General features: G+C 40.0%; 2 protein-coding genes across 2 annotated transcripts in view; both read left to right on the forward strand.

The window, feature by feature from the left end:
- The first annotated feature begins 750 nt into the window (after nt 1-750).
- On the forward strand, nt 751-25,587 carry LOC146628144 (neuronal cell adhesion molecule-like). The gene is made up of 25 exons (XM_085357609.1): nt 751-835; nt 2,214-2,319; nt 2,884-3,077; nt 3,439-3,561; nt 3,982-4,152; nt 4,676-4,732; nt 5,764-5,875; nt 5,995-6,179; nt 6,364-6,498; nt 6,779-6,922; nt 7,020-7,131; nt 7,212-7,378; nt 8,676-8,823; nt 9,012-9,136; nt 10,228-10,329; nt 10,874-11,071; nt 11,369-11,439; nt 11,671-11,896; nt 12,048-12,163; nt 12,252-12,453; nt 13,481-13,603; nt 13,992-14,168; nt 21,058-21,189; nt 22,177-22,255; nt 25,073-25,587. Exons 1-25 carry the CDS (start codon nt 754-756, stop codon nt 25,317-25,319), a joined length of 3,534 nt encoding a protein of 1,177 aa, XP_085213735.1. The 5' UTR covers nt 751-753; the 3' UTR covers nt 25,320-25,587.
- A 9,245-nt stretch (nt 25,588-34,832) lies between these two features.
- The window catches only part of cntn1a (contactin 1a), a 59,035-nt gene continuing 21,778 nt past the window's right edge, over nt 34,833-72,089 (forward strand). Inside the window, exons 1-3 of the mRNA XM_085359378.1 lie at nt 34,833-34,887; nt 67,636-67,770; nt 70,926-70,964. Of these exons, the coding sequence (XP_085215504.1) occupies nt 67,716-67,770; nt 70,926-70,964 (94 nt within the window). The 5' untranslated portion in view covers nt 34,833-34,887; nt 67,636-67,715. The remainder of the gene's footprint in view (nt 34,888-67,635; nt 67,771-70,925; nt 70,965-72,089) is intronic.

A 72,089-nucleotide genomic window follows, 5' to 3' on the forward strand; every position in this document is an offset into this window, starting at 1 on the left:
CACTTAACAATGAATCAGTACCCCAGTTTGCCCAAGCAAGGAAAACATACGTCACCTCAGCTTAACCTGAAATCTTGTTGAACCAACTGTCCTCGACAAACAGAGATGTCACACATATTTATTTCTGTCTCGTCACGTATGACATTCCCACTACAGCAGTCTAATGAAAGAATGATGGTTCGCTCTCTGAAATCTGACCTCATTTCAGATCACTTTGCTGCTGGCTCAGCCGGTCAGTCAATCACATTGATAAAGCTCCGAGTGAAATGGAAAGTAAAGTGAGTGTCCCCTTGTCTTGTCCCTTGGCATATCATCTGCCAGCTGATGTGATCAATACGGCAGAGAAACCTAATGGCATCATGGCCGCGCCTGTGATTAGCCCTGCAAAATGAACCCATGTGGGCCCCGTCGGTCCCTATCAGAATGCACTAGATCAAAAAGATAGCTTCCAGCAAATTGCAGTGGATGGTAACTAACATCAATCTGTGGCTAGAGCTATGATGTGTCTCTCACTCATTCTCTCTTTCTTTGACTCAAAACCACATAATAGAACAAAACTCATTATATGACTGATGACAGCAGTAACTGGATGTGCAATTCAGCCCTGCGCTCTCTGTCCTTGCTTATGTCTCTAAAAGCTTCTTTCCTTCGTTTGTTCTTCTCTTGTCTCCACCTGCAGTTGTGAAAGTGCACGTGTCCTCAGAGGCGGTGCGTCACTGAATTTGGGGGCAGACCTTTGAGTCTCACGTGATCATGGAGTGGAGGAGGATGGATGTAGGAGTGCTTCTGCTGTTCCTGGTGCACCTTGCCACTGCGCTGGAGGTCCCACTAGACCGTAAGACAACAAATCACACACAGCTGTAAACAAAGTCGTCGCACAGTGTCAGGGTTACTTTGCATTTAGTTACAAGATAAGTCACCCGGCCTATTACTTGATCAAACATTTTGATAATCAAGCACATAAAAGCCGAATTTATTTTGATTTTGGATTGACAAATTTACCGATAATGACTTCCAGGTCCAGTACAGTTTGGCTGATAAAAGTTTTACCCTTGCATAACACTGTATAGCTTTTTCTTCTTTGTGTTATAAATATTGTTAACAATTCATTAAATTTCAGAAAAGTACGAAAACAAGCTATTTTTAATTTCTGAATCTAAAAATTCTGCTTTAAAATTTTTATGGCAAACAAAAATATGAAACACATCCATTTGAAAGTAGAAAATATTTGTTGTTCATGTGAAAATTGGCTATTAAATAATTTTTTTGGAGAGTCAAATAAGTATTTTAGCTCTAGCCTAGTCTAGCCTTTCTTGTATGCATCTGTGTAGTTTCATCAATGTACTTTATGTTTTTTCCAGTTACTGTGACTGCATTTTATCCATGTAAATGTAGTGTTGTTTGTATATTAACAATTTTTAGATACTAATTGTGACTTACATGGACTGACATTTAACGTTTCAGCCTGAAGCTTCTGTTGCTTTTTTGGTTGACTACTGGAGGCCTCCATTCCTCAATATAGAGCTAGCCACGTGCGAACCTTGTTACAAGGCAGAGATATTGAGGGGGATATTTTTCATAACTAATATCTGGTTATTTTTACTGTCACTATTCTTTTTTCTTTCTTCTTTGCTGAAGTTCTGGAAGGATGTAAGTCTCAAAGAATCTGAGTTTTTGCTTGCAGCTTGTTTTTGGATATTAAAGATTACATTTTATCTAGCTGCTCGTTATGAATTGTTGAATTGCATTTAGTCGGATTTGTTTTACAGGATAGTGAGTGTGATTTCGAGTGGCCTTGGCATGTTGCATGCATTGATTTCTGTGTTTCTTTGTTTGCTGTTTTTGTTCTGTGTGTTTCTGCAATGGTAGAGTATTTTCCATAAAGCAATACTGCAAACAGCATGAGTCCTTATATCATTTGTTTTGTCATAGTCCATTACTTATCTCCGCAGCACTGACAGGAATACATTAGGCATCGGCTCATTGCAATAAAAGGAAATGTACCTGAGCTTTCTGCCTACCTTTCTACATTCTGAGAGCTTTTTTCAGTTTGTCAGCAAACAGCTGTGTGGTTTTATTCAGTATGCTAAGTCTGCATGTTATTGGTAATCACTGCTGGTGTGGTCAATGCAGCAGCAGGAAAGAAAAAAAAGAGACCTACTTATGCAGTAAAGGTCCTGATTAAATATCGCCCGTTTTCTGGTCGTCTTTAGTGCCGCAGCCGCCAACCATCACTTACCAGTCCCCTAAAGATTACATCGTCGACCCACGAGAGAACATTATAATCCACTGTGAGGCGAAGGGAAAACCGCATCCCAGGTAGGAATCAGTGAATTTCTTTTAAATGGAAAAAATATATATAAATTCCCCAGGAGTGGATTCAGGTACCACCTGTCACAAATGTTTAAAATGTTTTCAGCAGGTTTTCTAAACAATGCCAGAAAAGTTCTGCTTGACTCCTACACTTGACACCTGTTTTTGAATGCTTTGAATGAATCTAACATATAGTTAGCTTTCATCAAGATAACATACATGCACATAAATTTGTGGTTTTATGCTCGCAAGAACTCATAGATAAAATGCACCTCTCAGCCCTTAACCTTTACTTTACCCCAGATTATTCTTCCCCCAGCCCAAAGCAAGTTTATTATGTAACCATCCAGAATATTTTTGTAGATTTAAACTTGCAAATATAGGAAAAACTTTTGAAAAAGGTCTTTAAAGAACACAATTGGAAACATTTACAGTAAAAATTCAGGTGCAATGAGATAGCCAAATAGGTAAAACAGATTTTATTAATGTGTTCTTTTTTATATGAATTACCAGATTTGATCACTTGAAAATTACCTGCATTCTTATGATAATGGTCTTATTTTTCCTTAGTTTCTCCTGGACAAGAAATGGGACCCACTTTGACGTCGAGAATGATCCCAACGTGGACATGAAGCCGCAATCTGGGACTCTGGTGGTGGATATCAGCAGAGAGAGGGTTGAACACTACGAGGGGGTGTACCAGTGCACAGCACGAAACAAACACGGAACCGCTGTTTCCCACAATATAGTGGTTAGACAGTCCAGTGAGTGCAGCTTGCTGTATCACTTCTTTAAAATCACTTCTCTCTCTTCTTTCATTGTCTCATGTGCATCTTATGAAAAAAATCACCTCCTTTCTTCTCTTTTTCTAACGATTAAGTTGCAATTTCCATCTTAAGAGCTCTCCTGGAAGGTAAAAGTTGTTTGTAGAAAGGTGCATGTTTTATTTTGTTGGACACGACGGTAGATATAGGTGATTGAACCTTTGTAATCCCCCCACTTCCATATTTTTATTCTTGATCATTCCCCTCATCTTGCCACATCGTCATGCAAGCTCCAGTCTGTTAGCGACCCATATTTTTTGCCAAATTATGATTTGATCGTGCTATTCTCCAATCAATATAGGATCCCCCCTGTGGTCAAAGGAAAAAATCAAGCCAATCGTGGTGCAGGAGGGCGTGTCTTTGGTGTTGCCGTGTCGCCCCCCTGCTGGCCTACCCCCTCCCATCATATTCTGGATGGACAACAGTGAGCAACTTGATCTCTTATGTTTCTTTGTGGTAACATGATGTTTCTGCTGCATAAGATTAAGAATTACGGTGATTTTCTTTTTCAATTTCCTGTTCCATCTTACAACCAATCATACTGTATTTCATTTTGCAAGCTAGGCTGTTGGAAATGTGGAAATCGTAATATATTTTTTCTGCTGTCACATTTATTGGTTTCTTTTCATTCCTTAAAATTTATCACATGAAAAATACTGAATGGCAACAAACTCATCTTCAGCCTGATGAACTGCATATCAGAATGTGAATATTTGTGATTAGATGCATAAATACCTGATTATATAGGAAATGTAGACCCATAAGCGTAATGCAGCTGCATCTATAACCTGTACTCTCCCAAACACTTTCCTGTATAATGTTAATGTGACGCTGTACATTTCAGACTTTCAGAAGCTCCCTCAGAGCAAGAGGGTGTCTCAGTCGTTGAACGGTGACCTGTACTTCTCCAATGTTCGCCGAGAGGACACCCGGAACGACTACATTTGCTACGCCCGCTTCCCCCACACACAAACCATCCAGCAGAAACAGCCCATCACTGTCAGGGTCCTTAACCGTAAGTCTGACACAGCGTGCGATGCAGAGACACGAGCACTGAAATCTACTCAAGTCTTTGTTATAACCTTTAAGAAAGTGGCAGCGTTTGTAATGTGTGTGCGGATGATTTTACGGTAGTTTGTGCAGGCATGACGGCGTAGGAGGAAAACAGCATTTCCTATCTATGATGCCGTCCTTGGAGACGCCAGCGGTCGCTGCCGCACTGAAAAGGCATATTGTCAGAGCTCTCGTGGTTATCTGCCAAACAGACGTTCAGTATTACTTCTGTAATATGTTCTGTATACACATTCTCCACCAACAACAAAGGCTTCTCTCATCTCAGCTACAAGACGGCAGGCTGTCTCCACTAAAGTAGATTCTTATGGCGATCATTCTTCATCGTAGATTTTTTCCTGTCATGTGAATTTTTGTTCTTCAGTCATGTTAAGTTGTCCAAGCTTTTGTGTTTTTCTTTGCCTTGATGAGTTCAACTTGTGAAATGGCGTGTGTCTTTTTTTGGTCTTTTTTCTGTTGTGTTGCAGTGGATGAAATCAATGACACAATGGCAGCTTTTTACAATGACACTGATTTATTTAGTGGTGAGTTATGGCACCCCCTAGTGTTTAACCCCCAACTTAGAGCTCCACACTAGCTCTTACCCACTAACACTAACCCTTCAACCCTTCAACCCATCAACCCTGAGATTTTCTGCAACGTTACTGATTATTTTTAAGGGGTAGGATCTGGCACCCTCTAGTGATTAATCCCAACATGGAGCTGGGAATTCTGTCTTACCCACTAACTTCTACCCCTCGAACCTAGAAATCCAAGTAAAGTCTTTGTCAACCTGTAACTCTTCCTCGATCTACCCAATTAGCTCTCCCTTTCTTAACATGTAGTTCTTCTCACGAATTTTCAAAATTAGAGCTGCATGCTCTTTTCCCTAAACTGGACGGACTCCTTGGGATACTTGGGGAAAAAACATCACATATTAATTCAAACACATATAAAATTTATTCTGGATTGTCAGTTAACGAATTAACTCCATGTAGTAAAAATATGCATGTTAAAATTCTACTTTTCTTTCTCCAATCTTAATACCTAAGGATTTCCAAACTTGTAATTTACTCTCTTACATATAATTTTTTTCACATTTCATTTCTCCTTAACATTTTTTGTCCTTGTCTAGTGGCTACACATGTTGGCTAAATTGAAACATGCAAAAACCTTGATTCTCATCAAATTAAAACACTCACTCTGGATTTCATATTCCTAGTTATGGAGATTACTTTGTCACCAGGTAAATTGCCAGATTAATGGCAAAAAGCAGTTCTCTGTGTGCTGCTTATTAAGTTAATTTATTCATTTATTTTATACCAAACACAGTACAATGCATTAAAAAGAAGTTAAAGTCTAAATTATGAGAATTAGTCTGTGATAAAGTGACGTCATGTACGTATATAGCAGACCATTACACGTTTCAATTTTCCAATTTGTGTGGTGATGGGAGGGTAGTAATACTAAAGGAGCTGATTTGCTCTCAATCTTGCAGACGAGGTGCTCATTTCTTTGCCTTTACAATCGCGTTCATCACTCATATGATTCTGCGTGCGTGTGTGTGTAAATATAGAGGCACCCGTGGATGACAGAAGACCAACCTTCCTCATCCCATCTGGCTCATCCAGTTCCAAGATGGTGTTGAGAGGTGATAAACTGGAGATGGAGTGCATTGCTGAAGGATTGTAAGACAAAGAATCTGCTGTTAATTCATGAACTCAGTGCATTCATAAGTCATGTATTTAACGAGCGTCCACCTGCCATCATCAGTTTGTCTGTCTGCGCTCTCTCTTTGTGAATCTAGGCCCACCCCTCACATCTCTTGGACCAAAATAAGTGGTGATCTGCCTTCCAAACGCACCTCCTTCCTGAACTACAACAAGACCCTTCACATCGAGGACGTGTCAGCATCAGATGAAGGAGATTACCGCTGCACAGCGAAGAACCAGTTTGGCTCGGTGCACCACACCATCCACGTCATGGTCAAAGGTGTGCTTGAGGAAATGCTCAGCTCCCATCAGACTCTGAGCTGCTTGGGAACTCAGTCACTGCTTCTCTCTACCGCTTTATTTTCTCCCTCTTCCTTATAATTGATTTATTCACAGAAGCTAACAGGGCAGTGGGTTTAGTGATTAATTGTCCAGCCTGTTTCTGTACCCTGTGCTGCTTGCAGCTGCTCCATATTGGATCGATGTCCCTCCCAGGAACCTTGTCCTAGCTCCAGGGGAGAGCGGCAGGCTGTCCTGCTTGGCCAGCGGCACACCCAAACCCACCATCACCTGGGCTATGAATGGCATCTCCATAGAGAGTAAGTGCAGCCTCTTTTTTTCTTTTTTTTTTCAAACTCTCTCAGCTTTCATAATAGATGATCTCCTTTTTCATGAGAAGCAGGCATTATTAAAATCGAAATTGTAGATGCCTTCCCTCGGGTGGGTATTGATTCATATTTCCGTGAGTTATTATACAAATTCCGAGTTATGATACCACCTTTTTCAAACATCATTATAAGGGTGATTATGAGTTTCAAAAAGCTCTTTCCATTATCCAGATATATACAGTATCTTATAATCCCTTTTGTACATTAACAGATTCACCCAAGGATCTGAGCAGAAAGGTGGAAGATGACATCATCATCTTCACCGATGTACAGTCTGGATCCAGCGCTGTGTACCAGTGTAACATCTCTAATGAGTACGGTTACGTCCTGTCCAACGCCTTTGTCAATGTCCTCTGTGAGTTCACTACACTCTATCCCTTTGCATTTGAATGCCATTTCCATTTATATTGATTCCTGGAAGGCAATAACATGGCAATAATGCTTCATTGCAGCCGAGCCACCCAGAGTGCTAACACCACCCAATAAAGTCTACCAGATCATCAAGAACCACCAGGCCTTGTTAGACTGCTCCTCCTTTGGATCGCCTATGCCAAAAATTACATGGTAAGTGAACGAAAATCTAACAGAGGAAAATTGTGTCGTGTTTCTTTTACTAACTGAAAACAACTGACTTTGTGCTTTAGGTTTAAAGACAGTCGGTCCAGCATCCTGCAGGAAGACCCTTACATTCTTCATGACAACGGGACGTTAGAGATTCGCGTAGCTCAAGCACAACACAATGGCAAATACACATGTGTTGCTACAAACAGTCTTGGGATTTATGAGAATCATGTCTACCTGGAGGTCAAAGGTAAGAGTGCTCCTCTCTGAAATTTTCATTCGTTTGGCTAATAAATTTAACAAGTTTTTAATAACAGGCCTAAAAATTATACTAAATAAAACTCTTGATATGCATTTGTATAGCATGTACTCACTGGACACATTAGACACTTTACACTTTATTATACACCTTTCTAGTGCTGGGTTACACCCTCTTTTTGCCTTTATAATTACCTTAATTCTTTTTGGTATAAATTCAACATAGTTAAATAGTTAACTTGTAACTATTTACAAGTTACTGTAAATAGTTTGAATGATACTCAGTTGGTCTTAAGGGGCCCGAAGTATGCCAAGAAGTAAAGTAATTAAGTAATAAAATAGACAATATAAACAATACAAAGGGTTAAATATTTTTTAAAAAGTTTCGATCAACAGAAGGCTTGTTGAAACAGAAAAGTTTTTAACTGCTTTTTAAGGGATTCCACGTCCCCCACAACATTACTTCACCACCAACAGCCTGAATTGCTGATAAAAAGCATTAGACCTGGCAACTTTTTTTTTTAAACGTCTATTATCCAATTTTAGAGAACCTGTGCAATTTGTAGCCTCAGTTTCCTGGTCTGTTTCACAGTTTGATTGTCAATTCAGCAATACTCCTCTGCATACCTTGGTTGTAACAAGTGGTTATCAAGAAGGAATTTTTATTTCTTTTTTTTCTTTGCGCCAATTTCTGTGAATCTGAGGTGGCTGTATGCTAAAGTCTCAGTAGGTTAAAACACTCAGTGTAGCCCATCCAGAAGCAACAACCATATGTTCAAAGTCACTTTAATCACCTTTCTTCTCCAATTCTGATGCTCAGTTCATCATACATACACGTCGAAATGCAAAGCGTTGCTGTAATGCGATTGGCTAATAGATATTTGCGTCAACAAGCAGTCGAACAGGTGTACTTAAAAAAGTGGCCAGTGAGTGTATTGACCAACCCTTTATATTTACCTGTAAAATGGGCCCGCCGATGGGCTCATGGTCAATAAAGGGTTAAGTGTATAAAATTATTTATTTATTTATTTTTAACTGCTTGTATATTTAACTGTTTTTCTGTTTCTTTAATGTAAATCTGTTCTATTTTGAGCCACGGACAGTCATCATGTACCAGTCAGCACACCTTAATTAATCACTGAGGTGACTTGCACAAAATGAATCCATGGCAAGCTTCAGGTTCAACAAGCTGACATTTTGAATCTGTCAGCTACTAAATAAGAACCCAGCTTGGAGCAAACACGTGGCAGTTTCACAGCTCCTGCACCACTTTATTCTTCCCCCAACAGAGCCAACCCGAATCCTGAAGCAGCCAGAATACAAAGAAGTCCAGAGGGGCCGATCTGTGGTGTTTGAGTGCACGGTAAAACACGACCCTTCGCTCATTCCCACGATGACCTGGCTCAAAGATGATGGAGAGCTGCCTGACGATGAGAGGTCAGAGCTTTTTATATCCGGAGATGTCTTCTTTCTTGAAGCCTGCTGTTAAAAACAAAAAATCAAGTCTTTGTCTGGTATTTGTGTACTGTTATGGATATATGCAGGATCCTTTGTGTACTGAATGTTGTAAAAGAAGAAAAAACACATTCATTCAGTTCATAGTGACCTGCTGAATGTTTTTGCAGACTGATCGTGGACTCGGACAGCCTCACCATCACTGATGTTACAGAGGACGACGCAGGAGTGTACACCTGCATCATGAACACCACTCTGGACCACGATTCAGCCACCGCTAAGCTCACCGTTGTGGGTATGTAATGGTGTGCACAGTTTCAAAACTGCTCAGGCATAAAACAGACTCATAACGTCTCTCTGTCTCAGCTCCTCTTAGAAAAGGTAACCTGTCCAATAACTTACCCACCGTATTAGCTTTCATCGCTTCAAGGTTAAATGCCGAGAGCAGATTTACTCAGTGGCACAAATATCCGTGTGCTTCATTCTAAAAAAGCCAGATTATTTTCTTTGTTTCCTTCTGAATGACTGACCTTTACAACTCCCTATTTCACTCCTGCCCTCCTACCTGACAGAGGCCACAACACCAGCTGTTGTCTACGGTAAACCTGCAGCACACACGAGCACCCAGATGTGCTCTGCAGATGTGCGCTTGTGTTTGTGAAATGCGGCATGCGTTGACCTGAAAATCACAAAGCATTATTGTGTATGTGTGTGGGCTTTTTTAAATTCATTTTTGATGTTCCAGCATTTATTTCTTATTGCCTCTGAGAGTTTATTTTTTATAAAATTGCTTAGATATTTTTTTTAAATGTTTTGCCAAATATGCATAATGTTTGAATGCTTTAAACCACTGGTGGCAACATTTACTCAAGCCAAAAAAAATGTCTATTCACAGTCGAATGCAAACATCATTTGTAAAGCAGACATCTCCCGGTTGCACCACTTGGGATATTTCCAAATACACGTTGCTCTCATCACTTATTTATTCAAGGCGTGCATTTCACTTTATCACCTAATTCCAAAGCATGAGCATCAATTTAACCTCTGTGTGAGCCTGAGACTCGATTTCATGCGGAATGATTATGTAGTGGGATTTTCATATGCATGATGCAATGTCTGCATGTTTATCACAGCCCAGATAACACAGTCTAGTAGAAGATGTACAGAAATAAAGGAGGAACTCAAAGGTGTGCTTGGTTAAATCAACAAATTAGCATCTATTATGGTTTCAGTATCACAGAAACATGGCCGACACGTCCTTCATTTTTTGTTTTTGCTCCATCTTGTTCATAGCATGAACCCTTCATCTTCTGTAGAATGAAGCCACTATGAATATAATCCCAAGCACACGGGTTGATGCTGCTGCTTGTGCTGTATTTCTCCCAGAGCGACCCGACCCCCCGACAGACCTGGAACTGACAGACCAGAAAAAGAGGAGTGTTCAGCTCACTTGGACCCCTGGGGATGAACATAACAGCCCTGTTCAGAGTATGTTTATGTGTGTGTGTGTGTGTGTGTGTGTGTGTGTGTGTGTGTGTGTGTGTGTGTGTGTGTGTGTGTGTGTGTGTGTGTGTGTGTTGTTTGGCTCGCTCTCTGTGTGGGTTTTATGTGAACGTACACCTTATTATTAGATTGTTGGCCTATATTGCTCTAAATGTTTTTGTGCAAACAAAATCTTTAAAATTGGCTACACCCAGTAGTAACCAATAACAAAGTCTAAAATCTGCCTTTTGGCAAAAAAAGAAAAAGAAAAGAAATGCACTTAAAGACTTTTCCAAACTTTTCTGGAAAATGTACTTCTCTACTGTCAGTTAGTTTCCTCAGGGTGATGAAAACCCTCATCATTTTTTGAAAAACCGGGCTAAATCCGCTATTTTCTTGAATCCTCAAAGTGCTGCTGAAAGTGGATTTTTTTTGTTAAGCTAGGCTTTTTGAATTAAAGTATCCTAAAAAAAACTGAGGGCTTTAATTCCATTTATGGAAATATACTGTCAGACACTATTTAAGGTGTGATGTCTTTTTTTAAATACAGAATTTCTGATCCAATATGAAGACTCACTGCACCATCGGGGTCACTGGCATAATCTTACCGAGGTCCCTGGAACCAAGACAACAGCTCACCTTAAACTGTCGCCCCATGTTCACTACACCTTTAGAGTTCTGGCTCTCAACGCGGTGGGCTTCAGTAATCCCAGCCGCCCCTCCAGGATGTACAAGACAGAACCTGCAGGTACAGAATCAGCTGACTGACTGTGTGATTTCTGCTCTTCTTGGTGCAGTTTCCTGTATAAAGTAATTCTCCATATATCCATTTCTTAGCCTAATGCATTAAATAATGCATTAGGCTAACAGATGCCATATCAAAGCTGTTGTGTATCAAAGTAAAGACAATGAAGTACCATAAGATTCAGTATGCATACATACACTAAAGTCTGTAAAAGTAAATCAGACCAGATTATAAGTACTATCTAAGAAAGATTTTCCATCCAATAAGTGTTAATTGTGTCCTTAATGATATATTTTTCAGCTCCAGATGAAAACCCAACAGGTGTGCAGGGATTTGGAACTGAACATAACAATCTTGTAATCTCCTGGAAGGTAATAAGCAGCATAAGGCTGATCCTTTTAATCCTCACGCATTTATTAAAGTCTTCTCATACTGCAGAGCTTGACTTTGTAATTGTGTGGTCTTATGAGCTTTCTTTATGGGGTTTTTTCACTTTATTGTCATTCAGCAAAACTATATTTTCAGCTTCCTATACTGTTACATGTTGTCTACAGAAGCTTTCCAATGGAGAATAAGTTACATTACAGCTTTCTCCTCTGCAGCCACTGACAAACCTCCAGTCTAATGGTCCCGGGCTTCACTACAGAGTGATGTGGAGGCAGAAGAATGTAGAAAGCGAATGGAATACAGTGACCGTGTCTAACAATTCCAAGTTTGTTGTGTCTGGAACGCCCACGTTTGTTCCATATGAGATTAAGGTTCTGGCTGTAAACGACCACGGAGCTGGACCTGACCCTGCTATTGCCCACGGCTACTCAGGAGAGGACTGTGAGTAAGACTGTCTATTTTTAAAAAAAAGATTATGCTCAAGAGCCTGCGGGTGATGCAGCTGGTGTGTGTAACCTATAACATATTCTCAGTATGTTCCTTTTTTCTGTATTTTGCTGTTGTAATGCTGTGTTGCCCATCTACGATACAGTGCCCGTAGCAGCTCCAGAAAATGTGCACGCTGTGGTGCGAAACAGCACCCTGGTAGAGGTGTTCTGGGATCCCGTGCCCGCTCATTTAATACGCGGAAATATCAAAGGATATAAGGTACCGTATAAGAACCGCCGACAATGTAACATGTGCACCATTTCCACCAGTTGTACTATATACGTCATTTAAATCTACATGCTTTCAGGTGTCTTACTGGAGAAAACACCACTACAAGCACAATCCTGATCACATGGAGCAGGACATTCTTGTATTTAGTGGGAATCATACCCAGGGCATGCTGCCTGGCCTCCACCCCTTCAGTCTGTACTTGTTCAATGTAAGGGTCTATAATGGAAAAGGAGAGGGCCCCCGGAGTGTAACCCAGCAGTTTAAGACACCCGAGGGAGGTAAGAGATCGGAAGGGACACCCTTTGTGTCTGTGTGTGTCTTTTTTTTTTTCTTTCATATGAGAGTAGACTTTGTTAAAAATGACCCAGAGTATAGTTTCAGTCTTCATTATCATAACTGGAACAGGAACAGGTAGCAAATTAGCTCCACTTGAATGACAGCCTATGTAAAACAGTGTCACATAACTGGTTAGCAAATAGAAAATGATGACTTTCCACCTGTAACTGATCTATGCTCTAAATCAGCGGTCCCCAACCTTTTTTGCGCCACGGACCGGTTTATGCCCAACAATATTTTTCATGGACCGGCCTTTAAGGTGTCGCGGATAAATACAACAAAATAAAACTAGTACCGGTACCAAAAAAAAGAAAATTTATTCATAACACACGTGAAAAGACCGATAAAAACCCTGAAAACTATACATTTCACACCTGAGCCTCAACTCTCGCGGCCCGGTACCAAACGACTCACGGACCGGTACCGGTCCGAGGCCCGGGGGTTGGGGACCGCTGCTCTAAATCATACAATCAGAAGTCTGGCTAGTTAAGTTATTCAGTTATGAATGATTCTCTTCGGTCTGAGTTTGAAAGGTTTTTGTTTATTTTAATCTGTGAATATACAAGCAGTTGCTCAGTTTTTTTTGCACTAGAGGCTTTAAATTTCCCAGTCGCCTATTAATCACATCCAGTCTAATTGTAATGACACAAAGCAATTTTTGTAAGTAAGAGAAATTTTTCGCTTTAAGTGCTGCACAAGCTTTATTGCACACTGAAGGTCAAATATCAGAATGAAATATAAATAAGCAAGCCACAATGACTGGAGGCAGACTTTGAGTATTAACACTGGGCATTCTGCATAAAGTAAAACCCAGAAATCCTCAATGAACCGCGCCTCACACACACACACACACACACACACACACACACACACACACACCGTCTCTTCAGCTATTTATTTAAAACATCCTATCTTTAGCTGCTCTTTAATTAACTTGTGCAAGGTTTCATTATATATGTCTTTTTGCAGTGCCGGGGTCTCCTACTTCGCTGATAGTCACTAACTCGAACCTGGACTCTCTAACCCTTGAATGGAGTCCTCCTCATGACCATAATGGGCACATTACCGGGTATACCCTCAAATATCAGCCAGGTGAGGCTTTTTTCGTAAGATTTTTGCATCTTTACCTAGTGAGTGTCATCTTCTTCATGTAGTTTGTAGATTTGTATGTCAGTCTTTTTCATGTCTTGTGCTGTCATTCTGTTGAGATCATAAGACAGTAATGATAATCAATACTTAGAGTAGCCTAAGAGCATTTTTGTTTTTGCCTAAATTAAAAAAAACACAAATAACAAATCAACTTTGGTCATTCCTGCCTTCTATTTCTGAATCCTACACCCCAAATACTTCCATTTCCACCTTTTTCATCACTGACACTCCATCTACACCTCCTACCCAACTCTCTATTCAACTTACCCCACTGCTTCCCAACTTCCACCCCCACCCCATTATTCTTCTCGCCCATCCCTCACCCCTGTAGTAAATAACTCCAATGAACTGGGCCCAGTGGAGGAGCTGGCCTTGGCTGCCAATGAGACCTCTGTCACTTTGCCCAACCTCAAGTACAGCATACGCTACAAGTTTTATTTGAATGCGAAAACAGGCGCTGGAGCAGGTGCAGCCATTTCTCAGGAAGCTGTCATCATCAGGGAGGAAGGTAAGTCATCAAATACAAGAAAAATATGAGAAAAAAAACTAACTAGATTTCATGTTTCTCCCACTGGAGATGTGGATAAATATTAGATTAATATATATGTTCTGTTCTATATTTGTTGAGGTAAGAGCATGAAAGCGTGTAAATAATTTACAGAGCATGTGCTTGGTTTGTATTATTGTCCATCAGAACATTTTCCAGTACGTGTTATTTACCAGATTTGTTTGTTTATCTTGCTTTGAAAATTCGGTAAATGTCTGGTGAATATTTGCTTAAATTGCCCCTAGTCTTTTTAAAATTTCTAATCATTTTGGCGATCTAAGGAAAGCCCCTCCCAAAACACAGCCTCAGAGACCTCTCTGGTGAAGTGGATAAGCAAACCTGAGTCCTGGTGTGCTGCAGCAGAACTGTGCAACACATTTAGCTTGTGTGAAGCTTGCACTGCTTTGCTGTGTATGTTTTGCCAGTTTGAATTGTTTGGTGTCAAACATTCCTCTAATTCTGTTGTGTAGTTTGAAGCTGCTCATCATTCAGTTACTGCAGACTTTATGGATTAGCTGTCAGAAAATCAGCTGACAACAACAATTTAGAAAAAAGTTGTTTCTTGTTATCCAGACCCATCTACCCATGTGTGAAAAAGTTATTGCCTCCTACATGGAGTGCAGAATTATTAGGCAAGTTGTATTTTTGAGGAATAATTTTATTATTGAACAACAACCATGTTCTCAATGAACCCAAAAAACTCATTAATATCAAAGCTGAATGTTTTTGGAAGTAGTTTTTAGTTTGTTTTTAGTTTTAGCTATTTTAGGGGGATATCTGTGTGTGCAGGTGACTATTACTGTGCATAATTATTAGGCAACTTAACAAAAAACAAATATAAACCCATTTCAATTATTTATTTTTACCAGTGAAACCAATATAACATCTCCACATTCACAAATATACATTTCTGACATTCAAAAACAAAACAAAAACAAATCAGCGACCAATATAGCCACCTTTCTTTGCAAGGACACTCAAAAGCCTGCCATCCATGGATTCTGTCAGTGTTTTGATCTGTTCACCATCAACATTGCGTGCAGCAGCAACCACAGCCTCCCAGACACTGTTCAGAGAGGTGTACTGTTTTCCCTCCTTGTAAATCTCACATTTGATGATGGACCACAGGTTCTCAATGCGGTTCAGATCAGGTGAACAAGGAGGCCATGTCATTAGTTTTTCTTCTTTTATACCCTTTCTTGCCAGCCACGCTGTGGAGTACTTGGACGCGTGTGATGGAGCATTGTCCTGCATGAAAATCATGTTTTTCTTGAAGGATGCAGACTTCTTCCTGTACCACTGCTTGAAGAAGGTGTCTTCTAGAAACTGGCAGTAGGACTGGGAGTTGAGCTTGACTCCATCCTCAACCCGAAAAGGCCCCACAAGCTCATCTTAGATGATACCAGCCCAAACCAGTACTCCACCTCCACCTTGCTGGCGTCTGAGTCGGACTGGAGCTCTCTGCCCTTTACCAATCCAGCCACGGGCCCATCCATCTGGCCCATCAAGACTCACTCTCATTTCATCAGTCCATAAAACCTTAGAAAAATCAGTCTTGAGATATTTCTTGGCCCAGTCTTGACGTTTCAGCTTGTGTGTCTTGTTCAGTGGTGGTCGTCTTTCAGCCTTTCTTACCTTGGCCATGTCTCTGAGTATTGCACACCTTGTGCTTTTGGGCACTCCAGTGATGTTGCAGCTCTGAAATATGGCCAAACTGGTGGCAAGTGGCATCTTGGCAGCTGCACGCTTGACTTTTCTCAGTTCATGGGCAGTTATTTTGCGCCTTGGTTTTTCCACACGCTTCTTGCGACCCTGTTGACTATTTTGAATGAAACGCTTGATTGTTCGATGATCACGCTTCAGAAGCTTTGCAATTTTGAGACTGCTGCATCCCTCTGCAAGATATCTCACTATTTTTGACTTTTCTGAGCCTGTCAAGTCCTTCTTTTGACCCATTTTGCCAAAGGAAAGGACGTTGCCTAATAATTATGCACACCTGATATAGGGTGTTGATGTCATTAGACCACACCCCTTCTCATTACAGAGATGCACATCACCTAATATGCTTAATTGGTAGTAGGCTTTCGAGCCTATACAGCTTGGAGTAAGACAACATGCATGAAGAGGATGATGTGGACAAAATACTCATTTGCCTAATAATTCTGCACTCCCTGTAGACCTGATAACTGGCTGTGCCATCTTTAGCAGCAAAAACTGCAATCAAGCGTTTGTGATAAATGACAACAGTCTTTCACAACATTGTGTGGATGTTTTGGCCCACTCTTCTTGAAGAATTGTTTTAATTCATCCACACTAGAAGGTTTTGAGTGTGATCAGCCTATTTAAGGTCAGGCCAAAGCCTCCGAACTTTGACTAGGCCTTTCTAAAACCTTGGTTGAGGTGTTTTTTTTTAGCCATTCAGAGGTTGTTTCTGATCATTGTCCTGCTGCATAACCCAAGCATGCTTGAGCTTCAGGGCATGAGCTGATGGCTGGAAATCCTCTTTCAGGATTTTCTGGTAGAGAGCAGAATTTATGATTCCATCAATTACGGCAAGTCGTCCAGGTCCTGATGCAGCAAAGTAGCCTTAAACCATCACACTGCCATCACCATGTTTGAGTGTTGCCATGATGTTCTTTTTATGAAAGTTAGTTTTACACCAGATTTAATGGGATGCAAACCTTTTGTGGTGACTGTAGCTCGGGAGGAAGAGCAGGTCATCTACTGATCGGAACGTTAGTGGTTCAATCCCTGGCTCTCCCATTCTGCATGCCAAGTATCCTTGGGCAAGATACTGACCCCAAGTTGCTCTCCGATGCATCCATTGGAGTACGAATGAGTGTGATTGTTAGTTAGTAAGCACTTAAAAGCATATAAGGAAGTGCTTGTGTGAATAGGTGAATGTGGCATGCTGTATAAAGTGCTTTGAGGGCTCCGGGAGAGTAGAAAAGCACTATATAAGGATCAGTCCATTTACCATTTACCTGGATGAGTCATCGATGCACTGGAGTAATTTTGATAGGCCGGGCACTCCAGGAAAGGTTCACCAGTGTTCCAGATTCTCTCCATTTGTGGTTCATTCTCAAAGCCTTAGAAATGTCTTTGCAACCCTTACCAGACCAGACTGATGGATGTCAGTGACTTTGTTTGACAACTGTTTTCCACAGCTGTTTCTTTAGATCATGGCATGATGTGTTGCTTTTTGAGTTCTTTAAGCCTACTTCACTGTGTCACACAGGTTCCATTTAAATGATTTCTTGATTCAACAGGTCTGGCAGTAATCAGTACTGGGTGTGGCTCAGCTTGATTTTGTGGTTAATCACAGTTCATTCATGACTTAACAAGAGAACGGTAATTGCTTTTTCACTGAGGGAAGTTAGGTTTTGATAGCTTTTTCCCCTTAATAAATGAAATCATTTTAAAACTGCATTTTGTATTTACTCAGGTTATATTTGTCTAATACTAAAATTTGTTTGACATAAAACATTTCAGTGTAACAAATATGCAAATACCTTTTCACTATATATATATATATATATAAATAACACTTTCAAGTTACACAGCACAACCACATAAATGTCTAAAAAAAAAAGACAGTTTGGGGATGTGGGTGGTTGTCTTCTCATAATGATCCCTGTCCGGTTGTTTCTCTTTGTCCTGTTTCTCTCTGCAGGCTCTGATATCACAGGTTGACAGAAATGTGGTGTTTCTAGACAAATGATTGTTTTACACATACAGCTAAAGCTGCAAAACCCACCATAAGCATGCGCTCCTCACCTCTGAGCAGTTTCCCTTCGCCTCTGTCCAATTCTGTGGCCAACCAGAATGCTTGACCGAGGAGTTCAAAGCAGGGAAAAGTTCAAAGCTGCACAGATAAAGATGCTCTGTGACATGTGCTTTTTTAATGCCATGTGATAAAACTAGATGAGTCTTTTCAAAGTGCTCAGCTGCTCTTCATCTTTTTTTTCTCTTCTTTTTTTTTCGCTGTGCCTTTGGTGATTTTGACCCCCTTCTTACTTCTTCCTCAGTGGCCGCTGGTGATGCTTTCCTGCTGCATGCCAGGGGCTTCGCATGGCATGCCAATGAACTTTGTGTTCTCTGTATAATGACTTTAGCATCTGTGGTGTCTCTGTGTGTCTCTGTGTGTGTCTCACGTGTGTGTGGCTCCATCTCTACCCCTCTTCATATTGTTTACAGGAAGCACCCAATCCCTTCATCCTATTGCACGGTCACCTCCACATGGTCCACCCCACAAGGGTACAGATTCTGCTGTGATATTAGTAACCTCAGTGTCTGTTGATTAGTGATGATTAGTTATGTTTGTCCTCTGTTTTTGTTGGCATAGTTAAAGCAGTGAGAAACTAGATTTGGTGAAGCTTGGTGCACTTAATGTTAACTGTAGCAAAAGCAAAATATTTGATTGACAGTTATTGGATTGTCCTTTGACCAACAGACTCATGTTGATGGTTGTGTTTTCTCTTGTGTGCTCAGCAAGTCCTTTCGGAAACATTAGCTCCATGATCGGGGAAGACTGGGCCCTGATCAGTTGGGAGTACTGGGGCCCGGAGAAAAACTTTAGTGCACAATACAGACTAAATGACAGTAAGCAAAGAAACGGCAACATTTTTCTCAATTCCATTCACAGGTGGCAAGAGACTCCTACTTCATTATTGGCTTATGCAGGTGAATAGAAATATTGGCAGTCATGCTGATGCTGGCTCTGGCCAGTGCAGACCCGGATGTGATAAACAACGCTTTCTGTGATTGGATTGCTAATTACCCAGTGCTGTAAATGCGTGCAGTTCCCTTGGCAATCTGGCTGGAACGTATGTAGACAAACGTCATAAAAGGCAGCACAAACATTTCCTATTATGCTAGCTGAATTTGACTGAAGTGCTCTCCATTGTTTTTATCCACCTGCAGTGAGGATGAACAGCACTGTAGTATGGCTCTCTCACACCTACCATTTTAATAGATTCACTTAGGGAAGATCACAATAATAGATCATAATCTTGCAAAATTTTGCTATCAAAAGCCTAATTATTGTGGTCATCAGTCACAACACATCTCACATTCAGCTCATTACCATTTGTGTACGTGCAGTGGCCCTAAAAGCTCAGCGCAAAAGAGGATCACCACCAGTTTGATAACGTATACGGCATTTTTGTCTGCAACTATGCCGCCAATTCTGTGAGAATGTACTTTTACTTACTTAGGCTACTACATGATTTTTAACTAAATTCAAGGTAGTCAAAAACAATTTGTGAACATTTGAAAGTTTTGATGTAAAGCTGAAAGTAGATGAAAAGTCTCTCTACTGCTCTTTGTATCAGAGGGCTTTTCCTTTTAAAAGGGCTTTTTTCCTTCCCACTGTCGCCAAGTGCTCATAGAGTCATCTGATTGATGGGATTCGCTCTATTATTGTATGGTCTTTACCTTACAATATAAAATGCCTGAGGCAACTGTTCTGGTTTTAACCTTTTGTGAAAGTGTCGTATTTATCAGTAAAATCACTTTTTTAATGGGAGAATATGACTTTTATTGTAAAGCTAGAAAAGCACTTTTTTATGTATTTCAGTTACATTTATCGCTATGTACCACCTTTCATGGCAATGGAACAAGAACAGAAAATATACTTTTATATCAACCTAATCCAAAAGTAGCAAGTTTTAAAAATGAGAAAGCCCATTACAGCTTAGTTATTTTTTTGAATTCAGTATTTTCTAAACAGCACACATATTATCAAAATGGTGAAATGATTTTTCTCACTTTGCAGCTTTTCTGAAGTTGCAGTGCATTGAGCTTTCGGGGACACAATAATAATTCATTCATAGACTTAATGGATTTTTTAGAACTCCATGAATATTAACATTTGCCTGCAGCATAATGCCATACCAGTAGATGCTCTTTTCAGACAATTAGTTCCCATAATGTCATGATCTCCATGGCCTTTTTGAAGTTGTGTTCGCTCCTTCAAACATACTTCTCTTGATGAACATAACTCCTGCAGGTGAAAGTGAAGAGGACTGGAATACAGAGTTTGTGAATGGCTCTCAGAACATAACGCTGAAAGGCTTAAAGGGGGGCCTTTGCTATAGGGTCCGTTTGGTGGCTTTGGGTCACCACGACCAAGAATTCCACCACTCCAAGGAGCTCTTGGTTACTCTCCCAGGTGAGGCACTTCCTGGATGTTCGCCTCCACCTCGGTGTGGCTGAGCCTGGCCTTACACTTTGTCGTGTGTCGCGTATGGAGTAGTTTGTGCTTTTGTATATTTATACAGAATCGAGCATGGATTTAACAGATGTGATGTGGTTGTTCTATATGCCAGACATGTACTGTAGTGATGTGGACAGAACATACAGCATGATTTTCTGGTTAATGCATAATGAATGTCAGTGTCGCACTGTTGGGGATTTTAGAAGTGGATATTCTAATATAGAATTTCAGTCTGTTTTTAGTATTTTATTTGACTTAATATCACCCGTGCTAACGTACGTTGTATGTCACTGTCCGTGTTTGCGTGTGTGTCTGTAATTGTGTGTACATGTTACTTCTTTGATTGTGTACTACTACTAATTCGGGCTCAAGTCACGGATAGGATAATGTTAGGAACTGTCTAGCTCATCTAACGTTAAAGTCTTTGTCAATAATAATATGCAATCTTGATTCACTCGTCACCTGAAAATTCATCATATCAGATGGGATATCTGCTCAAACGCTGACTTGATCTTCCATGTTTGTTTTAGCACATATTGTGGATAATTTTTGCTGTTTTCCCTCGCTACTGGGGATGAGATGTTAAAATAGTGCAAGTGTAAATGTTAAGTCTTTCTCCCCTTCTCTGGACAGCTGTGGCAAGCAGACAGGTGGACATCGCCACTCAGGGATGGTTCATTGGCCTCATGTGTGCAATTGCTCTGCTCATCCTGATCCTTCTCATTATCTGCTTCATCCAGAGAAATAAAGGAGGGAAGTACCCTGGTGAGTAATGGCACAATCACCACAAAAAAAGACAGTTGTTTCTATAATAACAACTTTATTAGAGCAGAACTTTTTAAAATGCACAGTTACAAACTCCTACATAGTTTGGATCAAACCATTCATTAAAGAAGTATACATCTCACATTAATGGAGAATAGGTTTTTTGTATTGACAGGGTTTATTCACTGTTGTCAGATTCACACATTAATCAGTTTTAATGAACCCATAAATTACAGTCAGGTTTTGTGAGTCCAACTATAAAGAGTGAAAACCATACCTTATTTCTATTTGGCCCATTTCCCCTTCAATTCACCTCTCCTAGTGTTCCTGGTGTTTTAGATGCAGAAGTCCTGTTCTGACCATTTGCACATAACCACAAACTTGGACTGAAAACATGAATTTCTATGTCACAGTGATGTTGCTCTCTTGTTAAGAGCAGGGACTGCACTGGGGTTTCTGCGTGAAAGACTGCACAGTGTCCACAGCCCAAAGGTAGGGCATCAGATTAGGAGCGCAACCAGGAGCATGCCTGTCATTTTTATTTGGCTCTTATATAGGGGTCAGATGGGTGGAGTAGTTTAGGCATCAATTCACTCCCAAGTCAGACTGTCAACACATATTTCTTGTGTAACATCTCAGAGAACATTCAGATGTGAACTGTGGCGCATGCAAGCAAGCTCTTTTGTCCATATCAATTCAACAATCAATTCAGTCAACTCCCTCAAAATTTTAAATTAAAATGTGTTGGTCAGAACAGACTTTCCAGTAAAGAAACAAAAAAAAAGCATCTGGACAGGGAGAAACAGTCTACAGGTACACAAAGACTGAGCTCGAAGTTGAGGTCGGCCAAATTTAAGTTCGGGTACGGTTTTTGAATTTCATGGGTGATGTTGAACGACTGTCTTCGTCATATCGCTTAAGAAACATGTTGTTTCTCACAATTCTTTAAAAGCCAGTTTGACTAAATCGCTTCCTGTATCTCACCAGTCAAAGAGAAGGAGGATGCCCACACAGACCCTGAGTTCCAGCCCATGAAAGATGACGACTGTACTTTTGTGGAATACAGGTGAGAGAAAGTGCCCCAGCCTTTGGAGTCCCCAGAGCAGATTGTACCCATCAACCACTTGCCCCGTGTTCCCACTTTCTTTCCTAAATCTACACTCTGTGCTGGAGCTCTGCTCGCCCTCCTACTTCTCAACCCTTAAAACTAATAAAAAAAATCAACCAGAATCACCATTAACTAAAGTCAAAACAACAAGAGGAAGTAACCCAGTCTGATCTTCTACCACCGTGAAGTACAAGATTTTGTTTCTGGATTCTGGGACACCCTGGATGCTGTTTGTGTTGGACTTTATGTGTGCTTGATATGTGTGCAGGATTCTTCAGGTTCAGGGGATTCGTGGTTTAGGGTGTTTTAACATTACAAATAAGACTGTCAGGAATAAACAGTATAAGCTACTTTCATTTGCAACACATCCCTAACTGACCCCAAGCTTTTCAACTAATAAGCTAATCATATACATTGTATGTATAGTATATATATATATATATATATATATATATATATATATATATTAGTATTAACACTTTGCCTAGTGTATTGCTACTTACAGTACATGACCCTGATAGGATTGAAAATCTCTGAAATGGTCAGTCCTGTTAACTGTCACTTCAGTTATCCAGCTATGCTTGTCAGCATCCTTTTTCTAGGCTGCTTCTTCAATCACATGCAGAATACAGAACAATGAAGCACTTTACTTCTGTAAAACTAGCATTTTTGAATATTCTTTTTTTTTATAAGTGAATTTCTAAGATGGTCTTGCTTTTATATTTTATATTCCTTTTTGTATTATGTATACATGAATCTGTTCTATGGATTTTATGTGAGACAGAAGATGTGCGATAAATACATATCATTAATTATATATAAAAATGTGATATGCATGGTTTTAAGATTTGATATTATGTATGAAATTTTGCTGTAGGCAATAATGTGTTGAATGGAAGTATTGTTTATATATAGAGAGATAGATAGATATAGATATACAGTATATAGATGCATATGGGTATGTTATGAAATTGTCAGCACGCTTGAGGGAAGCAATCAACACTGAGAGGACAGAGCTGGTTAATGCTATTTACAACAGGCCAATAGTAGAAATCATTTATGATTGGTGTTATTCTAGATTTTATTTTTCTGGGAAAAGATCAACAGAATAGTCGTCTGTTTCGCACTACTGCCCAATCCTCCCGCTTATCTATAGCTCTCCATTGCAACTCTTACATTTCCAGTGAAGACTTAAATTTCTAAAAACAGGTTACTTTAACTTTAAAGAGCTTCTTAAAATAGCTGGCTACTGTAGTTTACAAGGAATAGTATCTCAAAGACAGTGTATTTTTTGGGGTGCCTATTTTCAATAGCCAGTTTGTTGTGCTTGTAAGTCTGCACCGAATCAGGATAGAATATGTGGGAATCAGCTTAATAACAGAGTTCATGTTCATCATAATTAAGGAGCTTTTTGCCCATTGTAACAATGTGGCTCACGAATGAGTTGTTATTGGTTTTTAGACAGCACTGGAAGTGTTTGGCACAAATAAATATGTTACACAGAAAAGTGTTGATATATTTTTAAATCTAGAATACCACCAGTCTGTAGTATTTACACCACGAGATAATCTCTCCAATGGATATCGGCTGTAAAAACACAATAGACAAATCACAAGGCAAAGTGTATAAATATTATAGTGCCTTTGTGAGAGTATTCTTTATATCCATGCTGTTTCATTACACTCAGCTGGAACCTTACAGTATGTCAATAAAGGCATTACTTAAGTCAACTGAGCTGTTCTTGTTTGACTGCTGGAGAGTATACTGTATTTTTAGATCAATCTGTACTTGTACAAAGCACATTTGCCTGTTAAAGTGCCAGACTTACAGAAATGTAAAATGTAGGAATGTGTTTGATCTCAGAGTGACGTCGTCATCCTAACGCAGGGGGTGTAGGTCTCAGGAAAGGTAAGGGCAATGATGGGGATTGGCGGCGGTGAAGGGTTTTGTAAATGTAGCATGTGTAAAGGGTCGGTGGGTAATGAAGTCACTGCGGAGAAAAATGCTTGCTATCTTTCACAGCTGTCATCGTGTATAATATTTTGTCACAAAGCCTTCATTATGTGCAGTGCTTCAAAAAATAAGCCGTCAGCAATCTGTGGCTATTCTATTCCCGTCATGTCCCCTAAATGCTTTTGCATACCATTTATTGTCTTTCCATTTTGGAGCATCTCAGCATTGTGAAAGCTTTGCGATCTCATTGGTGTTCAAGTCGTGTATATGCAATGTTCTCAACTATCTGATACCCAAAGAAAACTTTCTTTGCGGACTTTCCATGCATTTTTGCCAACTTGTGATTTATCGTCGTGCTTGCTTTGGGGGCAGGGATACTTGGCTTAAACTTTCCTTTATTCACGTCATTTCATTGGATTTTCTGTTTTTCATCACAGTCTCTGCCTTGGGAGAAAAATGCTTTTGTCAAACAGCACATTTACCACTTCATATTTGGTTTCAGGGGGAATTTGAAAAGGGTATGATTGCTTGAGCTTTATTCCCCCGTTGCCTGATGGAAACCAGCTAATCATTCATGGCTAACATTTTTTAGACATGGAGCAACCCGAATGTGCATTGAAATGTATTTTATATTCATTGCTGCATATTAATATTCATATAACAACTTTGCCATTATCTACCGAACTTAAGGGGTAGGTTGTGGTAAAAGCAACAATTGGCTCTTCTATGCTCCATCTAAAAAAAAAAAGTGATCACTATTCTCCTTATTGCATCTGTCACATCATCTCACCTGTAATGCCTGCATGTTATTTTCTCCTTCAGTGACAATGAGGACCATAAACCTTTAAAAGGGAGCCGCTCGCCATCTAATGGGACAGTTAAGAGAGACGACAGTGACGACAGTTTAGTTGACTACGGTGAAGGAGGAGACGGACAGTTCAACGAGGATGGCTCCTTTATCGGGCAGTATAGTGGCAAGAGTGCCAGTAGGGACACTGCTGAGGGCCATGAGAGCTCGGAGGCCCCATCCCCTATAAAAGCCATGAACTCCTTGAACTCTTTTGTGTAGCCAGTCGGTCTTAACAGAACGGTGCGGGGTGATGCACTGACTACTCAAGCCCCCTCAATCCCTACATCACTCTTACAGGGCTGTCCCAACACTGCATGGCTTTATGATCAAACATGTATACCCAGCTCCATAAATGAAACGTAAAACTCATTAAAGACATTTATGTTTTCACACGGACGTCTTATGGAGAAGCTTGGAAAACCTTAGCTAATTATACCCTGAGCGACATTTAGGAAGTAACCAGCTCAGCCATAACTTTAACAGTTCATGACAGTTCCATAAATCCATATATTAATCAACACTTTAATATTAACAACTATTGCATTTTTACCAGAAATCTGATATGGACTATGCAGTTATTGTCTGAACTATATTTGTTTGTGTTGATGGTTGTCATATTATCTATTCAAATAGGGGGCATTGTCTACAGTAAATTTCTACTACTCCATGTATATTTTTTTCCAACCCAGAAACTTGTACCAGAAAAATGCTATGTAATCTATTACATTAAGGCAGTTCCCATGGTGCGTTTAAAAGGAAGATGTTGTACAGCGCATATGTAAAGTTATATTTAATGAAGTGAACATTCTGCACAGTGGAATTTGAGAGCAGTGCACATGTTATAATTCAGAGTGTTGCACTGATACGTCCTCATCTGTAGTCGCTGTCACACTGCGACGATGAAGAAGGAGGCTAAAGTGCTGCATGGCATGTCACATGACCTCATGACCTTTGCCCTGCATGTGACCTCCTCTTATTGTGCTTGATCTGAAGGCCAGTAGGGAATAGCTGATGGTGTGATAGCTTGCTTCAGTCCCTGCAAGTGCTCCTTCAGCAGGTAGTGCCTTTTCTTTAAAGCATTGATTCACTTGCAAAGTCTCTTTCTGGCCTTCAGTGTCTGGAACAGAGACAATGGGAGAAATGCAGAAGTCACATCCAAGGATGGATAAGATAAGCATGAGAAGAGCACCCTGTGGATGGACGAATAATTAATATGTGCTTGGCTTTTTTTTTTTTAAGACACAGGACTGGCTTTGATTTCTTTGAAAAGTAAAACACTGCACTGGATCAAATGAAAACATTGTAAGAACCACCACTGATGTATAAATGCCTGCAATACCTAATGGTATTTCTGCAGTGTATGGATATTTGTGTTTGTGTGTGGTTGTGGACACAGCACATTAATTCAACTCCTATTAAGCAAAAGTTGTTCGCATTTACTAACTGCTCTTGAGGGCCTTTGGATGGGATCAAGATTTAGTTTTTCTTAACTTGCATCAAGTTTTATTTTTTTAAAGACATGTAGAATATTTGTTGAAATTGTAAATATCTTAATTGATTGTACAGGAACAAGCAGCTTTTACAGCAGTCTAAGCGACGATATCATGCACGATATGGCTTAACTTGTTGGTAGGAATATTATAAATATAGACAACTTGTAGAGAACATATATATATATACATATATATGTATGTGTATGTGTGTGTATACATATATATATATATATATATATATATATAAACATATTCATTTCTACTTGCTGTGCACAGTGTACATTGTACTGTAACTAACTGGACAGAAAATTGCATATACAGTCAGATTCTTATTGCTTTCTGATTTGAATGCCAAGTTATATAATCCTGCTGTTTTACAATGTCAATATCATGATGCACAAAATTATACTATTCTGATTTGTACTGGTTCTGCTAAGTCTCAATATACTTCTAAAATTATGCTCTTTTCTGACAGTATTGCAAATGGTTTTTTTGTATTTAAGAAACAGATTTGTACTAACAGACTCTTTCTTTATCGCTATGTAATATTTTTTTTCCTTTTAGTGAAAGTATGGAACTCAAGCTGCAGGAAATAATGAATGAATAAATAACTATCTGTTTTCAGGCTTAAAATGTCATTGCCTTGTCATGCTGTGAATGCATTTAAATTCAGTACTCCATAACAAACACTGTCTTGAGTCTTAATTGCTGCATAATTTCTGATTTCTGATTCAGCTCATAACAATACCACATAATAAAAACCGTGTACCATTTTCAGTTTGGCTATCAAAATCACTTTGGTGAGGCTTCTAAAAACTCAGATATGTAAAAAGGTCAAGTTTGTATTGAGATAATTTTAATAAGTGCTAGTTAATAGACAATAAGTAGCTACTGGATCGTAGTTAATAAAATACAGTTGTTAACATGATAGATTCGATTTTATTTATATACCACTAAATAACACCAGTCATCCCAAGGTGCATTATATTATAAGGTAGAAACCCTACAAACAGACAAGCCTATATGAGCAAGTACTTGGCAACAGTGGGAAAGAAAAAGTCATTTTTATCAGGAAAAAACCTCTCCCAGAAACAGGATTCAATGAAGGATTTAAAATTTCTTTCTGGATTTAACAGGGAACCAATGAAGAGAAGTCAATGACCAGAACAGAGTTCAAAATTCCTCGAAGTGTTGTTTGAGGGCAAGTAATGCCATTAATTGTCAATAACTTTTTTCATTTTTAGAAGCAGGAATTGGAGGTTAACAAGGTCTTTATGTCTTTAAGACATTCCTGCAGTTTAGCTAACTGATGTGTCTCATCTGGCTTCATGGTTTGAAAAAGTTGGGTCATCTGCATAGCAATGAAAATTTATGATATGGCTTCTCATGATACTGCCAAAGGGAAGCTAGAGAACTAAACATTAATATTACTAAGGAACTTATTAATATTATTGTGTAAAGAAGTCTACCCATTTACATGAACAAATTGTAGTCTATTAGGTAAATGTGATTCAAACAACTGCTCTGTAATAGAATATTATAGTCGATAGTATCGAATACTGCAGCTGGAGTACAAGCACAGAAATAAGTCCACGGTCAGTGTCCATAAGAAGAGTATAAATTTAGCACTAAAGCATGGCTCATAAACGTGGCATCTACAAGCATGACATCCAAGTGCACTTCAGACCCATCCACACAATCAGATAAAAACTTGTTCATCCCAAAGACAAAACTCCCAACCACAATGTAAACAACATGGTATATGGTGTGCACTGCAGCGACGAATGCTTAGACCTCTACCCTGGAGAAACCAAACAGCCACTGCATAAATGCATGGTACATAGAAGAATCACCTCGACAGGACAAGACTCAGCTGTACATCTGCATCTAAAGGATAAAGGTCACTCTTTCGAGGTCGCCAATGTTCACGTTTCAGACAGAGAAGACCGATGGTTTGAAAGAGGAGGGGAAGAAGTCATCTATGTCCACTGTGAACGACTATCCGTGAACACAGGAGATGGCTCACGACACCAACTGTCTGCCACCTACAGTGCAGTTTTGAGATCCCTTCCCAGGCGCCTTAACGTCACATCTCACACAATAGGTTGAGGGAAGGTCTCACAATGGTTTCACTCGAAACCTCTGCTGATGATGACCCACACCTTCATGTGATGAGGCACAACTCTTAACTAAAGCTGTTTCTATACTCTGATGGTTAAAATTTTATTTGTGAAGAAATTCATTAAGTTGTTACTAGTTAAGGTTAATGGACTAATGGAAGAGTCAGTGGAGCTCTGACTCTTGTCAGCCTGGCTACAGTGAAAAGAAGTAAGCTGGGGTTGTTCTTATTTTCTTCATTCAGAGATGAATAGTAAGCTTGCTTAATTTTGAAAAATAGATCAATATTAATGAGACGTAATTTCCTCTTCAACTTATGAATTCTCTGCTTTAAGATGTGCGTTTGTGAGTTATAATTCGGAGTCAAGCACTTATTTTTCAAAAGGAGCCGCTGTATCCATCATCCACAGTGAGGATGCAGAGTTTAGATAACTGCTCTGTGCTGTGCTGCTGTATTGACTTAAATCTTAAATCTTCAAATGGGCTCTTGGATATTGGACCGTGAAATTAGCCAAATGATCTAAACTGCATCAATGAATGTACATTGAGCAAAAGCTGAGAAACAGACTAATATGGATATCTTCACCTTCCTGAAACTCCTTGGGGAAGCCTCTATAGGGTCTTTTGCAACACAGTAGTTGGACTCCACCTTTTTGGAGCTTACTCGTGGCCACTTCCATCATGGGCACTATCAAGAAATATTGAGATAGCAACCCACCATCTGGTGCTTTATCACACAGCAGTGGTGTCAAGAAGCAGGGAAGCTTGCTATCTAGTGTCTTGAAAATACTTGGGGGGGGGTCCAAAATGAGACCTGGTCACGGGGAGAATATGAAAAAAAAATGAACTGTTGTGAATTGCAACTGGAACAAAGGCTATATTATTTAAAATAAACAGCATTCTCCGAGCAGCAGCGGTGATCTCAATGACCTTATGACCTTCAGCCACAGGACTTGTCTGTCAATTTGTTTCCATTTGACAGATTTTACCTCTTGACTTTACTGCCATCTAGTGACGTGAGGCAATTACACCGATGGCTGGAGTAAGCAACAGGCTTTTAAAAGCTTACTGGCAAATGCACAGTCTGCATGATGCAAACTGTCAACAAAACTATTTTAATGATGCTGTAAAAAGAGAAAATGCCACATATGTATATCCCCTTACCGAATAGTGTAGTCAAATTACAATCCGCACAATCACTCTACATTTTAGCTGAAAGCCTATGAAGTTGTTAGTCCTTCTGTTAACATCCCTAGTCCTCGAATAGCTGGACTTCCTGTAAGAGGCTTATTCCATGGCAGCAGAATCACATTATTTGTCTGTTGATTGGCAATCATTACCATCAAACAAGCAGAAGAAGAAGAAGAAAGTGTGTACTAGAGATGGCACGATACCACTTTTTTATGTCCGATACCGATACCGATATCATAAATTTGGATATCTGCCGATACCGATATGAATCCGATATAGTGTTTTTTAATCAACAAAACTGTTTTTTAAAATATCTTGCTGCATTTTGCAAGTCTGCAAGTTCATACTCAAGTTTAAAACAACAACTACACTAAAGCTATTCTGTTATACCTGTATACAAAAAAAATATTTCATAGTTCAGCAATACTGATCAATCTAATAAACTTAGACCTACACCATCCTCACTATTCTGGTATTTTAAAGAGTACTTAGCGTAAATATTAAGCAACCTAACTAATAGGGTTCCAACTCCCAGCAACAACAAAAAATAAATAAATAAAAAATAGGGAACCACCCCTCACGCTCCACCTCATGATGCTTAATCAACGTAATCAACCTTAATTTGATGCAGTGTGAAAAAAAATGCACAGAAATCAATTATTTTTCAAGAAATATTAAATAGATTCAACATCTTTCTTCAACAAAATTGCAGACTGCACAGATGGTACCTTCCCAAAGGAAAATGTACTATAGCTTACTAGGGTATATATATTAGACTTAATAGTCACTATATACAGTAATTGACTTCTATTCATTTTACATCAAATTAAAACTTTGGGTGTCAGATAATTATTTATTAAAAGCTAGACATTTTAAATGAGAATAAGAAAGAAAAGTATGTCTTTGTGCCCCCTTTTCCCTGTTAATGCCCTATCGGCCCCCCTGGCTAAACTTTGCTAGATGCGCCCCTGCACAGTTACCAGCGTCAGCTACATAGAAAAAGATCCTCGAGTAGAAAGTAATATTAAATAAATTCTAACAACAGCTTATCAAGCTTAAACGTGCTGCTGTTGTTCAGCCGCTGGTTTGCTCTTTCTGGCGCAAAGTGAAGTAGCAGCCGGAGAGCGAGAGGCAGTCGCTCGTTAAGCTTAACGTGGGAATGCTTTACAAACATTCAGAGATGGACTTACACACTTGCTTTACTTCTCTCGGGGATAACTTTGTCGGAGATGAAATGCCAGGTTGCTAGCGAAGCTCCAAATGCTATCCAGACCACCGACAGGTCCCGCATGCCACAGCCGCTCTATCACGTGATGCATACTGCTCCGACGTTCTGAGGCGAGTTACGGCGTGTTGCAAGTTTTGTGAGGTGCTTTCGTGATATTTAATGGATCGGATTACATTTTTTATTTTTCTCCGATATCCGATCCAGTAATTTAGGTCAGTATCGGACCGATACGTAATATCGGATCGGTCCATCTCTAGTGTGTACATTATTGTACTTTATTGAGCCCCGTGGGGAAATTGCTCTCTGCATTTAACCCATTCACTCAGTGAAGCAGTGGGCAGCCATTGGGCGCCCGGGGAGCAGTGTGTAGGGACGGTACCTTGCTCAGGGGTACCTCAGGGTAGCTGTTAAGGGGAATCGAACCCCCGACCTTCCGATCATGGGGCAACCACTCTACCTACTGAGCTATCCCTGCCCCTCAGCTGCCCCATTACCCTCCTGGTCTCCACCAACCATCTCACCAGCCTCCCTTCCCGCTGCTTCAAAGTCACCCCCCTCCTCCATTTTCCCATTCATCATTCAGTCTTCAGTGGATTCATCCTGTGTTGGCTGTACGTCTGCCATAGCATCCATTAACCGTTCCCAGATCTGTCTGTGTCCAGGACTTTGATTTATCACTGAGTAGAAAGCCTGGTTTAAATTGATCTACAGCTGGTTTATGTCTACTTCCAATAGGGAAAAAATATCATTACACAGCCTTCTTGTGATCCTCTGTTTTCAAACAACCTGCAACCAGCTTTAAAGCAGCCCATTTGCATACCAGATGCTAAGAGTCTTTAAGCATCCATGTAAGTTATGAAGAATCAAGGATATGAAACGAGGGTGTTAGAAAAGCATCAACATTTAGTTTCTGATACATTTTAAGTGTGTGCTAAGCTTCAGGGGGTCTGTTCTTTTGTATGTAAGTGACAGAGCCTTTGTGCCTCTTTATGTAAATTTGCCCTATTCTGAAGCTTTGAGAGCTGGGGTGGATAATTGTTTATGATTATTCTGTGACATTTCCATATGGCTGACAAATGGTTAGCCAACACATAGTCACATACACACATGCGCATTACGCAGACACACACACACACACACACACACACACACACACACACACACACACACACACACACACACACACACACACACACACACACACACACACACACACATCTGTCAAGACTAAGTATTTTTAGCCTGACTGGTAGATTTGTTTAACCTGAAATTGAAAACCACAGCAGTAGGAGTGAAATCATCTCTTCTCGGATGAATATGAGTGTATCCAAATAACTGTTTTCCTTTAGGTGGGGGGAATGAGCTCATGTGGTGGGAGTTTTTACTGAACAAAAATGAGTGTTTTGTTCTATTGATCTGGTATTAACTATCTCTAAAAACCCATCCCCCATTTTTTTTTATTATCAAGATTACACCAGGATAATAACCTTTCCACACCCTGATTCTTATTCCCTGTGCACCCCCGACTATATCCCATGTGTATTTGGGTTGATGGGTGGGGGTTACCTTTGCACGGGCCCCTGTGGAGATCACGGAGGCTAAATTACATTTACCCCCCCTCCTCCCATGCTTCTTCGTGTCCCTCTTTCCTCCTCCCCCTTTGCCAGGCAGATAGATGTCAGCCACCCATTCTTTCCAGACAGCAGGGTGTTTGCCGTTCCTCTTATCCACCCCAGATACCGACCTTGTAACATTCTAATTCACCAGCAGGATCTGTCTCTATTTGCACTGCCATGTTGTAAGAGGAACAACAGTGCTTGTCTTTGGGTTGAAGACAACTAGAGCTTGGATAACCCTAATGCAGAATAATATCCTTTTGGGCCATGCACTACACTACTGTATTTGGCTGCCATAAATTTCTTCAGTCTTACCAAGTCCCTTCGGCTTGGTGATTTTCTATGGAGTGTCATGATTTTAATGATATATCCACTGAGTTGCCATCTGAGAGGAAACAATCGCTTCTTGATTAAAAGTCTGAATAATAACTATATCTCTGGGGAACAAAGCTGCTACACTCAGCTTGATCTGCCTTTTACATTGAGGGCCATACCCTCAATGTAAAGTCCGTTTCTGATCACACTAAAAAAAGAAGAAGGCATAAAAAAAACTTCTTTGATATCTTAGCCAGAGAGGCTAAGTCCTTCAATTAATTCTGCCCTGCTCTTTCTCAAGGATTCCTGCATTATTTATAGGCTTCTGCCACCGCAGATTATTACTTGGCGTTTGGTGTTTACATCCAAGATTTAGATCTAATCCCAGGGGATTGAGATGGTTTCATGTTTAGACTGACACATGGGCAAGGCGTTGTAATTAGTAGAGGTGCCCTTTTGATATCGGCACGATGAACAACAAGCTGACAGTTAATATGCAGACTGCCGTCACACTCGTTTCTCAGCAGTGTGCAGACACGCAGATCAATTTATCCATCCAAGATTTACGATTTTTTGTCTGAGAGTTTAGCTGCAAGCCCAAAACAGCGGATGGAATTTTTAGTTTGTGGCACAGCACAAATCATCCAACAAGCACATTAAAAATCAGCTTCCAAGTGCACATATGCATTGCAAAATAAACACTATTCCATAGGAACCAGTTTGTCTTAAAAAAGTTTTCTGTGTGCATACATTTCAGTCGGTAAAGCAGAACTGATGACCGATGAAGGGCTGAGATATTTATTTATACGTCCGTGTTTTGTTATTTATTTCTTGGAGGCAGACAAATTTGATTCTCATTCATTAAAACTGGTCTCAAAGTATTCGACAAATCCTCTGTGCAGCAAAAGCAGAACAAAAGATATCAGAGAGCAAGTGTTAACTGATGGGACTCAGGTGTATGAGACTGGTCCAGTTAGGGATGAGACCACTGAAGGTTAATGTTGGCATCACGTGAGAGATGGTAGAGGGATGGAGGTTAACCAAATCTAGCAACAGGAACTATAGTTTTTTCTGTCTTTGCCACCAGTAATGAGCTGTAGGGAACTGTACTTAATACCCACAGATGTTTAAAATGTGTAGGTTATTCAAGAACACTACATTTTCGGAGCAACCAAATTCATTATTCATCCCGTTTATTAGTTAAAAACAAACTGATCTGTGCATGTACATGCATTAATATCTGGGACAGACTCCAAGGACAGAAAATCAGAGTTAAAAGATAGTGAGTATTGAACTGAGGCAAACGCTTAGCAGTCAAAAATTACTTCAAATGGGCTTCATTTGCTTATGTCTGCTGGATGTCAGAATGTGCTGCTGAGTTTTAATATGTATCATTTCATTTACTTTTTTTTTAAAGGGCAAAAGGGGAAAACATATCTCAAGAAGATATATAAATCATGTTCTCCCTCATTTAAATCAAGAAGAGATCTAAAACTTCCCAGTAGGCGACAGAATAAATTATTTTAATACAGCCCCTTTATCATTTTATGTTAAATAATAACTAAAGAAAAACTTCATGGGCTGCTCTGATCTGAAAGTGGTCTGGGCTTCACTGCGGGGTCCACTGTGGTCATGTGGAACGAGCAGGTCTAGCGCCCCCCTAAGTCAGCCGCCATAACCCTTCTTTCAGTCCACGGGGACAGGACCGCGGCTCCGTCAGTTTCTTTCCCTGATCTTGAGCGCCCGGCGATGCGGTGCTGAGCAGGTGTGAGCATCCTGAAGGACACAACGGACGGACGGACGGACGCAGTTGCCCGCTACGCAAGGTAAGGACGAGGAGAGCGCTGAGCAGACAGCGTGAGAACTGATTTTTTGACATTATTTCAGAAGAAGCCGGGTGCAGCTTTTTTTTTGACAGCTGGGAAATCAGCGTTGTTTACAACGGGCAAGTGGGATGCGCGGATGAGATTGAGCTCATTCAGCCGCCCGCAATGCAGAAATATGTAACGATTTGGACGCGAAAAAGACAAAAAACCCAAAAAGAATTTATGATTTTTTTGCATGTAGATCCAGACAGATAACGTGATCAATATGATCGCGGCGTGCGTGGCGGGGATGCTGCTTTTTTAGCATCTGTACATCCTGACCTCCCAAAACACACTCGATGGTGGGTTCGTGATGTGTTTTCCCCTTTTTTGCGCATCTGTTTTGAAGTAATAAGTCCGAACGTATAAGTCAAGATAAATGAAAACACGCCAGAGGCCATATCCTGGTAGCGCTGCACATACCGATGATGATTCAAACTACTGGCTCCCTCGCAGCCAAGAAATTATGAAGAGGCATCCGTAAACACTTTGATCTGGGGTGGGAGTATAACCCACTTCCCGGTTTCAGCACCACGATTGATTGAGACTAATGGCTGTATGTCATCTTTACCAGCAGACTGAGCCGTAACGCTTCGTAATGGCCCATTGCAGGGTCTTTCTGTCAGGTGCTGGAGACGGAGTCATGGGCGCGTCCTGACTCACCAGACTAGGTTTTAGTGAAGAGGAACTGCTCATGTTATGTTGGTAAACTCAGGCTTAGAGACTCAACAGGGGCTTTTGGGACATTTATAAAGAGACTTCCAACATGTAGCCTGAATATTAATAATAAAAAAAATACATAAAATGTGTATAAAATTGCACTCATTGGGGACACAGTCCAATTATGTATATAAAAAAATCCCAGATATGATGATTCATGACATACATTGGTATTCTGCATATGTATGGGGCTCACCACGGATTGGAGAATATTGTAACCTATGAGCTCATTAATAGCAGCAGTGGCTCAAGTCTGGCAAAAAATAACTGACATCGTTAAGACTGCCTGATCTATGTCTCCATGACTACTGAATAACTTAATGTCTTGGCTTTTACACTGCTATAGTATTCATTACGATGCTAAAGAGTGGCCCCAATGAACTGCTTTGATTGGCGGTCAGGGCAAAAGATATTTTAAGCAGCCACAACTTTGCATTATGTGGTTCACAGTGTAATTACTTGAAGTATTTTCAGGTTATTTGCTGAGGTTTGAAAATCCTCTGTGAATAGGCTAGATATTTCTGGCCTACATTTTCATTCTGACTTTGTTTACACCACTCATTGCAAGTGAAGGATTGTTCACTGTGTGTGTTCTGACTGAATCAGAGCTCTAATGTGGCACAAAATGTCACAGGGATTCCATTGGCGCCTGTCAGGTGGCGAGCTTTATGAATCTTGTAAGCTTGCTGCTGTTAATGCATCCTGTGCTACCCCGTGGACACCCCGAGGACAGACACTCTCCTCCAAGTGAATGAATTTACTCTTCACAGAAGTAGGCTATCCTTGTGTGTGCAAAGTAGCATCTTGCGTTTTATCCCCTGGCTCCACAGCAAAATGTCTCTGTTCTGAATTTTGAAATAAGCTGTTCTCTGCCAGCACACTGGCCCGGCATACCACAGTATCCTGTAAGATGTCCCTGGTTTTTGATGCGTGTCGGCGTCACAGGACAGGCTCAGCCTGCATTAGTGTCACAGTCAAATAACTCAACATAAACATGCACTTACAGTATTTCTTCTTTGGTTTGAAGCATCAGTCACATGTATCTGCAATGTATTGATGTAGACAGGTGAACCTCACCTGAGGCAGAAGATAGAGCTGGCCTGAATGTGAACTTTCCCATCGAGACTTTGCTTCACTCAACATCTAACTTGTGAATATGAGAATGAGGGAGAGAAATGGTCTTTTCTTATCTGGGATTTAGCCTTTTTATTTTATTTTACTGCAGACATATTATGAGACTTTTATATGAAAATAAGGCACAAAGAGATTTTTGGTTCATTCCCCTTGTCCTTAAAACACTACTCGCTTGATATGAGCATCAAAAAGAACCTTGGATGTTTTCAATCTAAGATTTGAGAGTCCCTTTAGGAGATTAGATTGTTTCCAGATGTCCTTCCAAGCCTTGCACTACAAATTCCTGGACCGGAGCATTAGCCTAACTGAAGAAGATAGATTTGACCTTTGATTTTCACAAAAACACGCTAAACTGATTGGCAACAATAGCATTTGGCAGCAGTAGGACAAGTTTGTTAGATGCTGTTTGTTCTCTCACATTGAGTGCTGTGTCAGATACGCTGAAGGGAATACATCTTGTAGACTTGCCTCATTGTAAGGGTGAATGTGCTACGAGAGGATGCAGCGGGACGAGACAGCCCATGACGTTGAACACTGTGCGAGGAACACGCGCACAAACGCCGCTCTTTCTTGCTGTCTTTGCTGTAAGAGTGCTTCTCTGTGTCCTGCTGACAAAACGTGAAATGCTGTCGTCTTGATGCTTTCCATAGATTGCTCAGCAATTTACACACCATCAATCAATAGCGAGCTTCACTAATGGTACGGTGGTGAGGCAGAGAGACATGACGTCTTCTGTGCTTGCCTGGAGACAGACCTCTCTGTTCATAGTTTAGAACTAGAATGGGCTTCAGTATCCATCTGCCATCCTTGGCTATCTGAATACAGTTTTCACTAGGCATGATTCTGCCAGTGTATGCTGCACCCTGCTCTCTGCATGCTTTTTATCATATAGATCCTATATAGAAAGACAGCACTACCAAGAACTCATAAGCATAGTGGATATTTGCACACCACGTGTTGCTAACCCATCTAATTTGTGCAATTCTATAAAGCTAATGCAAGTGTAATTGTATTCAGCTGCACTTACAGTGTTGTAATGGGATGATACTTATTTATTTTGCAGAGCCATTAGGGAGATATAAGAGCCGTGCAGGTTAGAACTGAAGCCAAATCACAAATCACTTTGGTTTTGCTGGTTTTGTCTTCTCAAATGTAAGAAGTTAGTGTTTCTTTTGTCAGATGTGATATCAAATTGAATGCCAGTGTGTGGTGTCTAACACCTTAGTCTAAAATCTTCAGTTGGGTCCTGTTTACTGAGAAGGCCAAAGCATATCATTATAGACTGTATATAAATATGGATACAGGGCTCTCAAAGGCAAATCTGCATTCTTTTTAATGTCCAACAGGTGGCGAATCCCCTGGTAGCAGAAATCAGAGCGTAAAAGTCTCAGAAAAAGAATAGATTCATTTTGACCTCAGTAAAATAAATAAATGAATTTATGGTTTAACTCACTAGTTAAAAGCCTTATTTAATACAACATGATTCACATGCATTATTTTCATATATAGTGTACATCATGCCCTTTTGGTGGAGGCATTCTCATTGTCCAAAAGCCGATTCCCTCCAAGACAGATATGTCATTGATCAGGTCAGCTTGTGAGATTTGCTGTAACCCTTTTCTCTACGGTGACAAGCGAACCCAATCCATGCTAGCAAAAGACCCCACAGAGAAATACAGAGCCACAGAAACCCCTTGCTGTAGGAGTCCAGAGTTTAGGCCTTTTCTTTCATTGGTGTGTTTAGTCTTACAGCACTCATTTACAGCTCATTCACTTACAGCACTACTGTTACTCCTGTGAATCTGATGATAATAATGCTCCAGGAGGCTACTTATTTCTAATTCCAAGCCAATGCTGCCTATGAACAATTAATCATCTACACTGGATTTAGCTTGTATGATTTTTAAAATGTGACTGACTCTCTAGAACAGGGGTGGGCAATCTCAGTCCACGAGGGCCGGTGTCCCTGCAGGTTTTAGATGTGTCCTCGAACCAACACAGCTGATTTAAATGGCTAAATTAGCTCCTCAACATGTCCTGAAGTTCTCCAGAGGCCTGGTAACGAACTAATCATGTGATTCAGGTGTGTTGACCCAAGGTGAGATCTAAAACCTGCAGGGACACCAGCCCTCGTGGACTGAGATTGCCCACCCCTGCTCTAGAAAGATATGATTTGCATCTGGCATGTCTACTTCATGATTTAAAAAAAGAGGCTACAACCTGCATGAACAGCCTTCTGTTAGTTTACACAAACGCGGAACAATACTAAAGATAAAAATAGATTTTTTTGATATCACCTGCTAAATGACATGTCTATTTATAGCGTTGAAGATCCCGGTGAAGGACAAAGATAGGAAAACAAAAAAGAAATGACTTAGTTTATTTATTTTTTTACCCTTTGTATAGCTGTTCTTCTTCGTGTAATCTATGTGACTCTGCTAAGTGCTGAGTTGGCTCATGTGGTTCTTCTGGTTTGTTTTGCAAATGCAGACTGGAGTGGTTTAGTTCTAAAGACAGAAAAATAAGCTACCCTCAAGATATGTATATATAGAAAAAGAGATATAAAATTTGTTATCTTCTTCTAATCTGTGTGAGTCTGCATAAAGTGGCAAGCTTCTTTAGTAATGCATGGTTCTTCCTGTTTATCTGTCTGCCCAAAGTGACGTGTCACTGGTGGACAGATAAACATTATCTTAATTTTCATTAAGATAATGCAGACCAGACAAGCAGGTAGCATCAGTTATCTCCCCCTTCCACTTAAAAAGGGTGGATATCGATCAGTGTTATCAAAGTGTTATCGCACGCATACAGGATGAGTAGAAGAAGAAGAGCCATCTTTAGCTTTTTGGGGTAAGTTAAGAGAGTAATTTAGATAAAATAAAAAAAATAAAGATGAAAAAACATTTATAAAATTTAGAACATTTAGTTCTAGAACATCTGTACCTCATAAAATATATATTTTTCAGCAAGTCGATGATCTTGGTGACATTTAAGAGGAGTTTAAATCTGTAATTAGGTTAAATCTGACAAGATTTCATTTCTTTTCTCTGATGTTTCACTTGGTTTTCTCTGAGATATTTTTAGGCTTTATAATCAAAGTAAATCTTATGGGATTTATCCAGTCAATTAGAGCAAGATTACAAATGTGTGCTCCTGTGAACAGGAATTTTCTTTTAGGTTATTTCTGATAATATTTGTCTTCCTTCATTATGGTGCCAGCCCTAAACATTGTTTGTTTCCTCATTAGCAGAGCAACCCTCATCTATCTTGATGATATTTCATTTATGCAGTAATATGAAGAGTTCATTAAATAGTTCATTACAGCTCAGTTCTTTTCAGCTTGTATTTAAGTGTTTAGTATTTAATAATGATAAAGAGTTTAAGCTATCACTTTGCAAGGTTACCAAATTCAGAGGACAGTTTTCTCTAATGGAGTAGTCAATTTCAGACCTCTCTTTGTGACTGGGTCTTAATTATACCACTTTTTAAAGTCTCAGATTGCCCCCTTTTCTATTTAGCTAAGCAGAAATATTATGTTACACGCAGTGGACTCACTTCCCACGTGGGAGCCTAGAGCCATCTGTTTTTGCACCTTTGTAGGTGTAGTCAGATACTTTGTTTACAGGGATGCTGAGAAGCTGTGCAGCCAAACAACTCGGTGCTCTATTTCGGTCCTGTACGAGATGACTTTCGATTGCAATTTGAAAATCAGCAGAGCGTGTCTGATGTATTCACTGGGATTTCTAACCAGAGGGTTACAATGAAAATCTTGTTTACAAGGAAATTCCCAATCTGTTGAGATTTTAATTTATGTCACTGTGTTACAAAGCATGTTAATAAATTGCAAATCGTAAGGAATCAGAAGCATTTTGTGAAGAAGAAAATGAATGACTTTTGGCACAGAGCAGAGATGTTTTGCATGTTTAAAAACTTGAAAAAAAGTATCTTTTTTTGCCAGCATGTGTACACTACATATAACTAGGTTACATTTCCTCTATAATCTGCACATAAAATCTAGCATTTAGCATTATTTTTTGAGGAACTGAATTTAACCCTTATGGTTTTCCACAGGTTGACTGCTTTGGGCTGTTATACTTACAGTTTGCTAACAAGTTTTTATCAACTTGAAAAAGGGGAGCTTTATACCCCTGTGTGCGCACAGATTGCTGCATCTTTCGAGTACGCTTGAAGTCCACTTGGATGCATGCAGAGCTGGTGCCCTTGTGAGGTAGTGGGATGAACAAATCAGTGTGATCACAACAAATTGGAGGTTTTGGGGGTGAAAGTTCAGTGCCTCACGTGTACTCTTCGATGAAGATATTTTTACCACTCTGGCCAAAGTGGATCCTCGGGTACTCACCGATGCAAAAAGTATAACCCTAGCTTCACCCCGTCTCTGCTCTTTCACGCTCCGTGCTTCACTCCAACTCTCTCACTCACAAACAAGGTGAACTAGACTCAAACACACTCGGGGGAACAGCAGATCACAGGAGAGAAACTAGCACAAATGTAAATGCCTGGAGTACTCCCAGACTGAGCTGAAATAAAATGAGCGCACATAGATTAAGTAAATAATTGAAACATTGAATTTTTTTAGCTGCTTGGTGGAGCAGGAGGAATGGTTCTTGGAAAACACTGAAGCTATTTAATCAGTGTTCATTATGAGCGTGTGAAAGTTAAACTTTAATTGCTTGCATTGTTATGTTATAGCGCTGAGGAGAAAGAAGTTGGTGGACTGAACGCCCCCTATTAAGTATGAAAGTGTCTTTTTCGGTGGGGCCTTGCTGCTCTTGGGGCCTTTGAGCAAGGCCTGTTGCTATGGTGCTGTGAGCATGTGTGGAGGACAAGAACTCAAATTCATCTGCATGCTAGTTCAGCCTGCAAGGCTTCCAAGCATGACTACACTCTTCTCCATATAGCACTGCCTTTCATGTATACTATATGCTGTTTTTCATGCTAGCTGACTAAAAGCTGCCTCAAGGTGATGATGCATGCACTGTTGCCTTGACAGCATACTAAACCGGAGCTATGAAAGCTATGGAAAAACAGTGGCCTGTTGGAGATGACAGAATGAGAGGGTCAGTGAAGATTTTTGCATTAACCCAAAGTGTCCTTGGTAAGATGTATCTTAGTTCTTTAGCTTATTAAGGCCCTAAACTTCGGGGTGAGGGATTGTAGAACTGTAAGTAATAGAAGGCTAATAGCAGAAAGAGCCCCAAGGGAAAGGCTTCCTGGTACGTGGCTCGAATACTGAAGAAGTTGATCTCTCAGGAAGCCTAATTATACGTTTAGGGGCACCCTGTTTTTCCCCTTTCTGGACAGCTGGACAGCTAAATTGTTTGTGGATCAATAGTTTAGCTTCCTATTGGCTACACAGAGTGAGTGAAGTGCATTTAAACCTAAGAAATCCCATTACCCTTGACAGAGATGGGAAGTATAGCACTAGAAGCCTCAGCAAGTGCTACTGCATTGTCCATTATTCAATCTGTTCTGTTTGCTTACCTGCTCTTTTTATTGCTTAGACTACTCATACTAATGTTACACATATGAATTGTGGCTTTCTATTTCCATCTTCACTGCTATTAAATTTAATTTGTAAGTTTTGGTCAAATTATACATGCAATCATGGACATCAATGTCATGGTAGTTCTGGGGTTTTTTTAGTGTTTTGTTTCAAGTTGATTTCAAATGATTGTACAGGAGACATCCTTAATGGCTTTAAAAAAGATAAGACTTTGAACAAGTTTGAAAATTATTTTTGCACTTTCTCTAATCCACATAGGATTAAAAGTATAATTACAGAGCCAAAAGTGAACCTCGGCCCTAAATATTAGGTTAAATGTACCTTTGCAAGTTGCACATACTTGCTCCAGATCTTTTTGATAGCCACCAACAAGTTTCTCATATAATTATTGCTGAATATTTTTGGGGATTTTGGGAAGGCCATTTCAGCAGCTTAATGTTAGCCTGCTTTGCCCATTCCAAAACCAATTCTGATATGCGTTTGGGTTCATTGTCCTGTTGGAACACCCAGTTGTGCGTAAGTTTCAATTATAGCTGTTGTTTTAGCTGTTAATTTGAGGTGAAGTCGATTTGGGAGGTCATTCGACTTCTACATAATGCCAAAGTCTGAGTCAGATAATGACAAATTGCAGTTGCTTATAAATGCCCAACTGAGCTTCTGGAATGGACGTCTCAAAGCCTCAACTGACCTTTGCCCTAATGGAAATTTGTGGACTTAAAAGTAGAGTTGATCTCCAAAAAAACCAACTAATTTAATTGAATTCTACCAATTCTGCCAAGAAGAGTTTTCAAATATGCAACCAGAATTATGCTAAAAGGTTGTTGATGGATACCAAAAGCATCTGGTCGAGGTGCAAGTTGCTAATGGACATTCAACCCAATATTAGTGGTGCAATATGTCAAGCCAAACAAGTCAAATAAATCCAGAAGAATCCAGAAGGCCCACAAACTGCCATAATAATCATGCCCATGATGAGTGTATGTAAACCTCTGACTCGAGTTGTATGTCCATTAGGTTATATTTTTTAAATTATGCACCATGCTACGTATGTTTAAAATCACTCACTGGATGCCGTAATTGCCTCTCACAGAGAGCTCTTCACTAAGAGGATTGATTAAAAGTTATAATGCAGTGTTGTGTTCCCTTTCAGGCCTTCTGGCTGTATATTACTGTTACTTATTTTTACCAGAGCTTGTCTGTATTGATTTAACACTTTAGAATTGTTTTGAAAGCCTGTTGTTATTCACTCCTTCTCTCAAGCAATGTAAATGGCAGAAGGAGAAAGAGGCAGTGAGTGAAGGGCTGCTGAAGGCATTATGAGAAACAGAACAAAACAGTTGGATCTCTACCTTCATTCCTCAGATCAGTGTAACCGCAGATAAAAGCTGTAGCTGTTGCGGGCTGTGGCACGCCACTGTCCTCTTCTGGCTCCTTTGCTGTGCTGCCCTGTGGTTGTATTTTACTGGTGCTAGTTCCTATGTCCTTGGCTGGATCTCTGCATGAAGAGCCCATTGATGAGAGCAGCATTAGCATTCGGTGTAGGTGAGACTGACAAACAGGTCGGTTTTCCATTTCACACTAACAGACCTGGTTTCTCTGGATCCTCTCAAAGGGTCTCAAATCAGCCCCCTTGCTGCATAGCTAATGAGTGTGAATAAAAGCAGTCAAAGAATGCTTATATAGTCTTTCCTAGCCCAAGGAGTGTACTCTTTGTATAAGTCCTTGCCGTGCCAGCTGACACATCAGGGCCGCACTATTTCACTGGCTCGACATTGTCACATTTGGCTCACAAACTCACAAGGTGATGTAACAACCTGCGTCATGTTTTCTCATAGCACTAACGGTAGAATACAGCAGCACTAATAGCTTCCGACGAATTACTCTAAAATGTCCCTAAACAAAAGTTGTTCTTTTAAGTTGGCATATCATTATTCAGATCTGAAAACCAGCGTTCTGGGAAATGTGTCTGACTTATGCGTGCAACTTGTGCACTAATTATCCTCCACATCCTTTTCCTTGGCTGAGTTTGTAGCTGGAGGAGCTTCTGTTGCAATCTGCTAATTCATGCTGCTGACACTATTCTCACATTTTCCTTAGCAACAACAAATTGCCCCCAAGAATAAGTGGCCAATATTGCCCCGTGAAGAATAACACATGCCTTCTCGGTGTTCTCGGCCTCTCTTTTAATTGTCATGAGTCAGACTAGTGCTCGCTAAGACATCCAAGTGAGAGTGGTTGAGAGAGAAAAGGAAAAAAAGAGAGACAGAGAAGGGGCAGTCAGCTTTTAATTAAAGATATGTTATTCTACTTTTGCTCATTTCAGCCTTGCTGTAATGGAATTCAAATGAACAATAAACGGGTGAAGATACAGCTGATTATCGTCTGTCTAGACAGAGGAAGGTTCCGGCAAAATATTTCTCACATCATGAGCGAAAATAAGTTGTACATCATACACAGCGTGGAAGTCGTAGTTCACTAGGGCACTGCAGTGGACAGCTTCCATACTGCATGTGTTGAGCCTCATGGTGAAATGTGTCAGTAGAATAGCACAGAATAGTGTCACAGGCTGGATTATTCATGAGGACGATGTAATGGCAGTGTGTGGAGGAAAGGGCACCCAGAGGTGAATCTGACTGGGAGAAAGACAGCTAAATCCCCCCCTGTTTTTTTTGTTTTTTTTGGTGGTCTTTTCACACGTGCCCCACACCACAGTTGCCATACTCTGACTCTTATCTACAACACACAGCTCCACTCATGCTGCACATACAGGGCCACAGTGTGTGGAGGACAGACAGAGTGAAGGGTGCAGTGTCACAGTAAGAAAGCACACAATCCTGTACACACAGCCACAAAAAAACCCCACTGTGTCCACAAAGGATAGAAAGATGAGGAGTTGGACTTCTGTTTAACTCCCTTGCAATAGAGGATAAGAAGACAAGCTAAAACACTGGTGTCCTATATGACTGAGGCGGGGGTGGGGGGTGGGGTTAGTGTTGAAGTGAACAATCAATATTGTTTACATGTCAAACTAATATGATCAGTACTCTTTTTTTTGTCATTTCATGTGAATTTCTTGAAATATGGCTAGTAAACAGTAAACTGTTATGAGTAATTATGGATTATATAAATATCAGTAGTTTAAAAAAAGCTGAATAAATGCTAAGTTAGTCCACGTGAGTCTTAAGAAATATGCTGCCACACAGGAATGGATAAAGCCCAGCAAGATGTAGGTGTGCAGAAATGCAAGGGAGTCAAACAAAGCATTTGTTTGAAGCGTCATATAGTCTTGTAACCTAGTTTAGAGGGGTTTTTTGCTGCTACTTGAGGGAAAGCCAGCTTGATTGGAAATGCTGTATCTGTAGCTGCGTGGGTTGTCTGAGCCTTATCTTTAATAGCAGTTGGACTGTGCACAAACAGCTTTGTACTTGGGAAGAGATGATTTCCTTATGTAAGGTGATAATCTGGTGATCTGAACGCCAGAGAGCTCCCACACATCTGCACCTACTCGTGCTGACATAGCCAACTAGTGTCATGGTTTACCAATTTTGGGTTTGAGGATTTTAGTCCACGCTGCAGAAATATACCTTTTGTGGTCTGACATTGATCTAAGCGCTTATTCTTTTTGCTGCATCTCTCTCTCTCTTTCACCGTCTCTTTGAGGGGTTTTTTGTAAGTGGGCACCTGTTCTGTGTTGTGAGCCATGATCACATGGTGTTACTTGGCCAAAGAGGCACCAAATGACTCAGGTCTTTGCCCAGACTGTTCTCATTGTCAGTCGGCACACACGTTGCTTTCCAACAGGCCATCTGACTGTGGCCATGTGCTCAACAGTAAACACAAGTGAACGGGTATGCTTACAGTTCCGGACGTGAACATGTGGGCTGTATGATGGCGGATGGTCTGCAAGCATTGCATGTCTTAGTTGTCAAATTCAGATTTCTAGCAATCTGAATGAGGGTTCATGCTGACTGTTTTTTGCAACAGGGTGCTCGAGTGCCAAGTCACAGGGGTGTATTATTGCACACACAAATGCACCCATTGAGAGAGACCATAGAGCCTGCAGTGGCACAAGTCGTGAGGGAAGACTTCCTGATGAGTAGGCATGAATATCCATGCCGCTGCTTAAAAGCATCGGCACAGGCCAATACAGTAAATGGAAGTCAAGGGAATAATAAAGCCAGCTTTGTCTTGTCTACTTTGAACTCTGGAGGAGGTGTCTGGGCCTCTTGTTTGAGCTGAAATGCTTTTGGAAAAATTTCAGAAAGGGAAATCTCTAATCTTAAGAAAATCCTTTCATCATATAAATGCAGTGTCGTACAAGGAAGCATATTTTATGGGTATCTCATGTCCTCATTCACTTTTTAATGACTTATTTATCAGCAAGATTGCAGGGTGTTTACATTTCTACCCAACTTGGCATTATGATGTTTCATTTGGGATTCATTGAGTCTGAGTTGGTTTAATGAATCGTTAAGCGGTAAGTCACCAAAGTAAACAACTCAGCATGTGTCTTTTATACCAGAGATCTTGTTAGGCCTGAGCGTGTGCTCTCCCCAACCTCTTACTGTGGTCCAGACAAACAGGCACCAGTGCTGCTCAGAAAGCGAGTGCCAAGGGATTTGTTTCTTACTTTTTCCATTTCTGGAATAATCTGTCATCCATCCACATCCGCCTTGGAGAGAAATATGGAAATAGGCAATATTAGAAGTAAACAAATCTCTGCAGGTCCTGGTGACTTAAAGCTGCAAATTGTTCTGCGCTGCCCTTGGCAAATGGGCTCCTTTTGCATCAAAGCTACAGTAGCAGTGGGAGCCACAATGGGTTCAACAAATTAAATTATCATTCCCAACGCTTGAGCACGTCCACACTCGGCATGAATTTGTTGCCCCTGTCTGCCTTTCCTGTTTTCATTTATTCTTCTGCAGTCTTTATGTGGCTGTGGGGTTTGGCATAAGAATATGGGTGAAGCTGTGGCTATAGGTTCCCCTACAGGGATATATTCTGCAGAGATTATAAAAAATATAAAAAAATATTTAAAAAGTGTAAATGTGCTCATCCTGAATTCTTCAACAACCCACCACTGATTGGGAAGGACTTGAGTATATATGTGGGATTTGTATTAACTGATTGCTATCCAAAATACATGGGTCTTGATGTATTGAAAACATAATTGTAGTAGTACATTAAATATAGCTTGTATGTTATTATCACAATATTACTACACTGTAATATTGTAATAATAAAACCAATATAAACCCACAAGGGAATTTTTCTTAATGGCGCATGGGGTATAATGCAGACAGAGGGCTTCTCATAATTGGTCAGTGAGTAAGAGACAAACTGTACATTACACTAATGCACAGTAAACTGTGCACTGCTGTTCAGTAAACTGAAGAGGGGGACCATTTCACATAGTCTTTTTGAGAGAACTAGCAAGACCCACTCTGATTTTAGATAAAGACGATGACTATGACTTTCCCGTTGTCAGTAAGTCCCTGCTATATGAGGCATCTAGATTCTGGCAAGACTTGTTTGATCACGATCATCCAATAATCCATCTTGTCAGGCTGGTGGGTTTAGATCAATCAGCATGCTGTGAGAACTGACACAACAATAAGTGCTTCACTCCACTGCCTGCTAAATCATTTCACTGTGTTGCTAAGGGACATGAATTCACTGTGGCTAATTCCTGACTGTAGAAATGCAGAATAAGACAATTGTTACAACTCACGAGGATAAGCTTTAGATCTCAGTGAGAAACTGTAAAACCAGAAATACTAATAGAAGCACAGGAAGAAATAAATTGTTCTAATCATGCTAATTCTGGTGTCAATGGGTTTTAGGAGTGATGCTAAGGTATGGGTAGCGAATCAATACTGGGTGGCTGATCCACTGTCTTTGATTCATCAGAGCTATTCTGACAAACATCGATTGAGCTCCTGTTGGTTTCTGTTTCCCAGGGATTACTCCGAGTATTATAATGAGTGTGAATTGATTTATAAATGCCAGTGATTGGCTGGTGTCTCACAAACCTGTCCGCAAAGGCATCGCTTTATCTTTTACAGTAAGAAGTACCTGCCTTACTTGCAGCATTCACTGATTCGCATTGAGTCTCAATAGTCATTTTGGCCTTGTGTGCTTGACAGGTATATTTTTGTCTGACATTTCATAATAACTTTTGCCAGTTGTGAAAAAGTCCACTTAAGTATTGAGGTGAGGGATCATTGGAGTCTTCAGCAAACTTGAACTTAAGCATACTACACATTCACACACGTCCACCCACGCACTCAATCGCTCAGTTTTGATTGTCTGAGGTTCTCCTTTAAAGCTGAAGAAAAATACAGAAATTAAGCGGTGTATAGAGAAGAGGACTCTTTGGTCTGACTCTATCAAACTTCTGCAACCCAAGTTGAAGATAACAGCCATCGCGCACACATTAGAAAAGTCTCTGCTAATAGCCCCACTTCAAAACTCCTCTGCTCAGATCTCACCTGCAGCTTATTCACACAGTCTTCTCAGAAGACGAGAATAATGAACACAGAAAAGCCTAACATCGAGAGGCTGGTTGTGAATAGAAAAAGGAGGAGTGATCTGGTGATGCTGCTTTCTGTGAGTCGGGTTAATGCTTTGGTGTACAGTTATTATTCTCGTTAGAGGCTGTCCACTTGCCTATTCTGCTGTTGTGGCAGAGATTAGAGTTGTTTCTCTTTGACCGTTTCTGCACTGAGGGAGGCGGGGAGAGAAAGATAGAGAAGGAGTTTCAAGCTGACAGAACACTTGGCAGCATAAACATGGGACCTGTGTTCTGCGCTATGACCTTGTTTGCTGACGTGTCAGACCAATTTTTCCACTCCAGAAAAAATGCTCGATTGCCACAAGGCAATGGGAGTACTCGTTTTGCTGCTAATCGCTTTGCTCCTCTGGGTCTCTGTGTTGTTGTAAGGATGTTTGTGCATGAGAGAGACGCTACTAAATGGGCTCCCCCACTCTCATGAACACTGCTGGTCCAAATATAGATTTACATAACAATAACAGCAAAATCGCACTGTTACAATCACAAAAAGGTTTCTTCCTGTTAAAAGAAAGTTTTTCCTTTCCACTGTGTCACCACATGCTTGCTTTAGAGCAGGGGTGCCCAATCCCGGTCCTCGAGAGCTACTATCCTGCAGCTTTTAGATGCATCCCTACTCCAACACAGCTGAATCAAATGGTTTGATCTCTTCAGCATGCCATCATGTTTGGCAAAGACCTGATAACAAGCCATTCATTTGATTCAGGTGTGTGGGAACAAGGATGCATCTAAAAGCTGCAGGACGGTAGCTCTCGAGGACCGGGATTGGGCACCCCTGCTTTAGAGGGTCATCTGATTGTTGAGGTTTTTCTTTCTAATGCATATGTTTCCTCTTATAATATAAAGTAAGTTGAGGCAACTGTTGTTGTGATTTTGTGCTATATTAATATTAATAATTGAAATTGAAAGTATTGCATTCAATGTTTTGTTTTATAAAGGCTCATTTTGGCTCAGTTTGAATCCTGATACATGAAGTAATTTGTGTCACACTAAAAAGCTAATTACACTGGAGTGAATGTGCATGTTGTTTTCACATTGCAGCTAAATTGAATATTCAGTTAAGTGGTAAATAATAAACAGCTAATATGGTAAAAAGTTATCGAATGTCAACATTACTGGTTTCAGATGTTATATTGCTAAGTCCTGTATCATATTAATTTCAATTAAATAAATGACTCATTTTTGTAGCATTTTGGAGTTATTGTATGAAGGAACAGCAGGTACAGTAACCTCACGGCTGACTTGAACCAAATGTGTAGCCAACTGGCCACTTAACCACAACGTCAGCTGGTTAAAAATCACATTTTAGCCCATTTTCTCCATTTATTGTGTCCCAGATTTTTGTTATTTGGAATATATATAATGAAGAAAGAATTGGAATTTGAATAAGAAGTGTTATAGGTATGTATTTATCTAAGGTTAATTTAAAAAGTTATCAAATCGTATCACTTGATCACCTCTTCACATTATAGTTCAAACCAAGTTTCTGGCCTTGTTATACAACTGTATTTATGTATAATAAAACATAATCCTATATGACTACTTTATCTTAAAAGGGCTTCTCTTATGAATTCCAAATATACACAGTGTACTGCTGATGTTATTGCTGCTGTTATACAAATAAACGACACTCACTCTATTACAAAGATGCTGTATGAAAATAAGCTACCATGTCATTTCTTTTCATTTATGTCCGTCTAACTTTTCCTTCACATGACACCCAAAGTTTATCACGTGTGCTCGAAAAGTTATTTTCCAGGCATATTTCTTTCTGTCTTCTTGCATTTAGCCACACACGTTGCATTGTATGCATTTTGCTCAGTGAGCATGAAAATTGCTCCATTTAATGAAGCCCTACTATGTTTACTCAAGATTCAACACTTCTTGGAGTACCAAGAACAACTCGCCAAGCCTTCCTGTAAGGAGGTGGTGCAGGAAGAGAACGACAGATATCCCTTTAGATTTCTGATTTGCCCTACGTATTGTTACATTATAATGCTGCAGGGCGTGACTGACTGCATGTCCAGTCCTAAAAAGAGCAGTATTGTGCTTGTGACATACATCAGTCACTTGAATGCCACTGTTGACCTATATATGAAGGCCTGGGTCAAAGGAGAGACAGGCTGGCCAGAGCACAGAGGAGATATCCTGTTTAATGAACCTTAATGTGGCATGCGTCAGACTGTGGCACACAAATATAACCAAGAGGAAGACACAATTTGTGCGCTACTTTGGTGAAAACTGAGCATAAACAGTTGTGTGTCTTGCATTGTTTCTGATTGTATAATCCAGACCAATGCACTGTGCGTTCTCTGGCTTCATTCAAAGCCAGTGAACGCACTTACTAATTAGATTCATGTACATTTTGACAGTAGAAGACAGAAAAACATGGACCAGCTCCTCGAAGGGGGAAGGGGAACGATGCAGAAGATTTAGTGCAACTCTAAGAGAAGAAGTGAAGGGATGGAGAAAACAGGAGATGATAGATGTGGATTGGGCTAAAGGAGAGGGAGAAGAATATGGAAAACAGGATGAGGAAGCGGGAAAAAGAGAAAGTAAACAACATGAGGAAGAGCTCATTCAGAGTGGGTGAGTGGATGAGGCATAAGGTGGAGCCACTGAATGTGCCATGGCTTCTGTTTATTTTTTTATTTCTTTGCTGCACTTGCTCCCTCTGTGAGGCTGGTTCATGCTGTTCTTCCAGTGTGACTGTAAAGTTTATGTCCAGCTGTGGGAATGGACGCAGCCCTCACAGGTATCAAAATTAAATTGTCTTCTTCCCTCCCTCCCACAGCATGCCACCACCTTTGCAGCAAACATTTTGTTTGTAACAACTGTTCTTTCTTCCCCCCTCACAGCTGCATCCTCCCCCGTGGTACATGCTCTAGTCTTCCTCCTCTTTCTTCCTTGTTGTGGTAATTTTGTCCTTCTTGCTGTGGCTGCCGTACCTTCTGGCCACACACACCAATATCAGCCCGAAATATCACTGCAAAAACACTCCACAAACAGCCCCTCCTCTCCCGCATCCTCCTCCTTTTCCACTGTGATGTGAGGTCACAGCTGGGGAGCCCTTTGATTTGAAAGCTCAGTGTACATTTGTGTATGCGATGGAGGGGGCTTCTGCGCTGCTGAGTGCCTGTGATAGAAGGGGTCCAGGATGCCATGACAGCGGTTGCTAGCCAGCACTAGCAGTTTATCCTCAGGCAGGAATATATACAGCCGGCTTCACTGCTGCCAACTCAAGCTAACGGGACTGTACCTGCAAGCGTGTTGGGGTCTCTGTGTGCCTCAGAGCTGTGCGCTCTAGAACAGAGGTGGGTGGCAGAGTAGGCTCAGTGTTTGGTTTGTGTGTATACTGTGTGGTGGAGCCAGAGGAGTGCTTAGAGTTAGGAAGTTTTGCTGGCTTTTTTTTTTTTTTTTTTTTGCTTATTGCAACTTATGTTTGTGTGTGTGTGTGAGAGAGAGGGAGCATGTAGCACTGCTGAGCTCTGCTGGCTCTGGGATTCTGTCCTCTGCAGAGGGAATAGCTCATTATCTGCCTCTCAGAATGAAGCATCCTACCTAACACTGCAGTGCTGCACACTGAAAGGATAAACCTATTGAAGCGTTGTATGTGTGTGTGTGCATGTGTATGTGTGGGACTGTACAGGAGTTTGTAAGTTGGTATAAGGAAAGTGGTTGTGTATCCAGCACCCACAGTGTCTGTGTCCTTTTCTGCACACTGTCTCCTTCTTTTGTATATTTATATTTGTTAGTTCAGCACAGATGATTATCTGGGGCTTGTCTTATTTACATTTCTTACTTAAGGCATTACTTTTCTTATGCATCTTTGGGCTAATATTACAATAAATATTCATTGCTTTATTTCTTTTTTACTGTGTGTGTATGACTGTTACATCATATTGCATTATATGAAACGTGCTTGATATATTCATATTAAGGCTATATCTTTGATATGCTGGGTCTTGGTATGCCTATTAAATCAACAGCCACCTCAAAATATGTATTGTATATGTATTTTGCCCTTGATATGCATAGTTCTAAACACATTATTGTATTTAAACAAAGTTCTAACTACTTCATAGCTTACATGGTCCCGTGGTAAGAGTCCACCATCTAGCTCAATTTCTGCATCTTTGTGTGGCACACCTGCATGTGCATATGGTTTTCTAATCAGTGGGTTAAGGTACTACAGTAGAAATCTTTTCAAGCAGCCAAACATTCAACATTCATCCAATCATTAAAAACATAAGAAACCCATTTCTGTTTTTCTGTTGTTTTTTGCTATGCTGTAGTTAAATGAGGGCAGGAATAACATGATTTCATTCACTGGTCTGGATTTAACAATATTTCTGTCAAAATCTGACTTCTGAGGTTGCTTCCTGATTGGTTATCAGGCTGCTGCTGAAAATGATTTAAACTACATAAATACATAATCCTGATGAAGCAAATTTGTAGTATTTTTGGGTGTAGGATTATAGTTCTGTTAGATATGTTAACCTTTAGTGTTAGGAACCCCCTCGCCACACACCTTGAGTGTGTCAACCGTTTGCTGTAACATTTCGTCAGCTGTGCAGAGGTGAAAATGCATCAGGGCGCCATACTTCAAACTACTCCTTCATCGTGGCTGTTTAGAAAGACACCTTTCATTTCCAGACAGAATTCAAAACTAGTTCTGAGATGCCATAACTCAGCTCATAAAGTCACAGTCTACAGGAAAAAAAAAAGGTATATATCTATGATAATGTATATGTAGATAGATAGATAGTGTCTGTCTCACACAGATCCAGATTTTAAAATATATATATATACTACTACTACTACTACTACTACTACTAATAATAATAATAATAATAATAATAATTTCATTTTCTATCCAGCAATCGGAGTAATCCAACTCTTTGCCTGACAAACAAACGCAACAAGAGCTGAACATCTTTTCCAAGGAACCTTACTTATCTAAACTCTCGACACTACTCACATTAACATGCACACAAAAGCTCTTTCGGGCAGAGTGGGCCCAAGTAGTCCCTTCTCCTAAGTCAAAACCTGGGCAGTTCATTGTGCTTCTGTTCTCTTTGAATGACTCAAAGAGAACAGAAGCAAAAGTACTAAAAGGTTTTTAAGGAGGAACCATATCTGAGTAATCAGGAGTAATTTACGTTGGCTTCAGTTTAAGCATTTGAGAGACTGTATTGTTGCCGGTTCTTATATCCATAAAGCACGAACAGCAGCAGTGGAACTCTGTTACCATTATCTTAGTTTAATACACCAAATCTCAGTCTGTCTCTCCCATGAACTCCTCCTACACAGTCAGGAGTTGAGCAACCAGACTTGGCAAACTGTTACATCTTAGTCTCATCGAGGGTCTTTTCAGTATCTGATATTATGACATCAACATGTTGCCTAGCAACCGTCTCCCAGAGGGCTAAAATGACCAGTTTTTATTTTAGCATTTATGCTCCCATAAAACCTTATAAAAACACTGTATCAGTGTAATTCAGTTCAGTTTATCAATTCATCACAGTTTAGTTCAATTCTATTTTTCCAGTTCAGTTTTGATATATATTAATGTGCAAGACTTGAATATGCCTTTACTTAAATGCTTTTTATGATGCCATCACATTGCCAGGCAACCAGCTAACAACTGACTAAAAGGACATTTATATAGGACAGCAGGACCTGAGCAATTTCCAAACCTGATTTATGCATTTGTGCAAGGTGCATGCACGGGTAAGTGACAGTCATGTTAAGAGAAAAGTTACGCAATCCTCCTTTACTATATGGGTGCATATTCAACAGAACAAAAGTTTGCATATCACCTTTTAACTGTATACTTAACTAGGGTGGACAGTGTCTGGCTGATGAGTGTAATCGTACACTTATCTTTCAGAGAGTAGATGTTTGATGTTCACATTACATTTTTGCTGTATATCTGCACGCAATCTGTCAAACGAGCTCAGATCAAACAATACTGTAGCATGGACTATTGGACTATTATAGGTTTATTTATGTACGTATTGGGCCAATAAACTCAGTTTCACAGACCTGTTCTTGACAAGTAGTACACAAACGAATACTTCACTTCTTACTGAATAATACAGTGTTGATTAAACACATATTGTGCCTTATTTCGAAGCCCGTTCATCAGCACGCACATGCACAAATATCAAAGCCAAAGAAGGACGAAAGGATGTTTGTGGGAATAAAATCAGTTAAACATTGCTTGCAGCTCAAAGTGGGAATCACATGGATAAACCCAATAAAAAAATGTTTATTGAGCCCTACTTCTCTGTATGAGGTTTCTGCAGTAGTACAAAAATGACACTGTTCACAAGACAAATGAACAGTGTCACCTGTGTCTTTCTTTTTTCTCTCTTCCATGCGTCCATTCTGCTCATTGTGTTGCTGGCATGCATCACCACATCAAACCATCAAACATGTTCATAGAGATGGATAAATCAGGGCAGTGACTTTTATGACAGCTGGATGTCGTCCTCCAGTGCAAAATACTTTAATCTAGTGGATGTTATCAACATATTATTTTAAGATAGTAGAGTTGAGTGATTTATTGATTTGCACAAATATCCAGTGTGCATGATCTGCGACCATAAAGTGCAGATAACTACTAATTGCGGCAGATGATTTTTAATTTCACTGCTGATGATCACACATTAGAATCAGTTTGATTTATTCAAAAGAAATCCACCTTCATGTGCATGAAGTGTGATATTGGATTTTACTGTTTAAGCTTTCCGTACACAAGAAAATCTGTTATTTGTTTTTTCAGGCTTCAGTCATTGTGTGTAAATTGTGTGTGTGGCTCTTTGTGTTTTAAACTGCCACAGCAATCACTCAACAGTATGTTCTGCAATAGTGAAAAACAAATAATAGGTCACAAAAAGGAAGATGATATGAGCAATGCAACATTACCCCCTCCCTAATCTATTCAGGAGGGAGTAACATTGCACTATTAGTTGTCCAATTAGCTGCCAGGTTTTCTGAAAATAATGCACAGCAAACCATCCGATATCTGAGAAATATATCTACCTAAACAAATGTAGACACAAATACCTGTAAATGCGCAAATTTGTCCATTCTGGTCAGAGTAGTGTTGTTAAATGGCATAAACTGAATATACTGCATCTCTAATAGCATGTACAGAAGGTGGGGAATGATCCTCTTTTATTCCCGTCACCGGCGGGGTTCTGCTGAGTCAGAAGTCTTGGGTAAATCGTGCTGAAAGAAAAAGCAGAATCCAGCCAGACACAAGGCTTATGCTTTGCCACTGCATTCTGTGCTCTGCTCCACATGCTCTCCTTCTGAGAGATTTGCATTGGTTTTGATTAGTCAGGGAGCTCATGATTTAAGACCAGATGTAAAGTGCTTGCTAAAAGTAAGAAGGTGTACTTTACACCTCTTTGCACAATTCTCCTGACTTTTTCAGGGACCGTCTGCTTCATCTTAATGGATGTCATTAGACTGGGTTTGGTCTCAAGCATCATCTGGAGCTCTCTTGAACTGCTCCATTTGCTATGATGATTTGAAGGATTAGTGCAGACATTTGTACCATCGATACCTGATTTCATTGGGTACATTCTACTGTAAGTGCATTTCCAACACTAAAATACATTTCTCCTGTTGCTTGCTCTCTTATTTTCCATAATAACCTATGAAAGTTTAATGAACCCCATATTTAAGGTGACTTAGCATATTGAAAGATTCGAGGCCTCTGTGTGATTTTAATGAAATTCAATAAGGTTAATCAGTCCATTACTCAGAGTTTTGTTGTCCCACTGCAAAGCTTTATTTTTTTCCTTTTAGCATTTTCATACAATGCATCTAGTTGCTGTGGTGATACAGACTGAAAGCTTCCTCAGATGAATTTATTATGTGAGCCTCACGAGGCTAAACCTTTCTTAAACCTTCTGGTATCCCCTCGACCAAATCCCTGCTCTGTAACACTTGCTCAGCATCTTCCTGGTTACTGCAACCCAAAGGCAGTGTGTGAGCGTTTGTATAACACTGCTGCCTCCTGTCCCCTAAATAGAATAGATTGCACTTAAAAACCTTATACCCCCCACAGGCTGAGTGAAAAACTCACAGCTGGGAAGAGCTGAATAATATATCATCCTTTTGCAGTTTGCTCATGAGTAGCTCCACTGAAGAGGTTTGCAAAAGGCACATTACTTATTTTAGCTTTTCTTTCTTTCCCCTCCAGGACGTGGTAAAGTGGTCCCTAAACTTTTAAAGTTATTATTTTAGTTACAGGAGAAAAGTGCTGACATTTTTATGTACTAAGGACATAATAAAGCGGTTAGTATTTACAGTAAGAGAAATGTATAGATAGATATAGATATGTTCTGTTTATCCAGCAGTTATACATCCAGCTTTACTTCTCCATTGCAGTTATTTTTCACAAATATAAGACGATTTAAAATGATACACACGTTCCACATTCCTAGTGTATAATCACGATGTCCTTTTTATATCTGTTTCCAAAGTAAACACACATCAGATAACATCAGATAATTATTTTACTTATATTGCATCTGGTTTGTAAAGATCAGTTTGAAAGATAAAGCACAGTGACAGGTTCAATCATTTATTCGTAGTTTTACATTTTGGAGGTCAGATGACTCCCAGTTTACATTTGTGCGATGCTTAATAACTTTACCAACTGGAGGAATTATAAGTAAGAATTAATCTTGTGGCTAGTGTAGGTAAAAGAAAGCTAAGAACACTTAATCCTTTCCCAAGTGATTGCTTTCTTGTGTTTTCTTTTTAACGTGTGGAGATTAGTTCAAAGAATTCAAAGAATAGCCAAATTGTTGTTGCCATTCTGCTACATATATAAATATATATATTAGAAATCTGCTTTGGATTGGGAGAATTACATCAAGTTTACAGCAAACATGCAACAACACACCTTCATGTCTTATCTCCACTGTGCTGGTCCTGCGTCTCTGAGTGAAGCCTGTGTTTTATTGATTTCTTTTCTACCTTTACTTTCTCTCTGACAGTAAAGAGGGGGTGATTATGACAGCGCTGATGATATGTGTGGCTTCCTGCCAGGCTAATGATGGAGCAAAGTCGACGAGTGAATGTTGTATCAATTTGTATTTCTCTGTGTCTGTGTGTGGGTGTTTCAACACGTATCTGTGAGTGGGACCAGAGGGCTTAAGAGATTAAACCACAGCCAGGCCACAGTGAGAAGAGAAGACCCCTCTGTGAAGCGTTCTCACTGCAGGGAGGCTTCTTCTCATTGGCGTCCCATTTGCATGGCTCCCTGTCCTGCTCGGGGAATTGGCCTTTTCTTTTCTTATCGTCCCTCCCTCCTCCTTTGCACCTTGGAGAGAGAGTGCTTCCATCCAGCAGGATTGCTTGTTTCTGAGGCAGACAATAGAGCAGAGTATTTAGGACACTTGGCAGGCATGTTGGAGGGGATGGGGACATGGGCCGCTAAGTAGCTCATCTCGTCACATAGCCACTGGCATGATAGCACTCGGCAGCAAGGTAAGCACTGAGCAAAGTCACACACACACACACACACACACACACACACACACACACACACACACACACACACACACACACACACTATGCCCTAATTGTTTTTCTGTGTGTCTTTTACAACTCTTACAGAGTGCTGATGGGTTTCCACTAATAGGTAACCCCCTGCTTGTCTTCACTATAATGCAATTAAACGGGGTATTTGTGGCTTATTTAATGAATATATTTAAACATTCCCTTTGTCTGGTTATTCTCTGGTCTACTGTTAGACCCACACATTCTAATAAGAGGATGGATGAGAACTTAAATTAATCTTCTTATTGTTCTATAACCATTTATTGTCTATAGCCAATGAAGAAAAGAAAAATCCTCTGAGACTTCTCTTTGTGCAATTTGAAGGCATTGATTGTTTTTCTTCATATACTTTAGGATACCGCTTCCTTATCAAGTGTAAGTAACACTCTGTGGCCAGGTAATTACAGTTATTTACTACAGTATATTTCCATTAGTAAATGGGGACCGAGACATGTAGCTTGTAAAGAATGTCAGCGCTCTCCCATAGAAACAGCTTAGCCAACATCTTTATTGGACAGATGTGGCATGAAGTAATTAAGTGGAGCACTCTTTTCTTGATGGAAAGCACGTCTCCTCTGACCTTTTGCCTTTCTTGACATAATTTATCATACATGATGTGGCACACTTTCCATACTTGGAAAGACACATCTGAAAGCTTTCACCCCGTGCATTACCCTACTGTACCGAGGGACGAATCACACTCTGCCGTGGCTGTTGCATTGAAAGGTCATTGCTCTTCTGGATCACAGTTAATTACATTAACATAAAAATAATCTCCAAAGTTTTTTTGGGTAATGGTGACGTCTAAGTGCCAGGCAGGAGATGTCAATCTTATTCATTCATTCATATTCTGTTATGTTATATGAAGGCGACTAACAAATACGACACCATACTTTTTTTGTAACAGTTTTCACTGTGTCTTCTTTCCCCCTTTCAAAAATAGAAGAAGGTCAGAAAAATCAGGTCACTGTGAGGTTGTGGGTTCATGGTTCCACCGTTCAGGAGCAGCATTAGATGCTGGCTGCTAAGTACGAGTGGTCTGTCAGTGACAGCTGCTTCATCAAAAATAAAAGTTGTTATTGTTCTAATGACTCGAGTCACTTTTCCCTTCCATTTGCATGAATTTACAGACGCTCCTTAATTTGAGGTTAATGCAGTTCATACAGCGGGCCAGCTCCAGTGTTCGTGGGTTCAAGACTGTAGTCATTGATATTCAGGTCAGCTGAGGTTGCTGAGCCTGTGTGGCCAAAGGGGGGTTGGAGGAGGTAGTGGTGTTGGGGGACATTGTGTTGACTGCAGGGGTTAAGATAAATAGTTTACATTAGCATGACAGATTCTGTTGGGCGAGAGAGCGCGGAAGCGAGAGGACAGACAAGAGAGCCAGTCATAACCGTATCATCTGAAGCTGGATTACATTATTCTGAGGCTAAAATAACATTATTCAGAGTGCTCTCTCTCTGTCTGTCTGTCTCTCACACATACACTAAATTGAATGGAAACATGATTTCAAACTTGCAAAAAGAACACCCCTGCGGGCTGTACTGTTGTTCATAATTAGATGATGTTGAATCTGAATGCATCATTTTCTTTATCAGTGAATAATCAGACAAACAGTTAACGCACATTGTTAGCTTAATTGCTAAAACGCAGGAACAAGATAAACATGGTGTCAGCTGCTGAAAAGAAGCTTTTAGACGTCCTTGCTCTTTACACTCCTACACTGCTGAAAGGAAGGAGTCTCTATTCTGGCTGTGGGAGAAATCAAGCTGTTACAATCTGAAAAATAAAGTTATTTTTTCCATCAAGTGCCGAACCATTTCCTGCTTAACAACAGGGGGTCCATGCTTCACAAAACACAGAGATAGCAGCTTTTTTTTTCTTCTTCTGCAGGTGTAGTTGTGTGTGCGCCTTGGGGCTTACTGTTTTATCTGCTGTATAATAGGCTTGGATAGCCCTTGTCTGTGTGCTGTACTTAACTGAATCATTCTGTTAGGCACCTCAGAGACAGGAACATCTTTACCTGTAGCCAAGGTCCTATTTTCCACACAGATACAATATATGAAGTGCGTCTTTCTGTGTCGGGGTTGACGAGACAAATGGGCTGTCTATGGCTTAGTTGAAATCTAAATCAATGATTTCGTCATAAATAATTCATTGGCTAGACTAATGCATCATCGCTGGTCTGTGGTGAAATTGTACCGATTCAGCATAACAAACAAATGGACTACAGCTGGTGTGTGATTTTGCTCAAGATTTTATGATCTTACCAGGGATGAAAAGATTAAATGATGTTCTTGTCTTTCTTGCTTTCTCTTTCTTGTCTGAATTTTGATGGGAAAACATTTATTCATTTATTTAAGTGGGCCACCAGTAAAAGTAAATGTAATTTTGTATGTTTATGTATAAAACCTCTAATCCTAACCCCATGACTTCATTAAACTAAAATAGAAAAACACACATCTCCATGGGCTCTGGATGAATTGAGCTAAAGAGACTAAATAGCAGTGCCCCTTAAAGCAGACAAAGACACAGCTGCCTCTCAGAGATGATGTCAGACCCAATGTCACACTATGTCATCATAATTCCTCTCCTTTAATGACTTTATTCTGTGATGACATTTTTATCTATCTATCTATCTATCTATCTATCTATCTGATATTTTTAAACCCCTAATATAAAGCAGATGTGGGGAAAACAGTTATGAGCATTCTGTCTGAGATTACATGACATGATTAAAAACAAAAGTTGTTGAAATTTTGTTGTTCTTAAATACTAAACATTCAACGTTTGTGCTTGGCATCAAGGTACATTATTGCCTGACATTGCCATTTGCACCAACACTGGCACACACAGTTCAAATGCAGTTCCCAAGCAATTAAAAGGAAATAACTAAAAGGAAAACTGACTTAACTCTCTCTCTTTTTTTATCTTATTTTGAATAAATAAAAAGCTGACTGACAGGAAATTTTATTACCCTCACAGCAAGAAGGCCCTGGGTTTAAATCCACCATTTGGCCTTTTCTGGCTGGAGTTTGCAGGTTCTCCAAGCTGTCTGCGTGAATTTTCATTTTGTGTGGCAGCTGAAGAGAGTTACGTAAATATTGTCATCTTACGTTTGGCAATGAAGCAACTAATCATGTTTTAAATTTCTTACACTGATTTACAGCACATCACGATCATTAGGTAGTGAAATAAAACTATAGTTGTCCTAATTCTATAAGAAACACCCCTAAAGACAGATGATTAAAAAACTTCTGCTGGTGTCTTGGCGCCCAAAACCACAGAATATATTTGGAAGTTCAGGGCATGGACTCCTACATACCTCCTACTACAAACCTGCTTTCTGGGTGCACACGGACGACCAAAAACTGAACAGACAAGCAGCAGTGTCTCACATTGAAGGACATGCACTAATAAATTTAATTATCTTCTATTTAGCTGTTTTTTTTTTTTAATTATATCCTCAATCAATCACTTATTTGTCTGTTCGTCTTTACTAGATTTAGGACATGTTTTTTTTTCTTGTGAAATAAGGCATGACTGGGATGCTGCAGGAGATGATGCTGTGTCTAAGCAGTGCTCATTTTCCCCTCTCAAACTGATTAAGACCAATCCAGAGTTAACCTCGTCTTAGCTTCCTCTTGTAGGATTACTGCAAATCTGATGTTAATGACTGATTGTGGTGGTGATTATGATTGTATGTGTAAGGAGTGGTGGGGGGTTGAGGCGGTATTCTGGAGTGGGTGGTGGTGGATGGTATTTGAGCTTGTTTTTGAAGTCTACCAAATGGTTACTTTGTAGAGCACAAAGTAACCATGTCCATTTCTCCTCCCTACTTCACTGTGGCTGCCTGAGTATTAAAAAAAGGAGAAAAAAAGTTACTCAATTATGCAACTCACATCAGGCTAAACACAGAAAAGGAGGGGTTTCACTGACTTCCATTTCAGTAGCACCCTTAGGGAATTGTGGAGTTGTGATAAAAAGAGCAAAAGACAGTATTGGCCATTGGACTGGAGCAAAAAATCCCAGAATCTGCCCTTAAGAAGACTGTAACTTGACAAAATTTGATTTTGGTGGAATGAGGTTGGGAATCCTAAGAGGAGCAAGGAGAGAGAATGTGCTTGAAATTCATAAAGCAAAGCAACACTGGTTGCAGCAGTAACAGTTAGCAGCTCTGGCCACGTCCAAAGTATGATTTATGGGGAAGACGTCCGGGGTCCTGTGATTTACAGTGATGATTGGAGCGCTCATCAAGTGCATTCAGGCTGCTGAAATAAGATAAAAGAGAAGGAGGCCCGAATATTGTTTTTCAGAGTCTGCTGTTTTGCCATGTTGAACCAGTCTTGTGTGTTTTTACAGTTTTTTACTCAAGTAACATTTCTTAATGAGGTAGATGAGATTCTTCTTCTTCTTTCACTTTGTACTTGAATGCTATAAGAAGGCTTTTCGTGGTATCCCCTAATCTCTTAAGTGCATCTATTAGGAACATTTATGGTTAATGAGTTACAGCTATCTACAGTAGCAGTATAGCTGCAAAGTGGAGAGAGGAGAGGTTGAGTTCTAGTAAACGGCGGGTTTTCGGCCTTTCCCTGACACTAAGAGATGAATGTCTTCAATAGATGAGCAGAGCACCCCAGGTTTTCGTTCCACAACAGCAGTGTTGTTCTAGATTAAAATGAGTGTTTGCGTTGTTTGATTGCCGTTCACAAAAGACCCCCCACAGCACAGAAACTGGTGCTTTTGAAAAGTGTTGCTAGGATACAATCCAGCGTAAAGATGAAATCCCTTCTCTGCGGCTTTCGAGGAGCTGTGCAGCTCGGACATCATGTCCCAGCATACCGTGCACATGGTATGGTTTACAGTGCGTCTGCCTGTTTATGGCGCGGCTCATTTTTGTGTGCGTCCCCGCCATGCGTCGGCGTATTAAAACGTTTAGTCATACAGTAAGTCCAGCTTTGTTTGTGTCATGCAAAGCTGCCATATTACATGCACTCTCTTCTGTCATAATCCGTTTTTCTGTAATAAGACTCCATTTGTCTGGCGAGTGCTGATATCTCAATCCTACTGTCACACCTCTGAGTCTCTGCCAGCTGACACCTCAGGCTGTTCACAAAGAATCAATAGCGTCTGCCTCATGTTCAATTATACTCTAATCAACACTCACCAAACCAGAATGACCTCAGACAGGTCTGCTGGTATTGAGCTGATGCTCAGTGCTGTAACACCAGAAAATTAATATATGAGTGTAGACGAGGCCTCCAGGTTTGGGTTGATTGACAGACAAAACTGTGGAGTAAATTGGAGAATTTTCTCTGTGTTATTACTCTGCCGGCTCTCAAAATGTCAAAAGATGTAAAAAATGTTTTTTTCTTTCCCTGTGGGTTCGTTTTGTGGGCAGTACAATTTGAATTTCTTCTAAACACATGAACCATTTCCAGTGTGACCTGATTCTACACCCTTAAGTAAATAAAGATACTGAATTAACAATTTCACGCCAAATATTTTCCACCTTTATGTGATCTCTCCTCCGCTTCTTATCTCTGTCAAAGCTCTCTTTGTGTTCCCTCACACACACACAAACACACAGCTGTTGCTTTTCATATTGTGTTACTGGGAATGAGGCTGAGAGCTGGTGGCGTGGCGTTAAGATTTTAGGGGTAGTGAGTAAGAGACGAGACGCCTGCTCAGCTTAACCAGCGCTCAGGGTTTCTTCAGGAAATTGTCCAAATGCCAATCATCAGGTGTCAACCTTTCAAGGATCCGACGCCTTTGAGGCTGACGGGAATCAGAGACGTGGTGAAGATGAATTTTCACTGTCATGGTCCACGTAGTGGCGACAAATGGCTAGTTAAACTTGTTATGTGCTGTGACACAAGTTGATCGTGATTCTGTTTCCACGTTAGAGACACTGTAATGCTGTGATAAGAAGACTACACTTTGAATAATAAAAATGAAAAATAATAAACACGCACACACACACACACTCACACACACACACACACAGACTCAGAGGATAGGGAGAGAGAGAGCATAGAGAGTGATAGAGAGAAAAGGATGAGTCAAACCAGAAATCCGTTATGAGCATGCACTAGGTGATGGGCAATGGTGAGGAAAGAAACCTCCATCAGTACCAGGCCATCTATCGCAACCGGTTGGGGGTTGAGGGGGAGAGAGGGAAAAGGGTGAAGAAGGGAGGGAGAGGGTTGTGGAGGTAGGTGAGAAAGGCAGAGAGGGTAATGGAGGGAGAGAGGAGGGGTGAAAAAAGGAGATGGGGAATAAGGTGGAGGAAGAGAAGGCAGCTTTTGTTCATGATTATGTGATGAAGCAGCAGAGGTCTTCTTCTGGAAAAACCTGAAGCACTTTTTTCTTCTTTTTCAGAAACTGTTCCTGGAGCTGTCAGGGTTTTTTTTTGCTTTTTTTTTTTTTTTTTTACTTAAACGATTGTTTCTGTGTTCAGCTCCTTGAATTTCTTGAACCTTTTGTCCAGTTCTTCAAATCTGGCTTTGTTTCAGTTCTTTGTATTTCTCCTCCTGAATTTTCTTTGCCTCATGCTTGTGTGTCTTCTTCTGTTATACTGTGCTGTGTTGTAACTCCTGATTTCTCTTCTACATTTCTTGAATCGTTCCTGTACTTTAAGCTAGAGTACTTGGAGCTGTTGTTTTTTTCCCCCCACAATTTCTTGGATCCTACACTGCATCTCTGCATATTTTCCCAGTTCCTCCTTTTCTTCTTTCCTTTTATTTTCCTGGGCTCCATGGTTTTTTTCCTTGACTTCATTATAAAAAAGTCTTTTTGTTCTCCAAGTATTGGAGAATAAGTTGGATCGCCCTCTGCATTTCTTCCTGTTGCTCTTTCTCTTTAAGCATTTTGGGATTCCTTGCCAGCGTGTCATCAAACATTACTTGCAGCGCTTGATGCTTTTTATCCACGTCTTGGAGCTTGCTCTGCATTTCTGTGCGCTGTGCAGTGCTTCGTCAAGTATTATTTGCAAGCTTTCATTATTTTCTCCGTATCTTGAATCTTGAACTGCAGCTCTTTGTGCATTTCTTCAATGTTGTAGAGCTTGTAGTGGAGTTGTCTGTTTTTAATAATCTCCTGTTTCTTGTCTTTAAACACTTTTACATTTCTTTCCAGTGCCTGTTGAAATGAAAAGGCTTTCCAACTGTACAACATTGATTGCCAAGAAGTAGAGCTGGGCGATATGAGATTTTTTCATATCACGATATGTTTTTTTCATTTCAGGCGACAACGATATCTATCACGATATAAGCCAAATAACTATATTTGTAAGATTTAAATGTGCTGTTGCTCACAAGTAAAATGTGAAATAATCAGCAGCTTGTTTTTATTTAAATATTTATTTCCCATAATAAGTTCAACAGGGTAGATGTACTTAAGGAACATGAGACTTTTTCAGATAAATAAAGGCAAATATTGCAAACTACACAAAAGGCAGCCGCTAAAGCGTTTAAGTTTCAAAATAGAACAAACGAAACAGACTAAATTGTCAATTCCACTTAGAAACAAAATATTAATTCTAAAAATAAATCTTAGTTTGTTTTACAGAAGAACAGACAAAACTGACTAACTTTTGTCAATATCAAATAAACTGAGAACTAAAAGGAAATTCTCAATCTCTCCTTGTTGTATAGCTTAGCTTTTCAAACAGTTTTAACAGTTACTTTAGTCTGACAAAAGCCGAATGACGAATTAGCGCTTCCAGTCAGAGACTGAGGCTACGTCCACACGTACACGGGTATTTTTGAAAACGGAGATTTTCCGTTTTCGTTTTAAAAAATAATCCCGTCCACACATAAAGGCAGAAATGAAGGAAAACGCTGCTATGAACATGCCAAAGCAGCAGGTGGCGCTAGATTCCTAACCGTGCAGAAATGTTGGCCAATCAGAAGTCTAGAAGCCTCGGTGGGAAAAAGTAAACAAAGCTGGGGCATAGAAGCAGAACCGAGTCGTATGTGTGGAGGGACAGTAACTGTGTGTATATGTAAGCATTTAAACACTGCAGAGAGTAGAATTAACAGTAACAGTATTGTAGAAATTCATTTCACCGAAACAATAACGTGGCGCACAGTGTGACGCATGCACCAGTTTATTGTATTTCCAGACTTGCTTTCGGCACAATTTACAGTGCACGCTACTCTGTTTTTTGTCAGACTTGAAATAGCCGAAATACCTTCCCACTATGGAACTTCTTTGGCTCTTCCGTTCGACAATCTCTCCGGCATTGGAACCATCATCTGTTTTCTCTTCGGTCACGCTCGGTTGATTTTTCTAGTCGGCACACTCATTTCCTCCATTACCCGCTGGCTGCTTCCCAAACAAACACACGTGCGGCTTGGCACTTGTGCTGTAGTAACAAGTCACGCGACATGACGCTGCGGCTGTGATTGGTTCGGCTCTGCGCTACTTAATTTAGATTGGCTGACCTTTTTTTATTTTTTATTTTATTTTTTTAAGAGGACAAGAGCGGCGAGGTCTATCGCGATAGCTTAATTTCTCTATCGAGTAAAAGTTATATCGCGATACATATCGTTATCGTTCTATCGCCCAGCTCTACCAAGAAGCTTTGTTATCACACAGAAATTATTGCCCAAACAGAAATGTTCTTATTTTTTGTGCCTAGTTATTCTTTTTCTCCTTTCGTTCTGTGTCATTTATCCTCCCCTATCACCTCCTATGTCATGTTTTAGTGTTTTTTATTCAGATCTTCAGGTGTTTTCTCATATGGATCTGTTTTCTTAGTTTCTTTTTGTTTATTCATTTATGGTTTTAAACTTTTGTCTCTTGCATTTTGAGCCTTTTAGCTCTTATTGTGTTTGAGTTGTAGATACTCTGTGATTTGTGATAGTTTTCCCACTGATTTTTTTATACTGTATGGTTACTTCTGTGTTCATTTGTCATCCTCTCAGTTAGTTCCTTATTTACTTTGGTAGCTGACTCTCTTCTTGGCCTTGTTCTTAGTTATATTTGTTTCCTGTCTCATTATCTTGACCGTCTTTAGCAGATTACGTTTTGTTAGTCATTATTTTGCCATAGTAATCAAGCCAGGGGTTGTTTTTATAATCTATCTGTGAACTTTGTACTGGCTACAAAATTGATGTTTCTAACTGTCAAATTTTCTGCTTTTTTTCCTTTTCTTCTTTATCTCTTTTAGGAAAAACAAGCAGTCCTGCTAATGTTCCATCAACTGAGCTTCTGGCTCTAACCCCACCAGGTGGTCCTCAATTCAACATCATGTTGCACCTCACCCTGCTGCTCCATCTCCTGGTCCTTTCATGCAGCTGTTCGGGTATGAAGCACATTAAACTCAAAGAAAATAGTTAGACAAACAACCTCTGAGGTTAATTTGAATGACAGAAATCATACTTGACACTGGTGATATGCTGCATTTAGCTGAGCAGTTGCTCCCTGACAAGTTTCTTTTCAAACAGTAATGCAACATTCAAAAGGACTTTGCCATTTAGCTTTGCATTTACTCACATGCCCTTCAGCTTTTGAGTACTGCTGCGTAAAAACCTGGTTGTCGGGGATTCTTTTGGCAGTAGCAGTTTGTCAGTAAATAGTGTCTCATGCACACTTTGACAAGCGGTTCCAGCTACAAAGCGTAAAGGATAAAAATCATACAAGTGGCTGGCAGCACGCATAGTAGCACACTTGTCAAAACTGGATTGTCAGTGTGTCCATGAATGAAGAGCAAGAATAACAAAGTGTGAACGAGCTGCTAAATGCCAGCTCCAAAGGACATTATGAAAACTAACGATGCTGGCAGTCATGTGTGCTTCAAGAAATTTTTTTTATAAAAATGTAATTTTAATCAATCCAGTTAAGATGGATTTTGTTGTAATGCAGCAGAGAAATCTTAACAGGTTTAAGTAGTTACAGCGTAGCATAAATTCAAAGGATGGCAACAAGATGATAAAAAATGATACGTAGGCTATATCTGATAGGCCAAAGCTGGCAGTCGTGTGCCTCTGAGGGCAGCATGTGGCTGTGCAATCTGCTATGTTGGAAAGAAAGCAAAGTAGACAGAAAACAGCAGGCCTGAAAATGACCTGTCTAAAAAGGAAACAACCTTCTCTTTGTCTCTGTGTCCCTATACCACAGGCAGTTCTCGCTTGTTTGAAATTTGATTTCACATGAGCTAAAAAATCAGAGCATGTGGACTGTGACTCTCTGGGCTCTACACATCTTTCTCAAAATCATTTTACTATGATGATCGTAGCGTATGTGCATGTGTCCTATCTCCTCCTTAACATGTGAGTCAATCTGAATGGAATGTTGCACCAACATTATCACACATGCAGCGCTTATTAACTAGGGGTGCAATGATACACAAAATTCATGGTTCGGTTCGGTTCGATACTTTGGTGTCACGGTTTGATATTTTTTCGATACAAAAAATGTTCATGCCTTTTTAATTTGGCATGAACATGCCAATTTGTCATTTATTAAAATTATAAATATATATTTTAACTCAAAAGTACAGTTTTTAAATTTAATGTTGCTGCAACAACAAGCCCCCGCGCTTGGGGCTGGACGGCATCAACACGTTAACAAGCTAAGTGCGCTAACGCAGTAGTTCCCACCCATGTAATTGAGCATTGCGTGGCACATCCGACATACTGTTTTACTTTTGTCCATGACGCGCTTACCTTCAGGGTCATGCTTCACTTGAAAACCAAGATAGTTCCAAACGCCAGATCTGAATGAGGGTGGGGGAGGTTCAATTTCGGGTAGCGTTGAGGCAGTTGCCATGTTGCAACGAGCTTAGCTTCTGTCTTGCTAGCTTGCGCTGTGCTCAGTGGATCTGCACTCAACAGTGCAGCCTAGGCGGAGTAGTCAAATGCAGAACCACTGAACGCTTAACACAGACAGAATCGTCAGAAGAAAAGTTGATAAAATAAATAAAAAAATTTGTATTGTTCGATACATATGCGTACTGAACCAAAAGCAGTGTATCGAACGGTTCAATATTGACACAAGTATTGTTGCACCCCTATTATTGACGTCTATTTGCTTTAAAAAAAAAAACAACTTCACATATGGATATAGGGCTGTTCGATATAACGATATATATCGGATGAAGATATAAAAATGTCTATCGTTTAATTTTACGCTATCGTTTGTTTCGAGGTGTCGCAAAATAAACGTTTACGGCAATATTTTTTTCATTGTTTTGATGGTCACTGTAGTGGCTATATTAATTTCCTAAAGTTCTCTCTTTCTCTTATATTTAATATAACCACACTACGGACGGACAAGCGCCTGTTTTTATGCGTTGTCGTTAGCAACAAAGACGGTAAAACCACTGCGTGTCTGCTTGTTTATTTTCCACAAACCTTTCACAATAAAGCGCAAGATCCTGTTGAGATTTTTCAAAATAAACTGAATCACGTGAAAGAGTATGCAGAGTATCTACGGATGAGAAGCAAAAAATAGCCATCAGGTGCTAAAAAAATAAACCTTAGACTCAAACGTTAGAACAGGCTTTTCCCCGCAGCACGTCGTGTAATAAATACTCACAAAAGAAAACGGCGGCCTTTACAACTTATGTCTAAAAATATATCGTTTCATGCATCAGTTAAAACACTCGACTCCAGGTACACGACGCCCAGCTGGAAACAAGTCGAAGTTGAGCAAGTCGAGCTGCACGAGATTCACAGAATTTACAGAAAATGTTAAAGTTTTGTGATTTATATAGTTATCGGACGATAGATGTCTTATATCGGGATATGAGATTTTGGTCATATCGCACAGCCCTATATAGATAACATACATTAAAATTCTTTGGATTTTTATATTCATCATATACCCTGGCTCACAGGAGAGCAGCAATGTAGCAGAGAATTACTGTAAACCCTGAAGCATTTCAGTGTGATCAGTAAAATCTTGAAGTCATTTATAAAGCCAGTGATGAGAGTCTAAAACAGGGGTATTATCTTGTCTTTTGGTTTTTGTTTTGACGCCATTAGCTGTATTTTGTACCAGCTGCATGCATCGTACATGATTAACTAAAGTTCAAATCCAGGTATATGGCTGCTTCATCTAAGCAGACAACAGCCAAACAGCAGTCTCTGGTCTTTATTGTGGGTAGAGAACATTGGCTTGACATTTTAGTTTAGCCCCAACAAAGATTAATGTGACATTACTGCCATGACAGTTGGGCAAAAGTCAAGTACACACTAGCCTACAGCAGAAGTATAGGCAGTGAGTGTGTGCGTGTCTGTGATTCTGTGGTTCAGTTGGCCCATAATAAGACTTACACTGACACAAAAAGTATAAATGAAGTCTAAATATAGAACTGTGTTGAACACTTATGATAAATGTTTTAGTATCTGGTTGGTAGGACTGCTTTCTTCCATTCGGTTGTACTTTGTATTTCATATTTACAGAGCCGAGATTGTACGCTGGCTTGACTTGACATTCTTTTGTTAAATGTTCCAGGTGTGTCTGTCATTGGGGAGGTACCTGACTTTTATGGAGGTAAGTGTAATTATATGTCAAATATAATTATCAGCGTATATTGTGCTGGGATTCCCTTTAACAAAAACATTCATAAATGTCAGAGATCAAGTTTTGAGGTCACAGAAAAGGCCACAAGCTTATGTGTCATGTGTTATGTTTTCTGAATATCTTTTGACACTTGGCCATAGACATATTTCTTTTGCCAATGTGCCTTTGAATCTTTTTGAGCATTCTAGTAAATGGAGACGGGTTATCAAAAGCAGGAATGTACCAAAATTCAAAGGCTCGTTTCCATCTGATTTATATTTTCTAAACCAGAGACTGTCTGCTCTGGCAGGTCAGTGGAGTTGTGGCCTTCTTGACAGCCTCTGTTTTTAGTCAAGGCTATGTTACTAGACTTTTTGAGAAGGGTTTTGATTTCTTTTTGCATTAAAAGAAAATAGCTCTAACTCTTTACTGGCATTTGCCAAGTTTTCTATTTGCTGTCCCTTCCTACAGAAATAAAAACACTTTGGTTCTTTAATGTGTTTATTCCTGCAAGACGTCAGGATGCTGACCTCTGCTTCACCAAATTTTACACAGCTGCAGATGCAGCTGACATAGTTCACGAGGACACGTTATTTTAAAAAGTCTTCTGGTGAGCAGACACTTTTCACATAAAATACAACTGCCTTTAAGGGTTCAGCATAAAAACAATACAGTGTAACTATTATAAAGCATAGCTTTATTTATAATATAAATACAACTTCTTTTCATTGTTCTCCTTAATTACAGTAAACAGTTCTCAAGCTTTTGTGTTACGTTGATCAACTCATTATTGCAGATACTCTTAAAAGCCAAGAGAGGAAGTAAGTGTGCTACAAATGGGCTTTCACTGTTTTTTGTCCAACCCCTGCCAACTGAAGTGGTCAAACTACCAGAGAATTTCGCTTTCAGGATTCCCATTCAAGCAGTGACAGATGGCTCCCTTTCTCGTCCACAGTGGGATAGGGTTAATGAAAAAACCCAGACATAATGTTTTTTCCACTGTTTCTATTTCTGCATTTCTTCTTCTTTCAGATGTACATTAATTCTAATAGAGATGGTTTGGATCCAAGATGTTATGCATATGAACCTAGGCTGGTATTTAGAGCTAGGAACTGT

The sequence above is a fragment of the Diplotaxodon limnothrissa genome, linkage group LG7 (assembly GCF_057381915.1).
Source record: "Diplotaxodon limnothrissa isolate DT_005_m linkage group LG7, D_limnothrissa_male_GT1.1, whole genome shotgun sequence".
Taxonomy (NCBI): domain Eukaryota; kingdom Metazoa; phylum Chordata; class Actinopteri; order Cichliformes; family Cichlidae; genus Diplotaxodon; species Diplotaxodon limnothrissa.

Excerpts from the sequence above, each read along its gene's own strand:
- LOC146628144 (XM_085357609.1), top strand. The coding sequence starts at position 754 with ATGGAGTGGAGGAGGATGGATGTAGGAGTGCTTCTGCTGTTCCTGGTG. Across the intron at positions 7,132-7,211 it reads CCTATGCCAAAAATTACATG|GTTTAAAGACAGTCGGTCCA; the intron begins GTAAGTGAACGA and ends TTTGTGCTTTAG. Across the intron at positions 10,330-10,873 it reads ACATAACAGCCCTGTTCAGA|AATTTCTGATCCAATATGAA; the intron begins GTATGTTTATGT and ends TTTTAAATACAG.